The 51,012-nt window shown below is 54.4% G+C and overlaps 2 protein-coding genes across 3 annotated transcripts; one reads left to right on the forward strand and one right to left on the reverse strand.

Moving 5' to 3' along the window:
• Window positions 1-435: 435 nt before the first annotated feature.
• On the reverse strand, window positions 436-21,528 carry SIRT6 (sirtuin 6). 2 transcript variants are annotated; one of them, XM_054013972.1, is made up of 8 exons: window positions 21,439-21,528; window positions 20,034-20,161; window positions 15,269-15,451; window positions 6,851-6,910; window positions 5,450-5,545; window positions 3,890-3,970; window positions 2,529-2,652; window positions 436-912 (listed from the first exon to the last, which is right to left on the reverse strand). In XM_054013972.1, exons 1-8 carry the CDS (start codon window positions 21,502-21,504, stop codon window positions 565-567), a joined length of 1,086 nt encoding a protein of 361 aa, XP_053869947.1. In that variant the 5' UTR covers window positions 21,505-21,528; the 3' UTR covers window positions 436-564. The 2 variants fall into 2 exon arrangements, with proteins under 2 accessions (XP_053869947.1, XP_053869948.1); XM_054013973.1 differs by lacking the exon at window positions 21,439-21,528 and adding an exon at window positions 18,774-18,952 and having other exon boundaries at window positions 20,034-20,121.
• Window positions 21,529-23,446: 1,918 nt separating this feature from the next.
• ANKRD24 (ankyrin repeat domain 24) lies at window positions 23,447-49,840 on the forward strand. Its single transcript, XM_054013930.1, has 20 exons — window positions 23,447-23,745; window positions 26,007-26,087; window positions 31,214-31,344; window positions 31,774-31,862; window positions 33,382-33,446; window positions 36,025-36,082; window positions 36,434-36,504; window positions 37,586-37,692; window positions 38,318-38,589; window positions 39,220-39,386; window positions 41,022-41,123; window positions 41,214-41,306; window positions 41,608-41,652; window positions 42,001-42,099; window positions 42,336-42,408; window positions 42,849-42,970; window positions 43,918-45,465; window positions 46,206-46,376; window positions 47,006-47,071; window positions 49,351-49,840. The coding sequence occupies exons 1-20, from the start codon at window positions 23,692-23,694 to the stop codon at window positions 49,426-49,428; spliced, it is 3,492 nt and encodes a 1,163-aa protein (XP_053869905.1). The 5' UTR covers window positions 23,447-23,691; the 3' UTR covers window positions 49,429-49,840.
• Window positions 49,841-51,012: the final 1,172 nt, after the last annotated feature.

The raw sequence follows: 51,012 nt of genomic DNA on the forward strand, positions 1-51,012 counted from the left end.
TGTCACCCCGCCCCGCAAGATGTGTGCGCGCGTAAACGCCAGATCTTCGGGGGAACGGCCCACAGGGCGTACAACAGACATGTACCCGCTTCCCGTACGGAGGTTGCGGTTCTCATGCCGTGAGCAGCGCAGGATTTGGGGGTCAGCTCACCGGTGCCGTCGCCTGGCTAAGCGCTGCTCAAGGATGACTCCGTTAGCTCCTGCTGCCCCTCCCACAACGACGAGCCAGACCCTGTGGCCCTTAGGCCAGATGTGCCAGAGCAGCCGAGGGAATTCTGCTTTCCTTCCCCAAGCCAAACAGACGGCAGGGGGTGGGTCAGCAGTCAGCTCCCCTCACGATGGACCAAGCAGCAGCAGCTCACCCCTACTCCAGAAGCACCGCTGGGTAGCTGGAATCCAGCCCTCCCGCGACTGCCGATGCAGCTGCACAGACACTCACCATTGAAGTATATTTAATACTTACAAAAGGGGGGGGGTGATATTTCAAGGTATAAAAAGGACAGTAGGAAAAGCGGCCCAGGCTAACTGCTAAGACAAACGACGAACAGCAAAGACATGTGTAAGTCAGGTGAGCAGCGACTCCACTCTTACTCTCTTGGCTGCTACGGGACTGTGGCCTGAGCCAGGACATTCCTGTTTCAGACCGTCACAGTGCTCCTCGCGTGCCATGCTGAGCCCCGGGCGTATCCCGTCAGCCCCCTCTGCCGTGCCATTGTGGTGGGAGCAGGGCTCTTCCTTGACTGGGCGTTGAGCGTCCGGGTCGAGTTTTAGGGCTGGTTCGGGCTTCACAAGCTCAGAACTCTCCACCACCGCCGGCCCCGTCCACTCGGGGATCTCCAGACCAAGCTGCTTCATCAGCTTTGTCATGACTTCATCCACGTAGCCGTGGATGCGCAGGTCGGCTTGCCGGTCCTAGGGCCAAGAGACAGGAAAACAGCTCAGGGAGCGGACGTCTCTCCAGCCTTAGCACTTACATGTGCATCCAGAGGGCAGCAGCCTTTCAGCTCTACAATACAGGCCAAAATCCAGGCCAGCTCTGGCTCCACTGGGGGTAGGGATAGCTCAGTGGTTTGAGCATTGGCCTGCTAAACCCAGGGTTGTGAGTTCAATCCTTGAGAGGGCCATTTAGGGATCGGGGGCAAAATCAGTACTTGGTCCTGCTAGTGAAGGCAGGGGGCTGGACTCGACGACCTTTCAAGGTCCCTTCCAGTTCTAGGAGATAGGATATCTCCATATATTATTAACTCTGGATCACCATCCAACAGCTTTCTGGTCGCCCAGATGACAGGAGCTGGTGATCTCTTATTAGAGAAGCTCCAAATGCAGTCTGGGGGCCACAGGCCCCTAATATGCGGCTGCTCTCTCCCCGTTATGGCAGGTGGAGGACAAAGCTGACCAACCTCAGGGGAATTCCAAACACCAATTTGAGGACTCTCTCAAGGGAGATCTGACCAAGGATTTCGCTCTGGTTTTCAAGAGCTCTGTGTGCACGCGTGAATTGGGCGAGGCCCTGCAACTCCTAGCAATTTGCATCACACCTGGGATTAACTCTCAGCTCCGCACTGGCCAGGCAACGTTTGGGAGAGATTTCAAAACCGTCCCTACGATTATCGCGCTGCAGAAATAAGGGGTGAGCTGGAGGTGTAAGGAGGCGGGATTATTCCTCCTGGAGTTTAAGAGACAGGTGTGTCTGTGAATTTCAGGAATACACCCCTGGCAAGTGCTGAGAATCACCCTCAACACAGCTAGAAATGCAGAGCCCTTCAGCCAGGATGTGACAAGGTCCAGAAGCTACACAGCCTGGGGGAGGCCCAACAGCAGAGTAACCCCATTAACACACGGTGGTCTTCAGGCAGGCCACTGTCACAAACATCCTCAGGTCTCTGGTCAGGAGGGAAGTGACCAGCAGCACTACGGGCCTCTATATTATTTTGGGGAGGGGGGACAGGGGGCTCTGAGGTGGGAAACATGTCGAAATAGACTGTTTGAATCACTACAGAAAGAGTTCTGTAGGGAAGACACTTGCACTGACTGGGACAGGGACTAGATGACCCGAATGGTTTTTCCCCCCACCTCTAACCTTGATACACTTTGAGGGTCTTAGAAACAAACTGCCTTGGTTATGTAACAGGATTCTAATGAGGGTATTCGAGGGAGGTCGGAACATAAATAAAACTGGTCAAAGTCTATAGTCTCGCAGCAAGGACTTAACTCGGGGGGGAGGGGGGTTAATTAACACTCAGGATTCCAATTCACCTGGGGATACGTGAGGGGTTTTGATCCCACCGGAAGGTTTATTTTTAATCAAAGATCGAAGGTCTTTAGCGATGGGGACCCAGCATGTTTACTTACTAAACTAGGTTGATTTCTTCTAGCTGGCACTGTAAGCGGGCCGCCTGGCTCCTGGACTGACCCACTTTTGCAGGATTCAATCAAGCACCCGCAAGTGCTGGAATAAAACCAAGGCCTGTCAGACTATAGTTGGGCAGCTCTGAGCTCAAGGCGCCAGTCAAAGCATTTCAACTCACGTGCTTCGTTGCTTGCAGATTTACTATGACCAGCTTCCCTCCTTTCCTTTTAGTGAGCAGCGGGAGATTGCCACTGGGTTTGATCTGAAGAGAGGTCCCCAGAGTGACTGACAGGTCAGCTTTCCTGCAGGCGGAAAAAAAAAAAACAGCGAGAACTCTTGGAAGGGAACAGAGCCAGTCTCAATGACTGAAGTCCCCTTCTCTAAAAAGACAGTAGGCCAGAGTCCCGCCACGTCTTACTGCCCCTCTGACGAGCCATACGGTACAAGTGTCATCATAAACTGCATCTCAACTTCGATTCAGAATTGGAACCTGTGAAATCAGGGAACAAAACCCCATTTGAAATGATGCGCAACAGACTTTACTTCAGACTGGGCAGGGACTCTCTCTCTTCTGTGTTTGTACAGCGTCTAGCACGGGGGTTCTCAAACTGGGGGTCGTGACCCCTCAGGGGGGGTCGCGAGGTTATTACATGGGGGGTCGCGAGCTGTTGGCCTCCACCCCAAACCCTGCTTTGCCTCCAGCATTTATAATGGTGTTAAATATATAAAAAAGTGTTTTGAATTTAAAGGAGGGTCGCACTCAGGCTGTGTGAAAGGGGTCACCAGTACAAAAGTTTGAGGACACAATGGGATCCTGGTCACTACGCCAGTATAAAGAATAACAACGAACCAGGCCTTGGAAAGTCTCGTCCACCCAGCCCCAGCAGCAACCATTAAATGTCCTTTCATTTCCTCCCGCGTACTGAACCTTTATACCGCAAGATCTGTGAGGCAGGGACTTATTCACCTGCCACTAGTCACTTAATGTACATTGCTACGTCCTCTTAAGATGCTTGATCAATAATAAGGAACGAGACCCAGGAAATATCCTTCCCTCTTGGGGATACCACAAGCACCTGGGATCATCCAACCACCAGCTCACTCGCAAAAGCGGTTGGTTTCTGAATGTTGCATTTACCCCGCTATCTGCAAAGCCTTTTGATGACAGGCCAGGTACAATCTCTGTCTCCAGAGGAAAAGGGGATCTGCTTAGGGGATGCGCTCAATACACTTTATTCTTCTTTGACTCCTGGAATCCAATAGTAACATGCTTCCATTGCAGTTTAGAACTCTGGCCAGCTACAATCATTCTTAAGGATTAGACAGGGTTAAAATCCTGGAACAAAAGGGCAGTGAACTGGGAATGGCAGGTCAGGTTCCAAGTAACTGAACAGCCTAATTCATCCCAGCGGATGGCAAGAAGCTCGGAGAGGTCTCACAGCAACAGCTTTCATGCTGAACCAGTTCTCAGGTGGTTTTACTGAAGTACCAGGTGTTAAACAAAAGGGGGCCAGGACACAGTGCTGTGGAAAGCAATACCTGCAGGCGTCGTCTGCTAGGCTGAGGTCCCGATCAGGCAGAGAATCTTCCCAGTCTAAAATGGTGTCTATTAACTTTCCTCTGGAAAAAGAAAAATCCAACAGGAAACAGGGTTAGCTTTGCTCTCAGACAAGGCAAAAAGCAGGGACCCAACTGCAGAGGAGAGACTGATCAAACAACACTGGGCCAGTTCAGATTTACTGGCTCTTGAGTTCCATATCCAATTAGCTCCATGTGAAAGATGGATTTTCTAACTCCTGCCTGCATAAGTTCAGCGGGGGATCTGAGAGTCAAGCTGAGTTCAGCAAACAAGTTTCTGTGGGGCAGATTCTGCCCTCAGTGACACCTGTGAAGCCCAGAGGTCAGAATGCGGCTCTGCAACGGAGCTTTGTTAACAATTCTGTGATGATGGGTGAGCTAGAATGGAGGCCATGAGACTGACTTTCTGTTGCTCTGGACAATGTGCAGTCACTTAAACCAGTCCATATTGGTGCAAAGAGCTAAGTCAAAACGGTGGTATCCTACACCCAGTTTGCACTGGTGTAAATGACCCTAGGAGGCAGACGGGCGGGCGGCGGAATAGCTCAGTGGTTTGAGCACTGGCCTGCTAAACCCAGGGCTGCGAGTTCAATCCTTGAGGGGGCCACTTAGGGATCTGGGGCAAAATCAGTACTTGGTCCTGCTAGTGAAGGCAGGGGGCTGGACTCGATGACCTGTCAAGGTCCCTTCCAGTTCTAGGAGATGGGATATCTCCATTTATATTTAAAAAATAAATAGTGCACGTGGAGAATCGGGCCCATTCTCTCTTGCCCAGACCTACGTTCGGTTAGCAGGAAGGAGCAGCAGTAAGAACTGCGTCACTGAAGATAGCAAGTGCATGTGAAATGCACACAGAGCAGATTGTGGATGCCAATTTCACAGAGCCACCTCTCCAGCCATGAGCCCAGGTTACGATGAAAATCACGTTGCAAAGAATCTCCCCCTTAAAGCTGAACAATTAAAAACAAAGCTCCTCGTTAAATATAACTAATGCAAGCAGCAACAAGACAGAGTGGAATCCAATATACTGCTACAGGAGAGAGAATGCCCCTCTCAACACAGCAATCACACAGTGCAGCGCACTCCAGCCAAATGGACCCGCATGTAGCCAGTATTCAGGGAGCAACAGAAGGGGGAGATTTTCAAAGGGCACCTAGGAACCCAACTCCCATTGACAGATGATGTGACTCGGGTGCCGAGCTCCCATTTGTACCTTTGGGGATCTCCTGCACAGTCTCTGCTTCTCACAGGAGAGAGTTTAACAGACTGAACCTGACCTGAGAGGGTTTGAGTGTAGGAGCTCACCCACTCCTAACACAGAGACGCAAACGTGAGCCGTTGGCCCTTCCTTGAGTACTTAGAGGAGCCCTCCAGGTACGCTCGGACTGCACCATGTGGTAAAAACCAAAGACACACACAACCAGGAAATGGTGGAGTCCAGGAGTTTCATAATTGGTACATTTCTGCAGGATGCAATTCTGCCCTTCCCTTCCCCCAAGGCTGTCATTACATGATACATACCGGCAGGCACGAAGCCCTCTTGCTTTGGAGACATCGCACAGCCTGCCTGTCGGCTTGAGGCCCATGCTGCCCACGACAACGTCCCGCACGTACTGCCTTCATATGCAATGAGAAAGGAGGCGATTCAGAGTGTGAGACAAAAAACAAAAAACAAGTCTGTTCACAGCAATTAGCATGCAAGTGCGTAGATAAGAAAGGCGCTAGAATGCACCAGCCAGGTTCTAGACCAGGGATCGGCAACTTTTGGCGGTTAGTTTACCTGCAGCGTCCGCAGGTTTGGCCGATCGCAGCTCCCACTGGCTGCGGTTCGCCGTTCCAGGCCAATGGGGGCTCCGGGAAGCAGCATGAGCTGAGGGATGTGCTGGCCGCCGCTTCCCACGGCCCCCGTTGCCCTGGAACGGGGGACAGCGGCCAGTGGGAACTGCGATCAGCCAAACCTGCGGACGCTGCAGGTAGACAAACAGTCCCGGCCCGCCAGCGGATTTCCCATATGGGCCGCATGCCAAAGGTTGCCGATCCCTGTTCTAGACCATGCCACTGAGTGGAAGATATAAAGGCAGAAAACACATTGAGAATCATAAAAACAACGAGGAGTCCAGTGGCACCTTAAAGACTAACAGATTTATTTGGGCATAAGCTTGCCTGGGTAAAAAACCCACTTCTTCAGCTGCATGGAGTGAAAATGACAGATACAGGCATAAATATACTGCCCTAAAATATACAGGCATAAATATACTGAGAATCATGCCCCTTTGGTGCCAAGAGAAACTGGAGACGAACATTATTGGCCAAATCCATCCCCAGTGTAACTAGTGAAGTAAACAGTTACACCAGGGATCAGTTTGTCCCTACACCATATTTCTACCCGTGGCAATCTCCCTCTCAAGGAGTTTAGAGCAATAACTTCAGAATTTAGGATTTATATTTCCTAGAAGCAAAAGGCAAAATCCAGACCACTGTGACTTCTCATTCTTATTTGGCAAACACGTACAAAACCTTGCGACGTGGAGAGACCACTGATATTTAAACTGAGGCATGACCAATATGATGAACAGATTATAGGAGCTGTGAGGATCTTCTATGGGGGCACGAGTTAATGGTCTCACACTAAGTGGCAAGATTTAAGTGTTTATTCAGGATTTGTATGGAACGGATTTGCTCATATCGCATGCCCTGAGCTCTCCGCATCATGGGCTTATCTGCCAGAAGCTCACATGGTGATCAAACTTGACTCACGCTAGAACCAACAGTTAGATAACGGAATCCAGAACTGCAGGGACCATCTGTACCCCGGAGACACACCCAAGGGGCACGGTGCCTCTCAGCAGCACGGCAGTGGAGAGATTCACTCACGCTGCCTTTTTACAAACGAGTGTGTCTTGACCGGCAGGGATCACATACTTGCCGCATTTCACACATTCCTCCACAAACATGTTCCCGTGCAGCTCGGACAGCTTGTCCCTGCAGAAGAAACGGCAAAGATTAGCGGAAACCCGGAGGCAACGCTGCCACTTGGTGACTCAGGCTGCTAAAGAAACTCTTATTTACAGCGGTTGTGGCTGCCTCAGGCCCACACGGTCTCTAGTTAAGGTTTTGACGACGTCTAGCTCGGATGAAAGGGGTTGTTCTGGATGAAACACTCCTGTGCTGGCAGGGATCGGGCCATGGGGCCCGAAGGTTTCTGTGATGGCCTCGCCATAGGTTGAGTCTCCCTAAAGGTGAGCCATCTCCTACTGGCACCCTCAGCGTTGCTGCCAGTTTCCCACAGCTCCCCAAAACCAAATAAACCCACAAGCCTAATCCAACGCAGCTGATGGGATTCCCTTTGTTAGCGTATTGACTCCTAATAAAGAATAATGTGTCTTTTTTTGTATTGTGGTAGCATGTAGGAGCCCCAGTCCTAGATCAGGCCCCCACTGTGCTAGGTGATGCACAAAGGGAACAGAGAGAGACTGTCCTGGCCCTAAGGAGCTCACAATCTAAGTAGGTTCAGAGGAAAAGCCAGCAATTCTGTAAGTTCACCACCACCACAGAGTTCCCACTCTAGCGGCTACCGTAATACAACTAATAGCAGCCCCAACCAAAATCAGGCTGCTCTGTGCATGCATCTAGTGAGAGCCCATGCCCCAAGCATTTACCATCCAAATAGACAAGGGATGAGAGGGGGAAACAGGCGATGAGAGGGGAAGTGACTTCGCTAAGATCACAGTAGGCAACTAACAGAGCCAGTAATACAATCCCGGTTTCCTGCCTTCCAGTGCAGTGTCCTATCCACTAGGGGCTCTCAAGCGGTGGTACACATCCCACGCATGGTACCTGGGCTTGACATTCCAGCCATTCACTTCACCGTTTTTTGAGAAGGTGGCACATGAACCAGTGACGTCAGGGAGCCACTGCACAAAACCATCCCGCATCTAAGCAGTTGGGCCTCCTGCCCTTTGGTACGTGGCCTCCGATACAGATGATGCACGTTTACCCACCTGCTTGCTCTTTCAGCCCCTAGCCCAGGATGACGTTTCACCCAAACCAACCCAAATGCACCAAGACATGCTTGACTAAGGCTAAAAGCGGGCCTTAAAAAGACAATGTCTAGAATTGAACTGTACTGTTTTCCATGATTACACGGCCACCATTTCAATGTAACAACCTGTGGCACAGCGTCACACCCCACGCCAGCGGTACAATTTTCACTGTGAAATGCTAGAGGAGAAGGAAGGAGGAGTTTCAGATTGCATACACAAGGGGGGGCCAACCTGAGGCTGAGAAGGAGCCAGAATTTACCAATGTACATTGCCAAAGAGCCGCAGTAATACGTCAGCAGCCCCCCATCAGTTCCCCCACCCTGCTCCTAGCGCCTCCCGCCCGCCCCGATCAGCACCTCCCTCTCCCTCCCCGCACCTCCTGATCAGCTGTTTCGTGACATGCAGGAGGCTCTGGAGGGAAGGCGGGAGGAGTGAGGGCACGGCAGGCTCAGGGGAGGGGGCGGGAAGGAGTGGAGTGGGGGCAGGGGCTGAGCAGTGAGTCCCCCCCGGCACTCTGGAAAGTTGGCGCCTGTAGCTCCAGCCCCGGAGACGCATATTAACTTCTGAACAGACGCATGTGGCTCCAAAGCCCTGGCATATACCAATCACATTTCTGATTTCTTCCCCCGTTCTGGACCTGACCGGAGATTTTTATTTGAGATCACTAATGAAATGCGTCCACAGCTTCTCTGATTTTTTAAAATGATTATTATTTCGGCCTTGCAGGGTTCCACTTCTTTGGTGTTAATGACATCAAGAGATTTGCACTGAGACTGCGACGGTAGCGTCAACCTGATCTGTCAAGTACCTCGGAAACCACCTTCAACTGCTTCTGTAAGATCAGTGCCTCTTTGTAAAGTCCTTTGTTGTGGAAAGTGCATGATTTGTTCTGATCAAAGTTCCCCTTGTGCTCAGTACAACTTTCAACATCTGCTCGCCGGATGCCGATGTGAAGACGCAGCCTCGCTGAGTTTGGCAGTCAGCCGCTGGAAGCTGGGACAGCAACCACAAGGCTGACTATAATATTTCAATAATTCTTCTGCAAGCACAATGTACGCAGTTAGGCTCCGGTTCAACAAAGCACTTAAGTGTATACTTAAGGCACGTTGACTTCAATGGGCTTAAGCACTTTGCTGAATCAGGTCCGTAGTGAAGTTTACATGAGCTTGTAACAGGGGGACAATCCCCTTAAGAGTAGTAGGGACAAGGAGGTTAGTCAACACCTGTTTTGTGATGTGTCCTTTTAAGGTTCCTGGGATTTTTAGAGTGGATAAAGTGCAGGAGATGGGAGAGAGGAGGATGGTCCCAGAGGAATAGTTAATACTTGGGGAAAACCCAGGCTACTGTTTCTTTAAGGGCTTACTCTTCTTCCACTCTAGAAATCCCAGAAAACAGGTGTTGACTGACTCCTAGTTTCTACTACCCTGAGGGGGTATAGTCAAGATGTTACACCGCTCAACCCCCATGTAGAAGTAGTTTAGGATGACTGCTCCAGAGATATCACCTTTTCCCCACGTAATTATCATTGTCTGGACAAAGGCAAAGGCCTTTGTCATACTTCTCTGTATTCTTGGATAATATCTTCAGCAACTTGGGCCTGGTCCACACTAACCCCCCCACTTCGAACTAAGATACGCAACTTCAGCTACGTGAATAACGTAGCTGAGGTCGAAGTACCTTAGTTCAAACTTACCGCGGGTCCACACGCGGCAGGCAGGCTCCCCCGCCGACTCCGCGTACTCCTCTCGCAGAGCAGGAGTACCGGCGTCAACGGCGAGCACTTCGGGATCGATTTATCACGTCTAGACAAGACGCGATAAATCGATCCCAGAAGATCGATTGCTTACCGCCGGACCCGGAGGTAAGTATAGACGTACCCTTGGAAACAATATTCTTTTGAGGAGGAGGAGTGGTTCCCATATGAAAGGCAGGAATATTAAGTAGAACATATGGATGCATCTAGCTATGTTCAGTTCATTTCTCATATTAAACCAACCATCTTGCATTAAATGGCAACGTTAATTCTTGTGGTTCTTCCTGTAATTTTTCTTGTTTCTTCACTTACAATATTTACCTGTGAGCCTGGGCATTTAAGTCTGTCTGGAAAATATCCAGGGCAAACTGCTTCAATACTTCCTTCAAATTGCTCGGTTTTTGCTACATGGTGAAATTAGACTAAGAGAAAGCTGCAACCTTTGTCAAGTCAAGTCTTTGCCTTTCAGTTGTTTTCACGGCATACCTACTGTTCGATCTTTGCCATTTCTGGCGTTGATGAACAGAGATTGCTCCTGAATGAAACGGATGGAAAGCCCAGCACTGGGACCAGAAAAGCATCTCGCGTGCAGGCTCAAAACTCAACATTTTGCTTTTCCGCTTCAATGAGCAAAATTTCACTCAATAACCTTTGATCTTGAAGGAAAAAACAGATTTCCTGCACTCCAAGATGAGCGTGGATGCTTTCTACTTATCATCGCTAGGCAGCGTGAATACTGTCAGTTAGAGAAATTGTGTATTTTCATTACTCCAGACACTTGTTTTCTACTTCCACTTCCTTCAATCTACCCATTTTTTGTCAGAAATTCACACATTGATATTTGGCAATTAGCGAGCATTTGCCATATTGATCAGTAGCTTTGACATTTACTTTAGCTAGGATGAGATTCTGCCACCTTCCAAATTCAATACTGAAGCCTAAAAATAAGTTGAGCCTACTAGCTTTGTACAGGACCACACCATTGGTTGTGTCCATGTCGGGGTAGGCAACCTATGGCACGGGTGCCGAAGGTGGCATGCGAGCTGATTTTCAGAGGCACTCACACTGCCCGGGTCTGGCCACCGGTCCGGGGGGCTCTGCATTTTAATTTAATTTTAAATGAAGCTTCTTAAACATTTTAAAAACCTTATTTGCTTTACATACAACGATAGTTTAGTTCTATATTATAGACTTGTAGAAAGAGACCTTCTAAAAACATTAAAATGTATTACTGGCACGCGAAACCTTAAATTAGAATGAATAAATGAAGACTCGGCACACCACTTCTGAAAGGTTGCCCATGTAATCTAGATTCTAGCAAACCAAGCCCTAACAGTTCACAAGTTCACACATTTCCCTAACATGCAAAGACAGTTAACACCACCCTCTAGCCACACACCCCTCAATAACCAGATCTACAACCTATCCTGAAAGATGATCCCTCACTCTCACAGACCTTGGGAGACAGACCAGTCCTCGCTTACAGACAGCCCCCCAACCTAAAGCAAATACTCACCAGCATCCGCACACCATAAACACTAACCCAGGAACCTATCCTTGCAACAAAGCCCGATGCCAACTCTGTCCGCATATCTATTCAAGTGACACCATCATAGGACCTAATCACATCAGCCACGCCATCAGGGGCTCGTTCACTTGCACATCTACCAATGTGATATATGCCATCATGTGCCACCAATGCCCCTCTGCCATGTACATTGGCCAAACTGGACAGTCTCTATGCAAAAGAATAAATGGACACAAATCTGATATCAGGAATCATAACATTCAAAAACCAGTGGGAGAACACTTCAACCTCTCTAACCACTCAGTGACAGACTTGAAGGTGGCAATTTTGCAACAAAAAAACTTTAAAAACAGACTCCAAAGAGAGACTGCTGAACTTGAATTAATATGCAAATTAGATACAATTAACTTGGGTTTGGACAGAGACTGAGAATGGTTGGGTCATTACACTAATTGAATCTATTTCCCCATGTTAAGTTCTCCTCATACCTTCTATGGGTCATCTCGATTATCACTTCAAAGGTTTTTTTCTCTCTCCTGCTGCTGATAGCTCATCTCAATTGATTGGCCTCTTACAGTTGGGATGGCTACTCCCACCTTTTCATGTTCTCTATATGTATAAATATCTTCTGTCTGTGTGTTCCAGACTATGCATCCGAAGAAGTGGGCTGTAGCCCACGAAAGCTTATGCTCAAATAAATGTGTTAGTCTCTAAGGTGCCAAAGGGCTCCTGTTCTTTTTGCGGATACAGACTAACATGGCTGCTACTCTGAAACCTGTGGTTTAACGTATTCCCCTTCTGCTCTGGGCTTTTTTAGGCAGTTCGGTTGCTTTCGTATTGTTTCAATCACTTCCTTTTTACCATTTTAGAATTGTTATAATTTTCATTCAGAGATTGAAATGAGAGTCTAGTATTGCTCATACAAAAAAACACGCGTTCACGTCAGTACTTGAGAGTGACACACCGGCCTTGCCCACCCACAGAAACCGCACCAGTTAAACGAAGCCAGTTACAAAAAAAAACCCCACCCTTTCAATTTAACTGCTGCAAGTGTGTGTACATACCAGGCCAGAGAAATAAAAAAATAAAATAAAAAAGAGAGAGACCAGAGGGACCAAATGGGACAGCCCAGTGGTTCTCAAACTCTGGGTCGCGACCCCATTTTAATGGGGTCACCACAGCTGGTGTTAGACTTGCTGAAGCCCGAATCCCACCGCCCGGGGCCGAAGTTGGAGCCCGAGGGCTTCAGCCCTGGGTGATGGTGCTCAGGTTACAGGCTGCCTGCCTGGGTCTGAAGTCCTTGGGCTTTGGCCCTCTCTGCCTGGGGCAGGGGGGGATCGGGCTTTGGCTTTGTCCCCCTCCCCCTGGTCTGCCCAGGGCAGCGGGCCTTGAATGGGTTCAGGCTTCAGTCCCCGCTCCTGGGGTTGTGTAGTAATTTTTGTTGTCAGAAGTGGGTTGTGGTGCAGTGAAGTTTGAGACCCCCTGGGATAGCCCATAGTCACAGCTCTCATTAGAACGTTCTTGAGGTGTGAAGTTGGCTCCCCCACATTCAAAAGAAAATGAATCCGATTTGTGGAGAACAGTGTTTTTGCTAATCACTCCTGTCTGACTTTGGCAAAGGGCCGTTTGTATTGCTAAGAAAAAGAATTAAGCTCTGAGCTTCCTCATGGGACAAGAATACAAGCAAATATCTCCTCGAGCCAGACCGCTATTAAATTTGTTCCTTAGCTAACACCATGTCATGCTGTTCGTAAGATGCACCTTCTCGAAGGAAGCAAGTTCCCATTCACACACCCTCCTTATCTCTTCCTTTATATTTTCTTTCTCGAATTAAAATTGCATTCTCATCTACCAGCCTGATTCAAGCACTCCAGCACACAAGGCAAATAGCCCATTTGTTTGAAGTGCTAGAAATGTTCTGTCTGGGGTATTTTTATCGTAGATTAAAGTTTCCGTCGAAGGAAGAAGCTGCCTTTTCCAGACCGAGCTAATGGAAAGGCAGGTTCCTTTGAGGATGTCTTTGAAGCTGTCTTTACCTGACTAAGTGCAGCTTGGTCTCTACCTCCATACATGTGGGGATTGGCGAGCCTGCATCCACACGTCAATCAAGTGCACAGCTCGCAGGTGGGGGCACAATGCCGTGCTTGTTTTGGACTTTAGTATAACAAGGATGCAGGAAGAGAAGCAAACAAATCAAGTAAACCACAGCGCTGCTAAAACGAAGATTAACCTGAAACCCAGGACTATCTCCCCCTTGTGCCCCTTCTAAAGCGTTACAGATCTATGCGGCGAAGCATAATTTAAAGGCACTTCAGGCCCAGTCAGGCGCCAGTAAAGGTTTTCTCACTGAAGAGATAGGGTAGGGATGGAGTTTATTAACCTTGCCTGACGAAACCCAGTTTACCTAAAACAAACACTCCTGGAACCTGCACTACTTGAAGATGAATCACATGAGAAGCTGTACTTGCACAGAGCAGTGAAAGGGTTAAGACAGCCAAGTTAGCCTTTTTGAAATGAGCTTCATGTTCTTAGTCCAGTTCCAGGGGACAGGTGTCAACAATAGGCCACAAACTGCACCCTTGTTGGCAGCTTTCATAAAGAAGCCAAGGCCTGAATAGGTTACAGAGACCAAATTCCCCTTTGTCCAGTGGGTCCCTCTAGATTAGCACTGAGGTGCATGGACCGGATGGCCTGGAGGAAGGTTGTGGGATCTGACCTGCAAGAGGGCACTTCAGTCTCCAAGCCGAACAATCCAGCACTTGTCACAAGCATTGCGTTATCTGTGTCAGCACGGTAACAGTAAAGGGAAGCTGACCTTGCTCTAATCAGAAGCACAGACATGCCAGCTGAAGAGGTGTGGTAGCCAACATGCAGTCTAAGGAATGTTACAACGCAGCCCTCAGCGATCCTCCTTTTGAACAGAGATGCAGCCCACAGAGACTACAAATCCCAGCATGCAGTGTTCCATCCTGAACGCCACATGCTGGGATCTATAGACTTGCAGGCCACGCCTGCCTCTAAGGGGTGGTTGCACTTTGTTCCGACGTGCACACAAATTCGGCTCTTGTAAGGCAGGCTATGCAGCCATCCGTAGAACAGACTTTCATTCCCTCTCTATCCCGAGACACCTCCCTACAGAGACAATGTTTCTGTGCAGCACCTTGCGCACTAAAAGTGCTCTGTAAATATTACAACAATTTAGATTAGCTTGTGACCAAATGGAAGTTTTCCCATTTTCACATGAAAGGGTCCTACAGACACACACAGAGTAAAACTAGCGGGCTAAGATGACAGCCCCCATAAGCTCACAAGAGGAAGGTGATGGCAGAGTGGATTGATGTAACCTGTCCACAAAGTCAGTCCTTACAGACACAGTCAATCATGATGTTTCCCATGGCAATCAATACCGGCCGCTTTATATAAGCCAATGTCTGCCCTTTAATAGAGTGGGTGCTAGATCTTGGAGGGCATTCAAATCCATTTGTAGTGAGTTCCAGCACAGCTTTGGGAAGTAGTCCTGGAACTATATGGGTCATTGCCCTTAAACAAAATAAGCCACCCCCTTTAGAAATAGCAACACAGGAAAAATTGCGTTTAGCTTGGTCCATGGTACCACCACAAGAGCTTTAGATAGTGCTGATGCTGTTATATCTGCCTCTGTCCTAGTCCCAGTCTTAGATCCAATTCAGCTTATTTTCTCCAAATGCATCCCATAGTTCCCCCCAACCACACACTCACTATAGACGTGGGACTAACAGCTGTTTTAGCACAAACATGATTAAGAAACCATGTTGCTTCTAAAGCTGAAGGGGTTTGGGCCCAGGCATTGCTTTCATCTTGGGAGAGCACTGAAGTGTTAATATCTATTTTGTTACAAGCATTAGCAGAGATCTGTGCAGCATCCACACACACAATCCTGCAAAGCTGCACTTGATAAAAAGCAACAACACGGCAGCTTTGATGCCTGTTACAGGCATCTGGGCTCTGCTGGGTAGATGGATAAAGAGGTGCAGTACCGTGGGAATCCAGAACGCACATGCAGGCCATCCACGTTTTGGCTGACCAGGAACTTCAAGATGCCGACTCTCTGCAGCTCCAGCAGCGCCATGTGGGTCTTGGAAGGCCTCGCGTTCTCAAAGGTAGTGTCAAACTTGGGGGACAATCCCCTCTCCTCCATAGTCCATACGCCATTGGGCCCCCTGTTGGGGGGAGGAAGGGAAAGAAGTCAAGTTATAACTGGAGGTAGCAGGCGTTAAGCAGCAGTCCGCAGACACCACGCCAGCTCTACTTAAGGGGGAAGAGAGCCACAGTGAGTTGCTAAAGGAAGGTGACCTGTTACCATGGCGTTCCTGTCCTTGATGTTATGAGAACACGTCTGGGCCCTACAGCTGTAACCTTGGTGCTTAATTCAATGCTACTGCGGGCAACATGTTAACATTAAAAAGTAACTAGCAAGATGGAAATGAGAATGAGAACTTCAGCACTGACCCAAATCAAATTCAGTACTGAAAGTACAGGCATGAAGAGCGGGCAGTCCTGGAAGGCGAGCATCCAATGGACGGCAAGGCTCAATGGGCCTAAAACCTGCAGTGCAGTGCTCAAAGCTGCCTGCAGACCACAGGGCATGATAGAGTTGTAATGGCATTAGGCTTAATTAGGAGCAGCTGGGGAGGAATCACTGCCTGACCGATCAGTAAGGGCACAATCTCTGCAAATGAGGAAGGAGGGATGCCTAGATGGGAAGGGAAGCCAACGGCAGAGACCACAGCCGTCTCATTTTGGCCAAATCCAGAGGCTTGCTCAGTGGTGGCATGAGGCACACCACATGGAGTTCACATGTAACTTGCATGCTGAGGAGGCTGTCGATTGCAGCCGGAGGTTCAGCCAACAAGAGGCTGTAAGAAGGTAGCTCCATCCCATGCACTTCATCTTCCCTCCACTTTTCTGCTAGGACTCTGCTGGTGCAGAAATTGTCCCTCATTTACTACTGTGTAACATACACTTATCCTTGAAGTGGCCTCTCGATTCAACCTCAAGAGTATCTCAGAATCACTGATTGGGGAACGTGTGTGTGTCGGGGGCACCATGTGGTTAGTTGGACACAAATCAGAATCAAGAGACCTATTAGGCCAGTTCCGGGGCAGGATTATATTGTAGGGAATCATCTCCAGTGCTTTGCCCAATCTTAAATGAATTGAGCAATGGCACGTCCATTACTTCCCCCGAGGGACGAGTCCTCAGTCGGAGATCTTTCCATTATCAAATGCTTCCTGATTCTGAGCCCGCTTGTATCCTGGCTGCATCCCCTTAAAACACTCTTCCCCCCCTCGCCGGCCCCCTTCAACCTTTACACCCTTCAAATGGAACGCAGGCCAATGTGTGTTCTAGACTGTGCTACCTACCGTGTGACCGTGGGCAGGTCAAGGCACTTCTGTGCCTCAGTTTCCCCATATTTGAACATGGATAGTAATACTCTCCTACCTCCTAGTAAGAGCACAAGTCTGCAGTCCTGAGGAGCCACCAAGGAGATTCTGGGCACCATTACATTACACCACTTAGTAGGATGTTCCAGAGGAACCCCATTCGGAATCCCCTCATTAGCAAGACAGGCTGACGGACACCACAACTAGTGAAAGTTAACCAGCCAGGAACAAGCACGGTGGGACATTTGACTTTGCCAAAAACCAAAGTTTGCAGCCAAAAGTATAACAGGAATTGCACTGCCCAGGGAGCCAATGCGCATACCCTGCTTCCGGGGCGGCTCAGACAGGTCTGCAGAGAAACAGCGCCACCTGCTGTTTAAGGGGAACAGGTGGGCCTGGAAAACGGACTCAAGAGTGCTAAATGTAACTGACTCAAAGCCCTGATTTATAGATAGTCCATCTAGTCCAGTACACGGTGTCTCACAGGGATCAGCGTTAGGTATGTCTGAGGGAACACACGCAACAGGGCAATTTTGAGTGATCCATCCCATTTCTGTCCACTCCCAGTTTCTGGCAGTTGGACGTTTAGGGATTCCTGGAGCATGGGGTTGCGTCTCTGACCACCTTTGGCTAATAGCCATTGACTGACCTACCCTCTATGAACTTTAGTTCTTTTTTGAACCCAGTTACACTTGTGGTCTTCACAACATCCCCAGCAAGGAGTTCCACAGGTTGACTGTGTATGGTATAAAGAAGTACTTCCTTTTGTTTGTTTTAAACCTGCTGCCTAATCATTTCATTGGGTGACCCCTAGTTCTTGTGTTATGTGAAGGGATCACTAACACTTCCCTATTCACTTTCTCCACAGCTTTCATGATTTTTATAGATCTCTATCATACCCCCCCTTAGTCATTTTTAATCTCTCCTCATACGGAAGCTGTTCCATACCCCTAATCATTTTTGTTGCCCTTCTCTGTCCTTTCTCAATTCTTTTTTTTTTTTTCCCAGATGGGGCAACCAGAACCAGTATTCTAGGTGTGAGTGTACCATGGTCTTATATAGTCACATTATGATATTTTCTGTCCTATCTATCTCTTTCCTAATGGTTCCTAACATTCTATTACCTTTTTGACTGCCACAGCACACTGAGCAGATGTTTGGAGGGAACTACCCGTGACGACGCTAAGATCTCATTTTTGAGCAGTTACAGTTAATTTAGACCCCATCATTACGTATATATATTTGGGATTATGTTTTCAGTGTGCATTACTTTGCATTTATCACCACTGAATTTCATTGCCCATTTTGTCACCCAGGCAGCCAGTTTTGTGAGATCCCTTTTTTAATTCTTTGCAGTCAGCTTTGGACTTGACTATCTTGAGAAATTTTGAATCAACTGCAAATTTTGCCACCTATGTGTTTACCCTTTTTTCTAGATCATTTATGAATATGTTGAACAGCACAGGTCCCCAGTACAGATCCCTATTTAGTCACTATTTAGCTCTCTCCACTGTGAAAACAGACAATTTATTCCTACCTTTTGTATCCTATCTTTTAATCAGTTACTGATCCAAGAGAGGACCTTCCCTTTTATCTCATGAATGCCTATTTTGCTAAGAGCCTTTGGTGAGGGACCATGTCAAAGGTTTTCTGAAAGTCCAAGGACACTATATCGACTGGATCGCCCTTGTCCACATGGTTGACACCCACAAAGAATTCTAAAAGCCTTGTGAGGCATGATTTCCCTTTATAAAAGCAATGTTGATTCTTCCCCAACATATCGTGTTCATCTAGGTATCCGATAATTCTGCTCTTTATAATAACGTCAACCAATTTAGCTGGTACTGAAGTTAGGCTTACCAGCCTGTAATTGCAAGGATCACTTCTGGAGCCTGTTTTAAAAATTAGCATTACATTAACTACCCTCCAAGTCATGTGACACAGCGGCTGATTTAAGCGATAGGTCACATACCACATTAGTAGTTCTGCAATTTCATATCTGAGTTCCTTCAGAACTCTGGGGTGAATCCCATCTAGTCCTAGTGACTTATTACTATTTAAATGTATCAATTTGTTCCAAAACCTCCTCTACTGACACCTCAGTCTGGGACAGTTCCTCAGATATGTTGCCAAAAAAGAATAGTTTGGGTGTGGGGATCTCCCCCTCATCCTCTGCAGTGAAAACCGATGCAAAAACTTCATTTAGCTTCTCCGTAGCAACCTTGTCTTCCTTGAGTGCTCCTTTAGCACCTCCATCGCCCAATGGCCCCATTGCTTCTGATGTATTAAAAAGAAAAAAATTGCTGTTAGTTTTTGTGTCTTTTGCTAGTTGCTCTTCAAATTCTTTCTTGGCCTGCCTAATTATATGTTTACACTTGACTTGCCAGAGTTTATGCTCCTTTCTGTTTTCCTCAGTAGGGTTTGACTTCTAATTCTGAAAGGACGCCTGTTTGCACTCTAACTGCCTCTTTTACTCTGCTGTTTAGCCATGGTGGTATTTTTTTAGTCCTCGGTGTTTTTTTTTTTTTCCATTTGGGTTATACATTAATTTGCGCCTCTATTATGGTGTTTTTAAATAGTCTCCATGCAGTTTGAAGGCATTTCACCTTTTCATTTCCATTCAACTAGCTTCCTCATTTTTTCCCTTTTTCCCCTATGGTTACACTATTAACCAGCACGCACAAATAAGCTATACAAAGAGGACACCAGATACCAAGTACTGTCACTGCTTGGGTTGATGAAAGTTAGGTGTGCATGTTAGCCTCGGAGAATCATCTCACTGACTTTAGTGTCTTATCAGAGCCCACTTTGGCCACTGAATAGCAAGTGTTTGACTTTGGGAGCGAACTCGAGCAGAGACTATAGACAGAAAGGAGAGGAAACCTCTCACCTCCATTTATCAGAGGGTCAGAAAAAAGGGAGTTTTCCAAAAGTAACAGCTACAAGGCACTAAAGAAATGGACTATTTTCCCTACAGCACTTAACACACAGGCTAACTGGCCAAGTATCAGGGATGGAGCCATAAGACAACTATTAGTTTCTCATTAATGAAATATTGTCACTATAAATACCACAAATACCATCACTAACCCAGTAAAATAACACTTGCACGCCGACAGCATCTGTCTGCCAAGCATCTCCAAGCACTTTATAAACATTAACCTTTTGCCAAACTCCTGTAAGCCAGACACATTTTCACAGGTGGGGAAACTGAGGCACTGAACAGCAAAATGACTTGCCTATGGTGAGTCAGTGGCCAAGCCAGGAATAGAGCCCCCAAGTTCTAACGCAGCACGTCGCTCTGACCACTAGCCCACACTGCTCAGTGATTACAGATTTCTTCAGGCAGTGCCCTTACCTGAAGTCAGGGATTCCGGAAGCCGTACTGATCCCAGCTCCGGTGTGAAACACTACATTGGAAGAACCCCTTATCAAGTCTGCTAACGCCCGCACTTTCCTCTCCAGCTCCTCTGGCGGGTCAAAAACCTGAGGGGAAAGAAAAATGGAAATGGAGAGCCAGAGAGAAGCGTCCCCCCACACCACCACCAGGAAGGTGGATAAGCCACTGCACCGAGGCCACCCCGCTAAACTGCACAGCACGCCAAGTACAAGATTACAAATTGACTGAAGGGGAAAAAAAGTGTATTAGTACGGCATGGAGATAAACCAGCGCTGGCTGCCAAACCTCATGGCCTGGCATGGGGAGACGGCAGCTAAGTGACCTCAGGACGTTCAGATTTAAATCTCAAATCTGCTTCAGTGAGGTGAGGAGTCAGCGAGGTGAGGGAAAGCACCCCGGGGGGGGGGGGTGGTGAGGGAAGTGCAGGGCCCCATTGGGGGGGGAAGGGTGACCAGACAGCAAATGTGAAAAATCAGGACGGGGGTGCGGGGTTAATAGCAGCCTATGTAAGAAAAAGACCCAAATATCGGGACTGTCCCTATAAAATCAGGACAGTTGGTCACCCCAGAGAAGGGTGAGGGAGGGGAGCGCAGGGCCCCGTTTGGGGGGGGGGTGAGGGGAAGCGCCCACCGGGGGGGGGGGTGAGGGAAGCACAGGACACTGTTGGGGGGGAGGGGAGCGCCCCGGGGGGGGGAGCGGAGGGGAGCGCAGGCCCCCGTTGGGGAGGGGACGAGAAGCGCCCCCGGGGGGAGGGGAGCGCGGGGCCCCGTTGGAGGGGATTGGGGGGAGCGCAGGGCCCCGTTGGGGGGGGTGAGGGGAGAAGAAGCCCCCCACGGGGGGGGAGGGGAGCGCGGGGCCCCGTTGGGGGGGGTGAGGGGAGGAGAAGCGCCCCCGGGGGGGAGGGGAGCGCGGGGCCCCGTTCGGGGGGATTGGGGGGAGCGCAGGGCCCCGTTGGAGGGGATTGGGGGGAGCGCCCCCCGGGGGGGAGGGGAGCGCGGGGCCCCGTTGGGGGGGTGAGGGGAAGAGCCCCCCAGGGGGGAGAGGAGCGCGGGGCCCCGTTGGGGGGGATTGGGGGGAGCGCAGGGCCCTGTTGGGGGGATTGGGGGAAACGCCCCCCGGGGGGGAGAGGGGTGCACAGTTCCCCGTTGGGGGGGTGAGGGGAAGCGCCCCCGGGGGGGAGAGGGGCGCACAGGACCCCGTTGGGGGGGGGAGGGGCGCACAGGACCCCGTTGGGGGGGACGGAGGGTCCCCTGGGGGGGGGGAGCGCAGGGCCCCCGAAGCTGGGCGAGGGGACCCCCGGGGGGCAGTGGGGGGCCCGGGCAGTGAAGGGCCCGGCGCGGGGGGGCTGCTCCTTCGCTCTCACCTCGGGGAGGCCGCACTTGCCCTTGTCCGAGTAGGGGGAGAGCCCGGCCGCGTAGTTCACCGACATGGTCCCGCCGGTCCCGGTCCAGCTACCAATAAAGTTTTCCTTGTTGTCAATTCCTCTAGGGAAGGGGGAGGGCGGAAGCGGCTAGGCAGGGCAGACTGAAGCCACCGCCTGTCAAGCCGCATGCGCAGAGCTCTGAGGACAGCGCCGCCCGGCGCCATGTTGGCTCCTGGCAAGAACTGTCCCCCCCAGTAGCTGGGCAGAGAGCTCAGGCATGGAGCGTGGGGGGAGTGGGCTCTGCCTGCTAGCTCTGTGCACCTGGCTCTGGGGGTGGGGTGACCAGATGTCCCGATTTTATAGGGACAGTCCTGATATTTGGGGCTTTTTTTTTTTATATGGGCTCCTATTACCCCCCACCCCGTCCCAGTTTTTCACACTTGGTGTCTGGTCACCCTATCCGGGGGCTATGGGGAAAGGACAGGCCCTAGGGAACAGACCCTCCCCTGAGCACCACCGCCCTCCCCCAGGGTTGAAAAATCACAAGTCGGGCCTCACAAATGCTGAGATTGGCTGAAAAATTGTGGTTTTGAGGGTTTTTAAGTAATAGATTTTGGATTATTTTGCTTTGCACTTTGTTTTGTGAACCCGGGGGGGGGGGTGTCAGGTGTTCGGTTTTCCACTGGAAGCAGCAGCATGTCCCCCCTCCGGATCCTACATGTAGGGGCGGCCAGGGGGCTCTGCACGCTACCCCCACCCCAAGCGCTGGCTCCACAGCTCGCATTGGCCAGGAATCATGGCCAATGAGCGCTGCGGGGCAGGGCCTGTGGATGGGGCAGAGCGCAGAGCTGCCTGGCCACTCCTCCACGTAGGAGCCAGAGGGGGGGGACGTGCCACTGCTTCTGGGAGCTGCTTGAGGTAAGCGCCACACATGGAGCCTGCACCCCTGACCCCTTCCTGCGCCCCAACCCCTTGCCCCAGCCCTGATCCCCCTCCCATCCTCCAAACCCCTCTCCCAGCCTGGAGCCCCCTCCTGCACCCCAAAACCCTCATTTACAGCCCCACACCTGAGCCTGCACCCCCAGCCCTCGCCACCTCCCACACCCAGCCCCCTGAGCGAGTGAGGGTGGGGCCTTGGAGAAGGGGCGGGGCCGAGCCTTGGGGGAGGGGCGGGGCAAGGCAAGGGTGTTTGGTTTTGTGTGAGTAGAAAGTTGGCAACCCTAGGGTTTTGACATATTTTCTAGTTTTCCTCCATAACCGTGAGGTCTAGAACTTTAAAAAAAAAAAAACACATGCAATCAAAGATTCTCACATAAACTTGCCTCCGGGGGCTGGGGCTTTAAGAAATACCCCAAATATCACCAGATATGCAATAAATTCACCAGCGTTGGCTTCGCTTTTAAGGGGGTCCGTGGAATGCCCAGAATGTAGCTACAAAGTCCTAAAATGTATCTTCTGGGATCCTAAAATGTGGCCCGCATGCTCTCTCCTATTAACCATATGGTGAAGACAAAGCCGGTTTTGAGTGTTGGCCTTCTCAGGCTATTTCTAGACATCTCCCAAGGAAAATGCAAGTCCACACGCAAGTCCCTCACTATAATAAAGTCTGGGTTCTGGTGTGTTTTGCCCGTCATATTTTCCAAGAGACATTTTGACTGTACCTTTTTTTGGCAGGGAATGAACCTCCTTCTCCATATACAACATGCCCACCATGCTATGGTTGTTATAGGAAAATAAATAAATGATTAGAAAACACAGGGCCCGATCCTGCAAGAAACTCTGTGTTAGGTGTAGGGGGTCCATCTGCACAGAAGCAGGGCCATAGCATTATCTAGTGATTATGGGACTGGGTCGGGTGGGGGGGGTCAGGATACTTAATTTTTATTCCTCACTCTGCTACTGCTTCATGCAGTGATCCTGGGTAAGTCATATCACTGTTCTGTGACTCAGTTACTCCATCTGTAAATTTGGGGCAAATAATATCCACCTCACAGTGGGGTTGTGTGAGGCAGACTCAGCCCTCGGAGAGCCTGAGTTGAAAGGCGCTATGAAAAAGGAAACACATCATTGAATAAAATGGTTAAACATTTTGGCCCAGAGTCGCAAAGGTATTTAGGTTCCTAATATCCATTGAAAGCAATCGAAGTTCCGACCCTAACTACCTTTGTGGAGCCGAGCCTTTGGAACTCACGCCGAAGGGGAACATTTCACGCAACAAACGAAGGCCGTGATCCACCAAGCTGCTCCACGTGGATGGGCGTCTGTGATCGCACAGAACCTGGCCGATGGATTTCAGTGGGGCTCCAGGTAAGTGCTGGGATCCACCCACAGGAAGTAGCTTGCAGCATCACGGCCTAAAGAAATAAGGCCCAGATCCTCAAAGGTACGTAGGCTCCTAACTTCCGAGTTGGGCCTAAATGAACGAGATCCTGGGGCAGGTGAACCATTTCCTTTTGCTGCTGCCTTCCAGGTCCTTAAAGGTACAGAGACTATGTAGCCTGGTTGTTGGGAGCTAGCAGAAAGTGAAACGAAGCAGCCAGGCAGATGTATAAGGCCTGTCACGAGTCGAGAGCTGCTGAGTACTCGTAACTGGGCTAGGCCGCCCCTATGCACAGAAAGGTGTTCAGTCAAGTGCTGTCGCCACCACCCAGTACTGAGCAACATCCTGCTTTGGAGAGGTAACTGTACCTGTAGCAGGTGAGTAACTTAATTCCCACTGCAGCTAAGTCCCACCCCTTGCCTGTCCTCATTGGTGGCGACACCAGCTAGCTCCCCACCTCCGATAGCGTGAGATTCCTTCAATGAGACTGAAGTAAGGAGACACTTCTCAGGTTCTTCTGCCCTGGGTGCAGAACAGAGCGAGAGGGAGAAGGAGCCCGCCCTGCCGCGCTCAGGACGATCAGCAAGGTAGGGAAGGGGTTTGGGAGGGGTGATGGAAAGGCCCCAGGGCTGAGTGAATAGCCACCCCATTCTGCTGAGCCCTTCCAATGCAGGTTTCACATATTTAAGATCAGAAACGAGGGACTCTCTGCTGCTGGAGCTCAGTAAGTGTTCGGTCGAATATATTAAGCCATATAAATCACTCCGTAGAGAGGCATGTTCCCATGGCAGTAGACATGTCCTGAAGGGGACCCTACAAAGCTGCTGAGAATAGCGAGATTAGCAAGGAGGCACGTTCCCCTATGAAAGAGAGCGATCTTGATGTTTACAAGGCAATACCAATATGCCATGCTGCATTGAGTCAGTTCCTCTCCTGGCAGGTTGCCTCGGCACCGCAGAAGGCACGGCCCAGGCAAATTTAACAATCCAGTGTGGGGTGAGGAGGGAGAGAGTGCTATCTAGTGATTAGAGCAGAGAACTCAGCATCAGGGCTCAGGGTTTCTGTTCCCAGCTCTACCACCAATTTGCCAGTCACTCTTGGGCAACTCTTAGCTTCGTCTCTCAGTTTCCCCACTTGTAAAATGGAAATAAGAACGTCTAACTCTAACGAGTGTTCTGAGGCTTCATTTATTGGCTCTAAAATGCTTTGAGAGCCTCAGGTGCACTAGAAGTACACGTAATATAGTGTGCAGGGAACTAGGCAGAGGCTAGGGTAACAGGACACGGTGTGGCGTGCATCCTGACATGATATGCCCAGAGGACGAGACACCCCATTTCTAACACAGCATACAGGCTAATGGTACCTTGATGGAAAGATCACATGACTTGATGCATCTCAGTGGCAGAGCACAGAGTGACAGGCTGGCAGGTCCCTATGCCGGCCAAGTACAAGCGAGAAATCAAACGTCAAGTGTTCCGAGGCAGTTGATGCTGGTAGGAGCAAACAAATGGAAGAGAAGGGACGTGTGCATTTGAAATCAGCATCTGGCATCCCCTAAGCCAGTGGTTCTCAACCTGCGGCCACTTGCGGCCCATGTGACATCCTCAGGGCCATCCAGGGAGTATATATGTTGTGTGGATGTGGCCCACATAAGACAGAGAGCTGCATATGCACCCCACAATGGTAAATAGGTGGAGAACCACTGCCCTAAGGTTTGGCTCATTTTGGTGACAAGTCAGTAAAGAAAGGTTGCATGAGTCTGAATTTTTGGATGGAGCCGAGCACCGTTCTGTGCTACACCATGTCTTCCCACTGCTCGTACACAGCAGTCTATTGAGTGGCTTGGTCTGGTGTCATGTATCATAACGGGAGGCAGCTCCACCTTTAAACACTGAAAGAGTTTTGATTGCCTCACTGGGATGTGGGGAGAGGTGGGAATGTTTGAATTTACACCCGGCGTTTAGCTTCTGATAGAGCGGGGTCCTCAAACTTTTGTACTGGTGACCCCTTTCACACAGCAAGTCTCTGAGTGTGACCCCCCTTATAAATTAAAAACACTTTATATATTTAACACCATTATAAATGCTGGCGGCAAAGCGGGGTTTGGGGTGGAGGCCGACAGCTCGCGACCCCCCATGTAATAACCTCATGACCCCCTGAGGGGTCACAACCCCCAGTTTGAGAACCCCTGCGATAGAGAGACCAGGCTTCACTCGTACCTTAAAACATCATTATGTTCCTTGTTCAGAGACTTCCCCTGAAACAGAGACAGAGCGTGAGAACTCAAGCCAACATGAAAAGCCTGAAGGCCAAGTTTAAGAAGACTGAAGTGAGTATTTCTGAAGGGGGGCTGGTGATTCAGTAGGGGGCGCTCTCCTTTGTGGCACTGCCAGACTGATGCCCCAGGATGATGCTAGTGGACACTGTGTTGCTGGAGGTGCTGTTTCTCCAATGAGAAATGAACAGAAACCGTGGCTGCTTGTGATCATGAAAGACATTTTTGCAAGAGGGAGGGTATTGCCACCCATGGCCAAATGACAGCTTGGGTCATTTAAATTCTAGCAACCTAAGTTCCCCCCCGGCCGTTTCAACTGGATGCAGCATTATCCACTCCCGGTCCATCACCGAGGAGTCACAAAGAGTGTGTTTCATACAGTCAGCTTGGGAAGAGCTCTGGGCCCCATCTGTATGAAGAAGAGGCTAAAGGGGACAGATAGCTCAGTGGTTTGAGCATTGGCCTGCTAAATCCAGGGTTATGAGTTCAATCCTTGATGGGGCCATTTAGGGATCTGGGGCAAAAATCTGTCTGGGGATCAGTCCTGCTTGGAGTATGAGGTTGGACTAAATGACCTCCTGAAATCTCTTCTGACACTGAGATCTATAAAGGAAAGTAAAGGGCAGAAACAACATAGAGGTGAAAAGCAACAGAGGGTCCTGTGGCACCTTTGAGACTAACAGAAGTATTGGGAGCATAAGCTTTCGTGGGTAAGAACCTCACTTCAAGGTAGAGGTGGGGAGCCCAGGTGGAATTTTAGGCCACAATTCTACAGCCAACTCCGCATAGACAGATCCTTGTGCTTGGCAAAGCCAGCTGCAGGTCTGGGGATTTTGTACTGCATTCACACAAAGAAGGTGCATGCTCAAGGATCACGGATACCAACGCGCACTCACTGATCCGCCAGACCTGCAGTGATGTCTGCTCTCCACCTGGCACAGAGAGCTCTCCAGCTGCTGCTGGGGGGACCAGTCCGACAGAACAGGGTCGCCGGCTTGCCATGGTATAGGAGAGGTTTCTCACTCAGGTTTCCAGATCGGCAGAGCCAAGCGAGTCAGGTTTCCACTGGGGCGGAATTAAGCCTAGGAGACAGAAAATCAACACTCTTCAATTATTTAGCAACAAAGGAGGCATCCAGAGCACCAGCTTTAGCTTTGTGCATGCAGTGTGGATAACACAGAGCTTCCCCTCCCAGCTGTAAGATGAAGGCAAAGGCCGAGCTGATGGGAAGCTCTGGAGGAGACAGTCTGTGGATCCCCCATATGTGCAGAGAAATGGAGCTCGGAACAAAAACACAACCTCCAATTAGAAGGCAGAGAGAGAGTTTTCTAACTTTGCCATCTGGGTGCCAGGGCTGCAGATTTCATACCTACCAGACACAGAGCTCTCATCTGAGGAACCGGATACTGTGTCCACATGCCAGCTAAATAGGTTTGCGTTGGTACTATTTTTCTTTTTAATTTAAAGTTTCCAAGCGGAGCAGCACAGTGGAAGCCCCCTCTCCTTGACTCCCTGTCTGCCTCCAGAAAAGTCACTTAGCAATTCCGTGCCTCAGTTTCCCCAGTCGATGTAAGGGGAATAACGATACTTATCCCCTTTGTAGCTCTATGGATCACAAGCGTACAAAGTGCTAGGTGTAGTGATCACATCGCGTTAGTGTAGAACATTGTCCTATAAACCTATTAACTGGTGGGATGGCTCAGCAGGAAACAACAGGTCCTCTCCTCAAAGGGTAACATTCAGCGTGCCCCATGCCTCTGGACAGTCTTCCCTTCCCACAGACATTCTCCCCCCAACTCCTTCCTAGCAACTAATGTAGGGTCCTTCCCCTGGGCATCTGAGCAAGGCCAAGCTGAGCTTAACCCTTTGCTCACCGGGATCCTGGAAGTCCCAGTGCATCCTGTCACAGCATGATTTAGGGGGATTTTTCCAGCCTTAGCCCGTGATTCCTGGCCCCATGACTCTGATCACTCCAAAGTATCATTCAAAGTTGCATCTGACGAAGTGGGTTTTTTACTCACGAAAGATTATGCCCAAATAAATCTGTTAGTCTTTAAAGTGGCACCGGACTCCTTGTTGTTTTTGTGGATACAGGCTAACACGGCTACCCTCTGATACTTTACTCCAAAGTAGGCATCCAAACTGCTTCAGCCGTATTCAGAGCCACATGGAAACAGGGACGCCAGTGTCCTCAACAGGGTCACAGGCCGATGTTGTTCGTAAAACAATATTGGGGGTGGGCATCCCTATGGCCTGGGGTCACTGTCCCCTTGATTTGGGGTGGGAATCCTTGGGGGAGGGGTGCCTGTGCTCCCCTGGCTTTGGTTTGGGGGGGATCCTTCCTGCCTGGGGTCCCTGATCCCCTGGCTTGTGGGATGTCTCTGCTGCCCTGGCTTTGGTTTTGGGGGGATCCTTCCTGCCTGGGGTCCCTGATCCCCTGGCTTGGGGGTGGGGAGAGGAGGAAAGAGTCTCTGCTCCCCGGATTGGGGCGGTGGGTTCTCCGTTGCCTGGCCCGGGGGGGGGGGTCGGTATGGGGGGCTCCCCCCGCCCGTGGCGGCTCTGCCCGGCTCTCTCCGCAGGCAGGGGGCAGGCGCCGCCCGGGCTCCCCCGCCGCCGGCCGAGGGAGGGAGGCGGATCCGCCGCTGTGACTGAAGCTGCCGCGGGAGCCCGGCTCAGAGGGGCGGCGGCGGCGCCGGGATCCGGGCGGGTGGATGGCGGCCCGCCCGCTGCTGGGCACCATGAAGCAGATCTGCCTCTGCGCGGCCGCCTCCTTCGCGGTACGTCCCGCCCGACCTTCCCCGGCCCGGCCCGGCCGCCGCCTGCTCCCGCTGGGCATCTGCGGCGCGGGGACCGGGCCAGCTCCCCCCGGGGATGCCCATGCACCCTCTGCCCCCCGGCTGCCCCCCCCCCGGCTGCCCATGCACCCCCTGCCCCCCGGCTCCCCCCCCGGCTGCCCATGCACCCCCTGCCCCACGGCTCCCCCCCCCCGGCTGCCCATGCACCCCTTGCCCCCCGGGGCTGCCCATGCACCCCCGCCCCCCGGCTCTCCCCCCCTGGCTGCCCATGCACCCCCTGCCCCCCGGCTCCCCCCGGGGCTGCCCATGCACCTTCTGCCCCCCGGCTGCCAATGCACCCCCCGGCTCCCCCCCCCGGCTGCCCATGCACCCCCGTCCCCCGGCTCACTCCCCTGGCTGCTCATGCACCCCTCGCCCCCCAGCTCCCCTCCCCGGCTGCCCATGCACCCCCTGCTCCCCAGCCAGGCTGCCCATACATCCCCGTCCCCCTGCTCCCTGGCCAGGCTGCCCATGCACCCCCTCGCCCCCCAGCTCCTCCCCGGGCTGCCAATGCACCCCCTGCCCCCCGGCTCCCCCTCCAGGCTGCCCAGCCGCCCCCCCCCGGGCTGCCCATGCACCCCTTGTCCCCCAACCCCCCTCCAGGCTGCCCAGCCCCCCCCCCGGGCTGCCCATGCACCCCCTGTCCCCCAGCCCCCCCAGGTTGCCCAGGCACCCCCAGCCCCCCCCAGGCTGCCCATGCACCCCCTGCTCCCTGGATCCCCCCCAGGCTGCACATGCCCTCCCTGCCCCCCAGCCAGGCTGCCCATGCACCCCCTGTCCCCCGGGCTGCCCATGCACCCCTTGACCCCACCCCCACCTCTGCAGGGAGCACATGCCCCTGTCCCCCCAGTTCTGGGGTGCATTTGCCCTCCCTGGCACTTGCACCTCCAGCTGCCTAAGCTGTGCATGTCCCTCCTGCCCCCCCTCTCCAGGTGGTGCCTCCTCCCCTCCCTCTCCCTGTGCTGCACCATGTTCACCTCTCTCCCCATCCCCTTCCTGGGCTGCCCCTGCACCCCCCCTCCCCCTTCCGGGTTTTCCATGCACCCCCTGCCCCTGACCCCAGTCTACCCATCAATTTCCTCATCCCCGGAAGGCTGATCCCCCACCCCCATGCCCTGCCCCCACCTCCCTGTCCAGGGGTTACTCTAGGGTCCTGGCACCAGCGTGAGCTCACGTCAATGAGATCTTGAAGAACAAGGCAGCTGTTCCTAGTGGGATGTGCTCCAGAGACGAGCTGGGTGCCTGCAGGTTCTGTTGATTTCAGGATGAATTGCAGGGCCCAGCACCCATCCAGCTTGGTGTTGTTAGTGCGGCCCGGGGTGCTGAGGGCTGGACCATCAAAGGTGGCTAGTAGTTGTATGGGCCCTGGGATTAGGAGTGGTTTAGGAACCAGCCTGCAGGAATCGATGACATTCTCCACTCTCGAAAGGTGACTCCCATTTTTACCGCAGCAGAATTGTCCTTTATAGGCAGCCACCCTCTGGATTTAATTAGGAGCGTCAGTGCTTTCCCTCCACCCGTGCTTGGTGTCATTCAATTAAACCTGCACCCCGGCACTTCGGTACCCGGGGAGAGCAAATGTGGACCCCGCTGCCCCGATGGGGTGATGGTGATTAGGCCCTGAGTATGCAAAAGTTTGTGCCCATGCTTAGCTGCGTGCTGCATGCACCGTGGTGTGCAAATCTAAGCAACTACGTAAGTCTTTGCAGGATCAGGACCTTAATGGGGAACTGTGGCTGCATCTTGGCTGCAGGGAGACAAGCAAGGGATGAAACCCACAAGAGGGGTTCTTTAATCTGGTGGCATGGGAGGGAGATGGAAAGTGACGTGTTCCCACAAATTCTGCTGAGAGTTTTCTCGGTGGAGCTCAGTTCACTTGGTTCCCAGGTGTTGGCAGCTTGCAACGCAGACCAGTGTATTCTCAGCGTTTTACAGAAAAGTTCAATGCAAAGCTGATTACAAGACAAAAAGAAAACGTCTCTGGCAGGCACGGAGATCAAAGCGTGATGTCAGCTGGGATTCCCTGGAACCCCATTGCCAGCCAAACCGCAGGGAGTTCAGAGAAGAGCAGCAAACCCGCAGAGAGGCTGGAGGGACTGGCTTGTGAGCACCGCGTCAAAGAAGGAAAGCCGTTTTTCAAAAGCGGTCACCAACAGCAGGATCTAGGCCTAAGTGACTTGCCCAAGGTCACACAGGGAATCTGTGGCAGAGCAGGGAATTGAACCCGGAGCTCCTAGGTCCCAGGCTAGCATCCCAACTTGTTGGATGTATCCTTTTCCCCCTCCCCTTCCGGCAGGCTGTGGTAGGGCTCCAAAGTCCCTGATTTTGCCCCTGTTTGGGTTTCAGAGCCATGACTGGGGTAAGAATGATGAGAAGCTCCTACAGGCCGTGGACTACAACGACCCCGAGAAGGTGACGTCTCTACTTCTCCGCAAGGGCCTGGTCCCCACCAAACTGGACTCGGAGGGCAAATCCGCGTGAGTCACTTCCCCTGCTAAAAAGACTGGGCCAGAGTCTCGGTTCCCCCCATCTCTGGGTTTGGGGTGATAGCTTTAAGGCACCGTTGTACTCCCCATAGCATGGGGCCTTGCCTGGGCTGTGGCATATGTGAGAGCAACCCCAAGGCTGCTCTCTCACATGCTTTGCTTCTCACAGTCCCCCTAGTCACAAGCGGCCCTATGGTAACAAACCAGTGGGTGTGGCCAAGAGTTGATCAGCAACCCTACAAAAACAAACCAGAGGGGAAAAGATTGGCAAGGGAACAGATTAGTCACGAGTTGGGTTTTTTTTAGTAAATACAGAAACTTCTTGGACTCTGGCCTTTTAAGCAGAGCCAGCGTGTGGGTAGTGGCGGGAGGGATCTCTGGAGTATGAATGGTGACGGGAACTTCCCGGCTGTGCCACAGGTTCCACCTGGCTGCAATGAGAGGGAACGTGGACTGCCTGGAAGTGATGCTCGCTCACGGAGCGGACGCCACGACCATAGACAGCTCGGGTAGGCAGCGCGCGCCGACTTCGCCCTGATGTGACGTGACAGTGCGGACGTTGACTTGGGCCATTTCGAACTGGACAGAGCAGTAGAAAACATTCTGCTGGGACCGCTCCTGTGCTGTCCAAGGGGGGTAGGAGTTAAATGGGACCTAATGGATCTGTGCCCTGTCTCATTTCTGTGTTTCCCAGCCATAGGATCAACCCCATTCCTGTGCAGCTGCCAAGCTTCCCCTTTCTGAGGGGTGGCAGGCTCCTCTGGGATCCTGTAGTCCAATCTTCATTGTTCTCCTGGTCGTTTGCCAGCCCTCCCCTGGGCTAAAAGGGACGGATCTCTCCAAATCCCTGTAATCTCTGACTCAGCCGCTGAGTAAACTTGGAGGTCCTTGGAAAGAAGGTGTCAAAACCGCTCAGCAGTCTTACTTTAAAAACTACCCCGCAGGCTTGAGCGGAGCACAGGCGAAAGGGAAGGGAGACCAGACAGCAAGTGTGAAAAATCAGGACAGGGGGTGGGGGGTAATAGGAGCCCATATAAGAAAAAGCCCCAAATATCAGGACTGTCCCTATAAAATCGGGACCTCTGGTCACCCTATGAAAGGGGCAGTGAGAAATCTTGTGTCTGTCAGAGCCTGGGGACCCGGCATTCCACCACAGTTCTAACCGGAATGGACTGTGTCCCAGGTGGATAAGAATCATCACGCGCTTGCTAATTGCCGGCCCTGGTTCTGGTAGTGTGTGTAAAAGGCATGTCCGGCCCCAACAGCTTCCACATACTAGAGTGTTCTATGGTGCTCTTAGGAGGGGTATGGGCGTCTCCTCTGCATGCTTTAGACTCAAAATAAAAATGGTCTCGATATTTTAAAATGTACACCATAGGAATAGCTTCAATGAGATCCTGCAGCCTGCTTTGTGCTGGGCTTTTGTTGCATCTCACAAGCTAAGCAAGGGCTGGCCAGTTTGCTCTTTGGATGTCAGGTGCTCTACATGGGCCACTGAGGTGTTGCAGGAAAGGGGTGTTGGTGATTCAGTGAGCAATGTTCTTTTTCTCCCAAGCTGATAATAAAGTAGTACCCCAGCAGGGTGCTAGGGGGCGTCGTGCTGCTGGATTTCCTATTGTTTGGCTCCTGACTCCGTACAATGATTCCAGACCTGATTCCATGGTGCTTTTCGTCACGCTAGGAGAGTTAACCCTGGATTCCTAGTCAGAGTCCAGCCTGGCAAATTGTATTATCTCCCTGCCTTTCTTGTGCAGTTCTTATTGGCTAGAGGAGTCCCCATTTCTTAAGCCACCCCGTAGCGCTGCTGTGAACCATTAACCAGCTGTTGCGTCCTGCCCCAGAAGTGGCTGCAATTTGGTGGTGGGTGACGTGATCCACGGATGTCGATTACCTGTCTCGGGGTGGGGGGGCAGGGGTTGAGAAGAAATTGTTTGATGCTGACGATTTGTTTTGATCTCCCTGGGTGCACGTATAAAGTATCGCCATCGTTATGATTACCTCTTGACCTGCCAGTCTGTCTCTTTCCAGGGTACAATGCGCTCCACCTGGCCGCGAAACACGGCCACCCACAGTGCGTGAGCAAACTGCTGCAGGTAAGGCAACCAAGCAGGAGCAGTGGGAACCTGGAGTTCGACAGGGAGGGATGTGTCTGTCCATTGTTGGTGTTGAAGCACCGAGGGCTGGAGATCAGGGTACAGGGAGCTTGTGGGGAATCTAGCAGCCCTCATAGGGTTCTCCTCCTGCGGAAGCTCCGGGCCACGCAGGGAAATTGTCCGTGCGACCTTTCAGTCTAGGGAACAACCTAGGCAGGGTTAGAATTGCCATCTAGGTGTGAAATCTCCATATTAGGGCTGGTCAAACGTTTGCCGTCTAAACTGTTTTTCAATGGAAAATTGGGATGTTGACCAAGTGTTTTGTGAAAAGTGTCTGCTTTCCGGGGAAAAACTTGGTTTGTGTTTTTGTGTGTGTAAAAAACCGGAATCCCTCAAAAACCAAAATATTTTGATTGGGATATCCTGCCACAGTGCCTCATGGGAGTTCAGTTGCCATGTCCCTGTTTTCCTCTCTAGGCTGAGCTCCTTGGCCAGACTATGTCTCCCTTGATGCACTATGGCCGGGAACTCCCATGATTGACCTGCCTCCCCTCGCTAAGAAGGGAGACCATGGTGCATCATGGGAGTTGTAGTCCGACCAGGCAGCCCTGCCTATAGAAGAGAATGTGAGCCTGGGGCACCCAAACTACAACTCCCACGAGGCACAATGGCAGCATTTGAGACATTTAAAATTTTCAGCCAAAATCTTTCAGTGTGCAAATTTTTGGTGAAAAAAATCAAAATTTTCCCTGGGGGAAAATCCCATTTTCTGACCAGCTCTGTCCAGTCCATGAATGACCCCCTGAGCTGTTTGGTCTCCTCCAGAGGCTATTACATGAATAAGTCAGCAAGATAGAGTTTAGGTCAATACATCCCACCCCTCAGCCTTTCTCTTCTGCCTTCCCTACTGACTGTGTGACTGCACACAACAGAACTTCGCTGCTTCGCATTACAGGGGTGGGCACCTGCATGGAAAAGGGGACCTTGATCCTGGCCAGTTACCCTTCCTTTTGTGGGTGACGTCAGACGGTGCCTTGCTGAGCCAGCCAGGGATTTGCTGAAGGTGTCACTGCAGAGCAGCAGTGCCTTGGTGCTGTGAATAAGGTGCGGTAGTGTAGTCGAGGGTAAAAAAGGGAGTTTATCCACTTCTCATGTGGGGAATGTGGTTTTTAGTTCAGGTGAGTTTACCTGTGACGTTTTGGGTGACTGGAATCCTGTGCGGTTGTGGCTCACGGCCAGCAGACAAGCATGCGGGTCACACCCCGGCTTCCATCTCCCCGGTACTGTTTGCAGAGTGACCCCGGTCCTGAATTTCCCCAAAACCGCCTGCCTCTACAGCATCCAGCCCTCTCCTGGAACACAGAGAAATTATTAACTTGGTTCCCCTCTGAAGACTCAATATACGGCAGCTCATTCATTTAATTGGGGTTTGACAAACACGCTGATTTCAATCACAGCACTGCATTGGTTTATAGAAAAAGTAAAACAGGGTTATTAAACAAAAAGTCAGAGGCTTGAGTGATCCCAAATGTAAGGAACAAAGACAGAACGGCTTACAAACAAAGCAGAAGTAAAAAGATGCCTCTAAGACTAAAACTTGATTTGAGAAAGTTACAGTCTTGGCCCAAGTAGGTTTCTCACCTAAATTTAGTTCCCAGAAACGTCAGCCCTCTTGGTTGAAGGGCTCAACCTTCTGTGATTTCAAGAGATCTGCCCCCTTGAATCCCCCAAGTGATGGACCACTACGGAGTTCTCTCCCCTTTCTCTTTAGAATCCAGGAAACCTTTGCAATGTATTCTTTGACAACTAAACCCAGACCAAGGTTCTCTCTCCTGTCATAGGCTTTCATAAAAGACCGTACCTGCGACACTTTGATAATACAGTAATGTAAACTGCTGAGTCAACTGCTTATCATTTGAGGTTCAGACCCCTGTCTTTGTCCTGGAAGCTATCTCCTCCACTTGCTAGGTTGGTGGCTTGGTTTATCTGTTATGTAAACGTAGCTTCATTGTCTCTGCCTGACAACCAGGCTGGTCAGACAAGCAAATACACATTCCTTTATCTCAGGCAGACTGGTCTGATGGATTGCTTGCCCAACACATTTTAAGCACAATATTCTAGTACATATAACTCTTTGTACGCACCCCATACATACATCACACAAGAATATTAATGATCGGTGAGTTATTAGTTTTCCATTGATGTATTGTTTGCGAGAAGCTGGGAATGGGCGACAGGGGATGGGTCACTTGGTGATTCCCTGTTCTGTTCATTCCCTCTGGGGCACCTGGCATTGGCCACTGTCGGAAGACAGGATACTGGGCTGGATGGACCTTTGGTCTGACCCAATATGGCCGTTCTTATTACAGGCAACCTTTTGGGTGTATATCATGACAACAGTGTGTTAGGTGTAGTGAATATGTCAGGCCTGACAAGAATTGCTGACACAGAGTCGTACCTACCCATGGGTCTCTCTGACAAATGACCCACTTCTTCTTCTTCTTCTTCTTTTAACTCCCACACCACTGGGAAGGTGGTTGTCCCCTGTTCTTTACTCACTATCTTCTCTGCCCATTAGGCATCTTGCCCGGTTGATGGAGCTGACAGCAACGGCTGGACAGCGCTCCACCATGCAGGTCAGCCGAGGACCCTCCGTCCCACTTGCATCTTCCCCTTCCCCCATCTTAAACGCGGGTGTCAAATCAGCTGGGTAAACTGCCCGCCGGTAACTTGACTTATAGTGAGGATTTCAAAGGCAGGTGGCTGTGCAGAAGGGTGATTGCACAGGGGAGTGAGGGCCAGGAATGTGCCCAGATTCCATGGTGATGGGGCCACGTGGATCCAGTCCCCCTAGACAGAAGAGTATGCTCTCTCCAGTGTAGTACCTTGGGATTTGCCATTTCTGGGCCAGATCCTGGCATGGGGGAATGGGGAGGGGTGTGGAGGGGCAGCGAGCAGGGGTTCACAGCCTCTCTCTTCCTCTCTAGCTGTCAGCGGCTGCATCTCATGCTCCGAGATTCTCTGCGATTTCAAGGCCTCCTTGAATACCAAGGACAAGGTAGGTGGTTCTTTCCATCAGGTTTATGCTTTGTTGACCTTCAGGGGTTTGATTTCCACTGCACAGAGAGTCACCACAAGCCTAGGTGCCCCTTACTCTCCATTGGAAAGGTGGTGTAATGTAGCAGAGACCCAGATGTGCAGAGATCACCTCACCCACCACTGAAATGCAGCCACTTCTTGGGTGGAACGCAGCAGCAGCTAAACAGAACACAGCAATAACAGATATACCCATTTTACCTTCAGCTCCTAATGGATGTTGCTGTGTAAGTACCCGAGATAGACAGAATAATGCTGGTGTTAAAGGACATGAAGCGAAGAGGAATCTTGCATCTAAGGCTATATCTACACTACGGCCTCGGCAAAATCTATGTCGCTCAGGGGTGTGAATATTCCACACCCCGAGTGACATAAGTTATACTACCATGAGCGTTCATGTGCACAGCGCTATGTTGGTGGGAGAACTTCTCCTGCAGACGTGGCTTATGCCGCTCGTGGAGCTGGGTTTTCACCAGATGCATCTTCACCAGATGCGCTGGGTTTTACATCTCTGTTTAGTTTGCTTTCTTTGCACATGGTGTCCACCTTACAAAATAATATCTCGTCCCGCCTCAGGAAGGACAGCCCAGTGGTTAGGGCACTCGCCTAGGAGTTGGGAGACCTGAGCTCAGTTCCCTGCTCTGCCACAGACCTCCCGCGTGACCTTGGGCAAGTCATTTAGACTTCCTGTGCCTCCCCCTCTGGCCAGTGGGATAATAGCCTTGCCCTGCCTCACGGGTGGGCTGGTTAAAGATTGCGAAATGCTTTGAGTTCCCCTGCTGGAAAGCGCTATAGAAAAGCCAGGTGTCATGATGATTAAGGGAAGGATTGGTGTCCATCCCTGACCGCCTGCCTGGTGATGAGACAGGGTGCTCCATGGGCTCGTCCGTCTGCAGTGGGGTCTGGCGCTGGACAGATGGGAGGACGCTCCCAAGATGTGGGTACCAGACAGCGAAGAGGGCTGTATCAGAGCCACGATACCCACTGCTGATCCTTTCCCCGCTTTCCCCCACTGACTTTCCTTCTCCATGCCCCTGCTTTAGGATGGCTCCACCCCTCTGATCCTGGCAGCTAAGATGAGCCACTCGGAGCTGTGCCGGTACCTGCTGCATCGTGGAGCTGCTGTGAACAGCAGAGACCAGCAAGGCAGGTGAGCTCTGAAGGGCCCTGGAAGGAACAGGGGCTTGAGAGGAGAGGGTTAAAGTGCGAGGGTGAGGAGACTCATGGCGGAGAAGTGAGTCCTACCAGTGGGCAGGACTGAGAGCCTGGATCCGACTAGGGGCCAGAGGTCTCCAGCTGGCCACCTCTGGGGGAGCTGCTCAGGGCCTGGATCCGTCTTGACGCGAGGGGGTCGGGATGAGTCAGGCAGGCACTGGCTGGATCTGTGTGGAAGTGGATCTGTGAGGAAGATCCTTACAAAGCCGTAACCTAAACGGCCTGTGCAGATCCCGCCTTTGCCCCGTGTGGGCAGGGTGATGGAGCAGGTGAGCTCCCCGCCTTGAGATGGGGTTTCCCCGTGCAGTGTCTGCTGGAGTCTGGCCGGGGTTCTCGCTCCCGGCCTGTCGCTGCGGGATATCCTGGCTGCCCCGCGTCTGATTGCAAACCTGGGCAGTCCTGTCCTCGGGGCGGAGAGGGGAGAGTGGCCAGGAGCAGCGGGAGAGAAAGGCTAGGAGAGTTGGCCCCAGCAGAGATGCGGGTTCCCGTCCAGTTCACCAGCCTCATGCCGCTGGCTCCGGAGGGTGAGTGGGGCCATCTCTCTCCCCGCCCCGTTGTAGAACAGCCCTGATGCTGGCCTGTGAGAACGGCAGCGTGGAGACGGTGGAAGTTCTCATCCACGCCGGAGCGCGGGTCGGCCTGGTGGACGCCAGGGGCCAGGACGCAGCGCGCTACGGCCTGGCCACGGGGAACGCCTTGATCCAGCACTACCTGCAGGACGCCTCCCAGCGCCACTCCTGGGCCAGCGGTAAGGTGCCTGGGCCAAACCCCGTCCTTCCCGAGGTCTCAGAGCACCATGCGGCAGCGTCTCACCCCTGCCCAGGGGGAGGCGGTAATGTCCTTGCTTTGCAGGTGGGGTGACTGGCCCGACTCTGCTGGGTGGGCTCAGGGAGCATGTGTGGGGGTGATCTCTGGGGCACCCCTTCTTTTACTCGCCCAGCCGCTCAAACTCTGGATGGGAAGTGCCTCTCCCTGGCCTGGCCAGAGGGGGGTGCTGGAGAGTGATGGGCGGTGTCTGCTGAGGGGTGGGAGTTGGGTCCCAGGCTTGCATGGCACCATGGAGCCCAGAGCCCCAGGGAGGGGTCTGTCTGTGTGTCCGTCTGCTTCTCCTCGAGCTGAGGGGACCAGGCCACGGGTGGCCAGTGCCCCCGGCCCCCTCTAACCTCCTGCTGGTTTCTGTTTCCTCCCCTCTGCCTCCCACAGAAGAGGAGTCGGCTGAGCGAACGTCGCAGGTAAAGACGCAGGGGGCCTGGCCCAGCAGAGAGCCCCGCGGTCCAACCGCTCAGGGGCTTCCACCGAACTGGGCCGGCCTGACCCGGCTTGGCCACCTCCCAGGGCAGGGGAAGGGCTCTCCGGGCTCATGGGAGAACAGAGGCCCCACGAAGCCCTCCTGGAACATGAGGCTTTTCGAGGACCGGGGTGGTGGGGAGGGATTAGGAGCCCCTAGGGATGCTCTTCTGAGCTTGCTGCCCCCCCGCCCCCCGGTCGGGTTTTGCTGGGAGAGCCTGGAGCCCTCTCCCATCGGTGTCTCCGCAGACAGCGTCGCCGAGCCAGTCTCTGCCCAGCGAGAGGAACGGCACCCCAAGAAAGAGGAAAGCCCCTCCGCCGCCCCCCGGCACCTCCAGCCAGGTGAGGGGGCCACCGGCTCTGCCTCCCCCGCCCCTCCCCTCCCCACACCCCAGCAGGCAGCCGCAGGAGAGCGTCCCTGAGCCTGTGACGGGCGAGGGCTGTGGTGTTTGATGGTCAAGGCAGCCTCCCCAGTGGCGGTGACACACCCTCTAGTAACCAAGCTGGTCGCAGCGTTTGTGCACGCCCAGGATGTAGCGATGGGGGCGGGGGCACAGCTGAGATGGCGAGGGAGGGGACCTACATAAAGGGATTTGACCATAGAGCCGCTAAAGTGCTTATCTGGCCACCACCCCCCTTGCATCTGGGAGCTCACAATCCTTAACGCGTTTATCCTCATGACACCGCTGTGCTGTGGGCTCCGTTTTACAGATGGGGAGACTGAGGCCCGGGTCCCTCAAGGTCAAATCGTTGATTTCCATGGGAACGAGTCACCAACATACCTTTGAGGATCTGGGCCTGGGTGACGTGCCCAGGGTCACCCAGGAAGTCTGTGGCAGAGAAGGGAATTGAAGCCGGGCCGTCCAAGCCTTAGACGAATGCCCTAATCATTGTGCCATCCTTCCCCTGTGCAGCCCTAAGGCGTTTACCTGCCCCATGGGACCTTGCTAATGCACCGAGCTCTTCCCCCAGGTCTTTCCTAGGCATGATCGACTTGTGTCCCTCGGCAGTTGAGGGAGACAGGCAGCCAGTGAGGCTTGTGCCCCTGGCTCTGACAAATGGGCATGGTCCAGCAGCAGACTGGCACTGGCAGGCCATGGGTAGATCTCAGCTGGGGATGGGGGAGTCTAGTTAATTTCTCTTGCCCTGGTCTGCAAAGAGGGTTTCCCCGTATGCTGTTGACTGGGTAAGTGCCCCTTCCCGGTGGTGGACGTGGTGTCCGCAGGCAAGGGTGGGGTACACCACTCAGTGTGTTTCTGATAACGGGGTTCTGCTGGAGAACAAGCACTCCAGCCCCCGCCCCTCCTCTGGATTTCCCAGCGCTGTCTTAGCCCCTCTTTGGCTGCAGCTGCCTGGCCACTGAGCGTTGGGACCCTGCCATGTCTCTTAAGCTAAGCAGGGGCCGGCCTGGTCAGTGGCTGGATGGGAGATGGTGAGGCAGTAGGAGGTGCTCTTCTCTGAGTCTGTGTCTCATTAGGAGGCCCCATGATGCTGGAAGTGCCGCCCCCCAAAACTTGGGTGTAGATCTCCAAAGGAGGTCAGCGGTATCGTCATCCTGTTTTACGGGGGAAACTGAGGCACAATTTGCCCAAGGTCACCCAGCAGATCGGGGCAGAACACGGCTCCTGAGTCCCAGCGCAGTGCTCCGATCACGCGGCGGTCCCAGTGTCCTGGCCAAACTCCAGCCGACAGGGCCAGCCCGCTCCCTGAAATCCCCCTTGTGGTTGCAGTTGGGTCCGAGACTCTGCTTTCATTTCCATAACCAACGTGGGGTGTGAAACAGCTGCCCCGCTGCCCCCTAGAAGTGGCTGCATCCGGGTATCGGGTGAAACGATCCCCGCACGGGTGTGTGAAGCCATTCAGCCCATTTGGGGCGGGAGGTGGAAGGCATAATGGGACTTCTGCGGGAAGAGAGCTGTGGGGGGGTTACTGGCTAAGCCTCGTTCTCTCTGTGTGACGACTGTTACTGTTTTCAAGCACACCCCACACTCTCCGGAGCACAGCTCCCCTTCCACACAGCGGAGCAGCCGGATAGTCACCGCCAAGCCTGCAAGGGCTCGCCCTGCCCCAGCTGACACGGTGAGGATCCCCTGGCAGGGAGAGCGGGATGGGGCAGGCTGGGTACCCACTGCTCTCCCCTGACTGCCCCGCCTCTGGGATTCCCCACAGGAGGACAGGGAGGCCTACGAGGAGATCGTCCGGCTGAGGCAGGAACGGGCTCGGTTCCTGCAGAAGATCAAGGGTTTGGAGCAGAAGCGGGAGGTACGGATGTGATTCCCCTGCCCCGCGAGGGCCAGGCTCAGCCCAGCCGGGTTTCTGGGCGGGTTGGCGGAAGGAGGATGGGAAGGAAGGGAGCTGCTTGTGGCCTCACCTTGGCTATTGCCAGAGGGTCTTGCACCGGCAAGGTGGGTGGGGAGGTAATTGAGAGGGGACACCTCGTGGCTGGGAAAGCCTGGCTGCCCATTTTGCGGCTCTGAGCCCACGATCAGACCTGCTGATGCATGACCATGGGGAGGACCAGGCTGCTGTTAACCGTCTTGGACTCTCCTTGTGTTCCCACTAGCGGCTGGAGTTGGAGGAGGACTCCCTACGCTCCATGGAGAAGCAGGTAGGCCAGGTGTTATGTCTCCGGAGACTGGACTCGGAGAGCTCCGGATGGTCTCTGGGATGGGAAGGGAAAACGGCTGCATGCGGATGCTTCAGGGCATAAACTGGTCATCAGCTGGGGGTCAGGAGGAAATTTTGGGATGCGAGTGCCAGGTTAGGGGATATCTGTCCTCCAAAGCATCTGGGATCTGCCACCATTGGAACAGGATACCAGACTAGATGGCTCCTTGCTGGGCCCTGGTCTGGCTCTGTGGCCTCGTAAAAGATCCACTCCACCTAGTTCGGAAGGTACGGACGGGAATCAGCGCGAGTGTCCGGATCTAATTATGCGTCTAATTCTCTGATCCAGATAAAGGAACTCCAGCAGCAACTGGCGGACAGCGAGGGGGAAAAGGAGCATTTGGGGAAGGAGATTGAAGTGCTCCGGAGCCGCCTGTCCTTGCTGGAGGTAGGAGAGCAGGGGGCACGGAGCTCTAGGTCTTACTGAGTCATGCAGGAGGCCAGTGAATTGTGGGACTTTCCCTGAGGCTGGTTCAGCTGTGGTAGGGACAGTGCGCTGTCATGGTTAGCATCAGCTGCTGCCTGTCTCAGTGACTGGCGCCGTGGGAGAGCACAGGGAATGGGGCGGGGGGGGGAGCTGTGATCTCGGGGGGGTCCCTGACTCCCTGCCTGTCTGTGCCCCAGAACGAGAAGGAGAACACCAGCTACGACATCGACACGCTGCAGGACGAAGAGGGGGACCTGCTGGAATTCCCAGGTTGGTCATCGCGCCCTGCCTGCTTCTCTGCACCGAGGGCACGGCCCTGCGAGGGGCAGAGCGTGCCCTGCAGAGCGGGCACTGACCCTGGGCTCTGCAAATCTTTAAGCACGAGCTCCTGCTGCCTGGGCTAAAAGACGGGGCTGTATTCGCCAAGCCCGTAGCAGGCCCCTCCACCAGTGCACCAGGCCCAGCCCTTGCCGGGGGGTGGAGCACCGCCCTGGGCCAGGGTGCGGTCCGTGAGCGGCTCCCATGGGAGAGGAGGGCCCTTGGCACCTTGCAGGATTGGGCTTGTGCTGGAAAATGCCTGGGAAGGTTTTGCAGGAAGCTGGTGGTGGCAGGGGGCAGCTCTCAGGGTAGGGGTGGGGCTGTTCGGGTCAAGGACCAGGGTTAGTTAGTGATGGGTCTTTGTGGGGACGGGGGTTCTGCTGCTCTTTCAGGGGCAGAGCTGCTGCTGTCCAAGAAGACCCTGAGTCTGTCCACGGAGGAGCTGCTGGCCACGCTGCAGGGCCAGGTGCAGTCGCTCACCATGCAAAACCAGGAGCTGCTGGAGAAGATACAGGTACCGGCTCCCCCCGCCTTCAGCCAGCTGCGCGCTTCGGGTTTCCCCTGCTAGCATCCCCTGGAGGCCCTCTCTGGTCCCCCTCCCAGGGCCAGCATCTCCTTATTGTACCCGTGCAGGGCTGGGACCCAACGGGCCTGGGGGCTGGGTGAGCCAGCGGCTGCTGCCTTGTGACGGATGCGGCTGGCAGGTTTCTGACCCCTAGCACGCGGCAAAGACCTCGACCTGCCCCCATCTCTGTCTGTAACCTTGGCACCGTCCTTCATACTGAGTTCTCCTCCCCTGCACGCGATCCTGCTGTCATCCCTGTGCCGCTGCCCCTGCTCCATCTCGGTGGGAGCCCTCCAGACCCGCTGGTTCCCTGACCGCACGATGGCTCTTCCCTTCTCCGTGGTCTCTCCAGACTCAGGGAGGTGCAGGAAGCCGCCACCTGCCTTACTGTGTGTGCAGAGACATCAGACCATGCCGCCGCCCCCGCTACCCCCTTCAAATGGCCCTGCAGGCTCCCTGCTTCACTGTAGGGCCCAGCTCGAATTTGGTGGGGATGCCTTCTGAAGTCATCTTCCAGCTTCTTCTCTTCTCTCCTGTCTGCCCCCGACCTTTGTAGCCTAATCTTTGCTCCTTTGCCTTGTACTTACCCGCTCGGCTCCAAGCCCCTGCTGTCTAACTCTGTCGCTGTATCGTAGCCCTCTGTGCAGTTAAACTACAGGGCCTGAGTCTCCTCCCATGCTGGTTTAAATCAGGGGTAACTCCGCCCACATCAGCGGACCTGGACTGGTGTAATTGATGGAAGGAGAGATCGGGCCCTGGGAAGAATCTCAGGAGCTCTGGGCCGCTCCATACAGCCGGCACCGTTGTTGTTGTGCTGCTGTAATCCCCCTGCGTAGCTGGGTCTCGGGGTCCCAGTGAGGAAGTCTCATGGTTTTATCCCCCCCCGCCCTTGGCAGATCCTGGAGAATTACGAGAAAGACGAGAGTGACGTGGGCCCGGCCGAAGACTTCGTCCCCATCGTCCTCTACGACTCCCTCAAGTCGGAGTTCGACCGGCTCAGGGAGCAGCACGCCGAGGCCCAGGCTGCCCTGCAGGCCCTGGAAGGCAGCGGGCCCCACGGTCCCTCCTGCGAGCTAGTCCCGGTGGAGGCTTACAAGCAGCTGAAGGCTGAATACGAGGCGCAGATCCAGGCCCTAGAGGAGGCGCTGCAGAGGAGTAACGCCCCAGCTGAGCCCGAGGGGAAAGGCCAGGAGCCGGGCCAGGCCGGGGTGCCGGCAGAAGGAAGCAGCCGGGAAGGAGGGGCTGGAGATGCGGCTGTGGAAGAGCTGACCAAAATGCTGGCTGAGACGCGGGAGAAGCACGAGGCGGCCGTGGCCGAGGTGCGGCTCCTGCGGGAGCAGATCCACCTGGGTATCCTGTCCGTGGAGGAGCCGGAGGCGGCGGAGAGCTCCGGGAGCGAGCTGGAGACGGTGAGGGCAGCTCTGCGGAAAGCCCAGGAGGCCCTGCTGGAGAGAGACCAGAGGGTGAAGGACCTGGAGGGGCGCCTGGACGCCCAGGAAGCAGCAGCCGGTCGAGGCCGCTCCGCCGAGGAGACGAGGGCGGCCCTCAGCGTCTCCTTGGGTGAAGCCGCCGCGGAGAAGGCCGAGCTGCTGGAGAGGTGCCGCCAAGCGGAGGCAGACGCGGAGCAGCTGAGGAGGAGGGTGGAGGAGGGAGCCGGGGAGCTGCAGCGAGCGATGGGACACCTCTCAGACAGCCAGAGGCTGGAGGAGGAGAACCAGCAGCTCCGCGAGCAGCTAGACAAGCTGAGGGGGCAGCACGAGGAGGTGCAGGCCCGGCTCCGAGAGGATCAGGGCAAGAAGGAGGAGGAGCTGAGCGCCCTGAAGGAGCATCTGGCTTCCGAGAGCATCTCCAGGCAGGAGCAGGAGGAAATGGCGGGGGAGCTGGGCCGGTTGTTGGCCGAGTCCAACAAGAAGCGGCTGGAGCTGGAGGAGAGCCACGGCGCCGCCCAGCGGGAGGCGAGGGAGCTGCAGCAGGCGGCAGAGCGATACAGGCGGGAGTGGGTCCCGCCGGCCGAGCACGCCCGAGCTAAGGAGGCCCTGGTGGGCAGCGTCCGGGAGCTGAAGGCCAGAGCCCGGGAGCTGGAACAGGACCTGGCCGCCAAAGCCCAGGAGGCCGCGCGGCTGCAGGGCGAGCTGGCGAGCACGCGGGAGGGCACGGTCCCCAGGGAGGAGCACGAGCAGCTGCGGTGCAGCCTGCAGGCAGAGGTGAGCACGCTGACCCTGAAGCTGAGCGACCTGGAGCGCAAGCACGAGAAGACGTGCACGGAGGTGTTCCAGGTGCAGCGCGAGGCCCTCTTCATGAAGAGCGAGAAGCACGCGGCCGAGGCCCAGCTGGCCGCCGTCGAGAAGCAGCTGCAGAGCCTACGGGCCGAGTCGGGCCGGATCCAGGAGCTGCACGGCCACATCGAGGACTCTGCCAAGCTGGTCAAGGAGAAGGACCGGAAGGTGGGTCTGGGCTTCCCCAATACCCCGCCCACGCGAGAGCCAGGTTCGATGTGGGACTGGGGACCTCATAGCCCTGCCCACCAGAGAGCCATGGGTAGGGGTGAAAATTTGGGTCTGGGGATCCCAGATCCCTGCCCGCGATAGAGCCACGTGAGGAGGGTGAGAGGTGGGTCTGGGGCCGTGCAGCATTCCCCAAATGTACGTTTCTTTCGAAGGGGGAACGCCGCTGCCTGGCACGTCTTTCTGCTAGGCAAAAGGGCGAGAAAGTGAGAGTGGGAGGTTCCTCCAGGGAAACGAAACAGAATTTTTCTTCACCATCTTTGGTCACGGAGCGAAAAACCTCCAAGAAAACAACTCATTTGTGGCAAAAGAGACCAACCCACCTCCCCCCCGGCTCTAGTAGGGACGGGAGCTGGCTGGCCAGCAACAGACGTTGGTGCAGCTGGCTCTTTAGCTGTTTATCTGCCACCCAGAGCAGATCACGCCCTTCTGCTGCCCAAAAGGCCGATGCCCCAGTGGAATGCGGGTGCCCCCAAAGGAGGAAGCATCAGCAACCAAAGGGTTAACGAGCAGGTCTGGCTCCGTGGAGGGCTGGCCGGGAGGGTGGCGCAGGGGAATTGGGCTTTGGAATCCCTTGCGCTGCGGGTCCTGTAATCATGCGAGACTTTGCCCTAGACTCTAACCCGCCCTGGTGAACTCAGCCAACCCTTTGTGACCGGCCGATCCCTTCGCCTTTGCAGATCACCGAGCTGTCCAAGGAAGTCTTCAAGCTGAAGGAGGCCTTGAACAGCCTGTCTGAGCTCTCCGGCCAGGGGGGGGCCCTGCCCAAGGCGGCCCCGCAGAAGCAGCAGAACCCGCAGGAGGTGGTGAAGCTGCAGGGCACGATAAAGGCCTTGGAACAGCAGCTGGCCGTGGGTATCCGGGACCAGCTGGCCCTGGGAGAGGGGAGGAGCAGAGCCCGCCACAGAGCGGGTCCCTGGGCTTTGTGGTGTTCGTCCCCTGTTGGGCTCGGGGACAGCAGGGGCTAAGCGCTGACCTCGGCTGCGTCTGGAAACTGACGTGCAGCTCGGGACCTGGGGGCACCGTCTGGGCAGGTGGAAGCCGCAGAGTCGCTGGCTCCGAGGTCTGCGTGGACCATGCTGATTCAGGGGCCCAGCCTCACAAAGCTATAATAGGCTCCTAACTCCCATGGGAGCTAGGCTCCTAAATACCATTAAGGATCTGGGCCAGTGTGTCTTGGCCCGATGCCTTCTGCCCTTCCGTCCCTGGTCACAGCAGAGGTCCAGCGGTAACCCCTGCGCTAAAACAGCCGCATCTTTATACTGCACTGAGGGAGTTGCTTTAGCTGGGTACCAAAGGGGAGTGACACCGGTTCCCCTCGGCTGTATCCGGTGTGCGAGCCAGAGCAGGATCCGATTCCGGGCCCCAGCTCGGTGCCGTGTCTGGCAGGGGGGCGCTGGTCAGAGGGGCCGTGAGCGGAGAGTGGCCGGGTCCCATTGGGACTGTAGTGTGACTCCCCCACCTCTCGCCTTGGTTGCAGGAGACGGAGACGCACCACCACAAGGTCGTCTCGCTCTACCGGAGCCACCTGCTCTGCGCGATTCAGGTCAGTGCACAGGGGGCAGGGCTGGGCTGGGGGCGCCGTATCTCGCGGTGATTGGGCATGTGCGTTTGCTATTCTGTGTGTATCCGTCCGTGTTTCTGAATCAGTGTGGGTGTTTGCACACACGTGTGTCAGTATAAGTGGGTGTGTGTTTGCACATGGGTGCATGTCAATGTAAGTGGGTGTGGGTGGGTGTTTGCATGTGGCTGTGTCACTGGAAGTGGGGGGGTATTTGCACATGGGTATAAACAGGTGTGTGTTTGCACACGTGTGTGTCGGTGGAAGCGGGGTGTTTGCACATGGGTGTGTCAGTATAGGTGGGTGAGTGTTTGCACACATGTGTGTCAGTGGAAGTGGAGGTGTTTGCACATGGGTGTGTCAGTATAAATGGGTGTATGGGTGTGTATTGGATGATTGTCTGAATTCCGAGCATTTCAGACAGTGGTTACTAGACCTGTGTGGACCTACAAAAACGACATCCCAGTCTCCCCCGATTTCTGTCCCTGCCCCCGAGATCCCCAGCACTAGAAGGAGGTGACCTTGGAAGTGCCATGCTCCTTGGGGGTGGGGAATCCTGGCCTTGTCTCTCGGGGTCGAGCAGGAGTTTGGAGGAAGGGCAGAGGGTCTCAGCACACATTGGACAGGAGCTGGTGGGTCATGCTGGGTGGAAGGACACTTGTGCGGAAGGCAGGATCCTGTGAGCCATGTGTATGCCTATGTGTGTGTGTATGTCGAGTGCACGCTCCTTGCCACGGTGTGTCTCCGTGCCCGGGAGGTGCGGCGGGTCCCAGGCGTGTGGTGCACACGTGGCGACGTCTGCGACTCTGTGCCCGGGACGTGCGGCGGGTCCAAGGCATGCGGTGCACACGTGGCGACATCTGCGTCTCCGTGCCCGGGACGCGCGGCGGGTCCAAGGCGTGCGATGCACACATGGCGCAGTCTGCGTCTCCGTGCCCGGGACGCATGGCGTGTCCGAGGCGTGCGGTGCACACGTGGCGACATCTGCGTCTCCGTGCCCAGGACGTGCGGCGGGTCCAAGGCATGCAGTGCACACATGGCGACGTCTGCATCTCTGTGCCCAGGACGTGCGGCGGGTCCAAGGCATGTGATGCACACATGGCGCAGTCTGCATCTCCGTGCCCGGGACGCGCGGCGTGTCCGAGGCGTGCGGTGCACACATGGCGACGTCTGCGTCTCCGTGCCCGGGACGTGCGGCGTGTCCGAGGCGTGCGGTGCACACGTGGCGCAGTCTGCGTCTCCGTGCCCGGGACGTGCGGCGTGTCCGAGGCGTGCGGTGCACACGTGGCGCAGTCTGCGTCTCCGTGCCCGGGACGTGCGGCGGGTCCGAGGCGTGCGGTGCACACGTGGCGACGTCTGCGTCTCTGTGCCCGGGACGTGCGGCGGGTCCGAGGCGTGCGGTGCACACATGGCGACGTCTGCGTCTCCGTGCCCGGGACGTGCGGCGGGTCCGAGGCGTGCGGTGCACACATGGCGACGTCTGCGTCTCCGTGCCCGGGACGTGCGGCGGGTCCGAGGCGTGCGGTGCACACATGGCGACGTCTGCGTCTCCGTGTCCGGGACGTGCGGCGTGTCCGAGGCGTGCGGTGCACACATGGCGACGTCTGCGTCTCCGTGCCCGGGACGTGCGGCGTGTCCGAGGCGTGCGGTGCACAGATGGCGACGCCTGCGTCTCCGTGCCCGGGACGTGCGGCGTGTCCGAGGCGTGCGGTGCACAGGTGGCGACGTCTGCGTCTCCGTGCCCGGGACGTGCGGTGTGTCCGAGGCGTGCGGTGCACACATGGCGACGCCTGCGTCTCCGTGCCCGGGACGTGCAGCAGGTCCAAGGTGTGTGTGTCTGACAGTGTATGTGAAAAGCAGGGAAACCAACATTGAAACAGCCTTTTTCTCCTCCATCCGAGCTCCCGAAATGTAGCACTGGGCCAGAACCAGCCCCCCAGCTCTGGGCTCCCCTGGCCTCTGGGATCTGGAGCTGAACTTTGCACCCTGAGCCCGTTTCCCGCAGAACGAAGGAATTCTCTCGCTGAGCATCCGGCCGTGGCCACGTGCTCCGGCCTAGGGTGTGAGCGGGAGCAGGGCAGTCTCCGTGGCTTAGGTGCAGGGGTCTGGGCTCTGCTCGGCTCGGGAGCGTCTCCGTTGCCAGGCACCTACGGAGCTGGCTGCCACTGGAGTCGGCCCAGTCCTGCCCTGCCTTAGCCAGTGGGGCTGGCGGAGGGTGGGAGTCAGGGCAGCCGCTGATTTCCCCGCCTCCATCTCCTTTGCAGGGCCACATGGACGAAGACGTGCAGAGGCTCTTGTACCAGATCCTGATGATGCAGCGGCTGCAGGATCAAGGCAGATGAGCGCCCCGGGGCGAGGGAGCCCGGTTCCTGGTTCCGAGCCGGGGACTCGCACGCAGAACCGGCTGGAGGCCAGCGGCGGGGCGAGGCCCTGCGCACTCGCTTCCTCACCGAGATCAAGGCACCCGGGTGACCCCGGGGGCGGCGCCTTTGCTCCCGTTCCTGGGCAGCCTGTGGTGGGAGGTGCCCGTGGGCGGGTGGCTGGAAGGTGCCTCGTGGCAGGTCCAGGCCCTGCTCACGCTGCCCTTTCTATCGGTGCTTTCACCTCAGCAGCCTCCGAGACGGGCCGGGGGAACCGGGCGAGGGGCCCGTCCTCGCTCGGTGGGCAGAAGGGGAGAGGCTGCGGTAACTCACCAGCTCCTGCCTGCGTCTCTCAGCAGAGAATCCACAGCAATAAACAGTTTATACTCACTCAGCGGAGGCTCGCTGGCTTTCCTGCGTGGGGAAGGGAGACGTGCCGGGGGACGAGGGGGGGCGTCGTACATGCGGGAGCTGGTGCCAGGGTGACGCGGGCAGATGTTGGGCTGAATGTCCCACTGCTGCCCTCCTCCTGCCTCGCAGCACCTGCTAGTCCAGACTGGAGCCCCTCCTGACGTGGGCCTGTCTGGACCTCTGCAGGGGGCTGTAGGCCAGGGCAGAGGTGCACTGACAGTGTTATAGCTGGAGCTGACCATTGGTAAAGCAGCGGGGGGCTCCGGGTCAGGACTGAGGGGCGCTGGCAGAGCTGGGTATGGGGGGAGCCGAGGGCTGGAATAGCAGGGGGGGCTGCAGTTTGGGGCTATTCCAGTCCAGGACTCTCCCCCCAGGACAGCAGCTCCCACCCCACCTGTTATTCCAGTCCTGGCCTCCTGCGTAGCCGTCCCACGCCACTAATTGCCAACGCACATCAGCCTGCAGACCTCCCCCCCGCCCCATCACCCCAGCTCTGTCAGTGCCCCTCAGTCCTGCCCCGCAGCCCCAACCCTCCTCTGCCACTCTCTGGGCCCCCACCAAGCAGACTCAGCCGGTGCTGCTGGACTGTTAACCATCGCTCGCTGGCTCGTTTCACGGGGCCTAGGCTGAGACCCTGCCAAACTCATTCCGTTTGTGGCCAAGGCCAGCTCCATATCCCAGCGTTCCAGAGGCAAAATGCTCCTTTTCCATTCGGCCGGCTGGGAAACGTCGTTAACAGCACCCCACAAAATGGCAACATTTGGGAAAGGTTTAGCTTGATCCCGGTGATGTCATCCCAGCGGGGGATCGGGCCCCATTCTCCCCAAAGGGAGCTCTCAGCTGGGGACTGACCCAGTGGAGGTGGGGGAGCCTCGTGCTGTCAGCAGGGAGGACTGCGGGGACAGGCTATGAGAGAGGAGAGCTGGTCGGGCGAGAGCTCGGGAGCAGAAGGGGATTTTTGTGGCTCATGGTTTCCGCCAGGACTAGCCATTTTGGGGGGGGGGTCATCTGGGAAGGGGGTTCCCCCAGACACACCTGGGAGTCAAAAACTTAGTTAAAAAAAGGAAAGTTTAGCAAAAATCCTATTGGATGAAAGTGGCTGCGCTGTCCCGAGACACATCCAGGCCCCTGGGGCCCAGTCTGTGTCCGCCCCGA

The sequence above is a fragment of the Malaclemys terrapin genome, chromosome 24, assembly GCF_027887155.1.
Source record: "Malaclemys terrapin pileata isolate rMalTer1 chromosome 24, rMalTer1.hap1, whole genome shotgun sequence".
Classification (NCBI taxonomy): Eukaryota; Metazoa; Chordata; order Testudines; family Emydidae; genus Malaclemys; species Malaclemys terrapin.

Excerpts from the sequence above, each read along its gene's own strand:
- SIRT6 (XM_054013972.1), bottom strand. The coding sequence starts at position 21,504 with ATGTCGGTGAACTACGCGGCCGGGCTCTCCCCCTACTCGGACAAGGGC. Across the intron at positions 20,162-21,438 it reads GCAAGTGCGGCCTCCCCGAG|GTTTTTGACCCGCCAGAGGA; the intron begins GTGAGAGCGAAG and ends CTTTCCCCTCAG. Across the intron at positions 6,911-15,268 it reads GTGCGTTCTGGATTCCCACG|GGACAAGCTGTCCGAGCTGC; the intron begins GTACTGCACCTC and ends TTTCTTCTGCAG.
- ANKRD24 (XM_054013930.1), top strand. The coding sequence starts at position 23,692 with ATGGGCGTCTGTGATCGCACAGAACCTGGCCGATGGATTTCAGTGGGG. Across the intron at positions 31,345-31,773 it reads GACTCGGAGGGCAAATCCGC|GTTCCACCTGGCTGCAATGA; the intron begins GTGAGTCACTTC and ends GCTGTGCCACAG. Across the intron at positions 46,377-47,005 it reads CCTTGGAACAGCAGCTGGCC|GAGACGGAGACGCACCACCA; the intron begins GTGGGTATCCGG and ends CCTTGGTTGCAG.